The sequence below is a fragment of the Saccostrea cucullata genome, unplaced genomic scaffold, assembly GCF_032062105.1.
Source record: "Saccostrea cucullata isolate Sc308-1 unplaced genomic scaffold, CSIRO_AGI_Scuc_v1 ctg4122, whole genome shotgun sequence".
Lineage (NCBI taxonomy): Eukaryota > Metazoa > Mollusca > Bivalvia > Ostreida > Ostreidae > Saccostrea > Saccostrea cuccullata.
In genome coordinates this window covers 7,325-79,413 of record NW_026938708.1, presented here as the reverse complement: position 1 = coordinate 79,413, position 72,089 = coordinate 7,325, and the positions used below count along the sequence as shown (strand labels likewise).

The 72,089-nt window shown below is 32.6% G+C and overlaps 2 protein-coding genes and 2 long non-coding RNA genes across 5 annotated transcripts in view; 1 reads left to right on the top strand and 3 right to left on the bottom strand.

Annotated features, from left to right (window-relative positions):
• The window catches only part of LOC134251009 (uncharacterized), a 20,301-nt gene extending 5,650 nt beyond the window's left edge, over positions 1-14,651 (bottom strand). Inside the window, exons 1-2 of the long non-coding RNA XR_009988649.1 lie at positions 14,594-14,651; positions 1,049-1,090 (exon numbers count right to left, since the gene is read on the bottom strand). This is a non-coding gene — a long non-coding RNA (uncharacterized LOC134251009). The remainder of the gene's footprint in view (positions 1-1,048; positions 1,091-14,593) is intronic.
• Positions 14,652-48,315: 33,664 nt separating this feature from the next.
• On the bottom strand, positions 48,316-63,986 carry LOC134251008 (uncharacterized). 2 transcript variants are annotated; one of them, XR_009988648.1, is made up of 3 exons: positions 62,405-63,986; positions 52,322-52,515; positions 48,316-49,903 (listed from the first exon to the last, which is right to left on the bottom strand). It is a non-coding gene; the product is annotated as an uncharacterized LOC134251008 (long non-coding RNA). The 2 variants fall into 2 exon arrangements; XR_009988647.1 differs by having other exon boundaries at positions 52,327-52,515.
• Positions 54,426-58,235, bottom strand: LOC134251011 (serine/threonine-protein kinase PRP4 homolog). The gene is made up of 6 exons (XM_062733373.1): positions 58,028-58,235; positions 55,851-56,905; positions 55,494-55,626; positions 55,201-55,394; positions 54,703-54,928; positions 54,426-54,580 (listed from the first exon to the last, which is right to left on the bottom strand). The coding sequence occupies exons 1-6, from the start codon at positions 58,233-58,235 to the stop codon at positions 54,426-54,428; spliced, it is 1,971 nt and encodes a 656-aa protein (XP_062589357.1).
• LOC134251010 (uncharacterized) lies at positions 58,259-61,972 on the top strand. The gene is made up of 2 exons (XM_062733372.1): positions 58,259-58,641; positions 59,097-61,972. Exons 1-2 carry the CDS (start codon positions 58,594-58,596, stop codon positions 61,899-61,901), a joined length of 2,853 nt encoding a protein of 950 aa, XP_062589356.1. The 5' UTR covers positions 58,259-58,593; the 3' UTR covers positions 61,902-61,972.
• Positions 63,987-72,089: the final 8,103 nt, after the last annotated feature.

Genomic DNA, 72,089 nt, shown 5'->3' with positions numbered 1-72,089 from the left:
TGTCTGGAGAATATACGGATACTATACAAATAAAATAGAAAAATAGGCACTGCATCCAAGTGTACGGCATTTTATATAACTGCAAATAATATTTTATTTGAGAACAAAAGCCATTTTTTATTGTACAAAATGTGACTTGATCCCCTCTCACTGTGTACAAACTGCATCATTTTTGCGAGATGACGTCACATTGACAAGTGCATTGCGATCAATGAATCGTTTAAATATTGTGGTGTGGGATTTAATAATAAAAACCCTGCTTAATAGTAAGTGTTTAAGTAGTCTACAGCTATCCAGCAGTTTGAAATTATAGCAAATAATTTCATTTTGTGGCATTTTGAAGACTTTATATTTTGTGTGACGTTATGTAAACTTTCCTAAAATTAGTCTCCGCCTCTTTACTGTAACTGCGAATCTAGAAAATTTTGAATGTTGACTTCACACCTAGAGTTTCAAATTTCAATTTCTAAAAAGTTTCATCAAGTTCCTTTTAACATTGTTTTCGTACCGTTTCCTTGGCAACTGTGAGCGACCATTTACATTTTAAAAAAAAAAAAGAAAAAAAAAGGAAAAAAAAGAAATAACTTTACACATTGCAAAGAATTATCCTTAAAAGTTTCAAAACGATTGCCTGAGCAGTTACTGGGAAAATCAAAGTTAAAGAATCTTCACTTGTTCCCTGTTTCAATCGCAAAACATGATAATATAAATTTTTTTAAATGCAAATCCCACAATTTAAAATTACAAATCACGATTCGATTTCTATAAAGTTTTATTACGAATGTTCAAGGGACAAAGGGAACAAAATTTGTCGACAACGGTAGTCATTCTGAAGCTGAACGTCCACACTGCAAAACTAGTTTGATCGTCTTTTGTAGAATGTTTCAGGAAAATTGTCCCAGTCATCTCCGAGAACTAGCCCGAACAATGTTTTTAGGCGAACAATAACAATATGTCGCCCAACATAGTTCGAAACGACATAAGAAAATGGATAAAAATGATATGTCTTTTTTTGGGAAAAGAAAATATAATTATTATTAAGATTTACCTGTGAACTACATGTTTGTTACTACTGCTACCCATTCTGGATCTGCAATAAAAACAAATAAACGAGTAATACACCGTTCTGCTGTGAATATATACCATCATGTTAATATACACAAGTTATTTAGGCAGATGCACGGATAAATAGGAAGTTGACATCAATTTTTCAAAAAAAGTGTCATCATATTGTATGCCTCATCAAAAAGTGTGCTAAAGTTATAAACATCTGGGATGGTAGTTGCTGAGAAAACTGCGACAAAAATCTATTAGATATGGTACAGACGGGATATACAGGAAGTTGACATCAGATTTGATCATTAATGTACCACCATAGGCTGAAGCAAACAGTGATCTTAAATTTCAAGTAAATGCGATGATAAGTTGTTTGAGAAAACTCCTACGAAAATGTGTCATGTATTAGACGGACGAAAGCACTGACAAAAAGGAAGTTGACATCAGTTTTGAGCAAAAATTAATCCGATTATATGGAATGCCTCAGAAAGAATGTGATAAATTTTCAAGCATTCGCTATGAGTAGTTGCTGTGAAAACTGCGACGAAAATTTCTACTATGTTAAGGACCATATGGAAAATGTGACCTTTGCACCGTTTTAATAGTATTATTCTTTTTTAAAAATTGTAACAAAGCAACTGAATACTTGTAGAAAATGTAATATAGCTATCAATAATGGATAGGACTGGGCCGTAGTTATTACCAGTTATACCGCACGTATCAGCTGTTTGTCACGTGACTTGTATCAAAATAGAATTGTTAAGCTGAAGGTAGGAAATGGGGATAGTGCAAGGGCATACGCTTGGTTTTCAAGAAAATAGTTGATACATAATAAGAGATGTTTATTTCCTCTACCCAAAAAGTGCTGGGAGCTAGTCAGTGCTGCTTGCGAAGTACTGATAATTTTGCCTAAAATGCTTATAATAGCTAAAAATTTCCACTTCGCTTAAATTCTGTTATAAATAGAAATAATGTTATGCAGACTAGGATCAGCTCCCAGCACTTTTCAAAATATACACTATATAAACAATAAATATTCCAAATTTCAGCTCAAACAAAATAGTCTATGACCTTGCACTTTTGATGTAAATACAATACGCCGCTCACCGTTTTAGCATATTCTTACATTCCTTGTCCCTGTGATCCATTGCTATATACTAGATAAATTCATATTTTATACACATTGTATTTAATTTTTTTTCTTTTAGTTTTAAATATTAGGTTTAAAAATTAGCAATGGTCCCATATTTATTTAAATTCTTGTAATTATTAAACCAGTGAATCGAGTCCTCTGGATCACATGTGCTGCGTCATGTCAAGGCTGATGACGTCATATTTGACGAGGGACTTAAATTCTTCTATTACTCACTGTATTGTATCAAGTATTGCAATTTTACAAGATTTTATAATCGATAAAATAAATAAATTATTTATGCATGATCATGTCGTTTATTAATTTTTGTGGCTTGTTAAATTTCAATTACGTCACAAATAAACTTCCAATATTGTTTATTGACCTTCCTTAACATAGCTGAGTTGTTATGTGTAGGGCAGATGACAGACGCACGCATAAACAGGAAGTTGAGATCGGATTTTAGCAAAATGAATCATCATATTGCGTATCTAGCAAAGAAGTGTGCTAAAATTTCAAGCATCTGCAATGAGTAGTTGCTGAGAAATCTGTGAAATCTGAGAAATTTGTTTTGGAAAGACAGACAGCTAGACGAACGGACAAACACACAAGGGTAAAACAGCAGTCATCCCTCTCCTTAAGAGGGGGATATAAAAATAAATTATGAAACATTTACACTAATTTTTATTTCATAGAGACTTGATTAAATTTCATGTTTGTAAATTCACCCTCCAATCAAAGTGGCTTTTTGACATTTCTGGCGAATCCCAAACTGCAATCATGTTACACTTTAAACATGAGTTTTCTGGTCTTAATTTGTTGTACTGCATGTACATGTGTACCTCTTTTTCGTAGGATTTTTTTTCTTTTAAAGAAAAAAAAAATCACATGTTGACTCTAGATTCAGAAACAAACACTGAAATACACATACAAACACAATAACATACAGACATACTCTCCCATACAAATACACATCGAAGGGGGTGAAACAAATATCGGCATTAATAACCACATGTACATGTACAATACCGTAAATCTAAAATTTCTTACGTCAAATTGTATTTTGCAAATCTGGGTAAAAGCTGTTGATTAATATTTGTGATTAACATTTTTGCAAATTATCATCGGCATAACATTAAAAAGCGTCCGAATTTCCATAAAGGTTTATAAGTCACGCGTGTTTAATCTGTCATGTTATGGTTTTGTTGCTAGATAAAAAATTTGGGATCTTAATTTTGGGAAAAATGGGACATTATACATTTTGGCATGATAGTGAGGGAGCATAAAGATTTCCTCTCCCATGAAAAATCATATCATATCAATATGATTTTTCATGGACGAAAAATCTTCATGTCTCCCGAACATTCATGCAATGAGTTGTTAAATATACCGAATCAAACACAGTTTAGGAAATATAAAGAAAGGTCCAATGAATAAAGTAAACATTTGATAAGAACAATATGAAACAGTTCTAAGTTATACCGCTAGCAGATCATAAAAAAAAATTTCACCACCATCAACATTCAAAACCCATATATAAAGAAGACTATTCTAAATATTCATATTTTAAATTAAGTTTAAATCGACAAATCAATCAACAATATAAACTATCTAACTCAGTAGTAACCTTTCAGTCGGTGCAATGTGACGTCAAAATCATGAAACACGACGTTTTGTGGCAGGGAAAACACGACGGTACGTGACTGACTCGGCCAATCAAATTCTTTCTTACTAATGATTATTTATATGAGGTATAATAAATATACTCATGTCAAACCATTGGACAATATTAAATGTGGTAAGACGCTCCCCAAATACAAATATGACAAATAAACGGGTGTCTTAAAATAACACTGTTTTTTTCACATTTTTTGTTTTTGATTTATTAAAAAAAAAAAAAAAAGATTTTTGCGAATGCAACGAACTCGCAAATTTGCTAAATATTTATCCTCAGTAAAAATGTCCAACTTACGGTATATCAATAAAGAAATAAAACACCTATGCTAAATCATTTCGTTCATGAAGACATTTCCAATATAAAATTTGATCATTTTTTTTTTTCAATAATTCCCCAAATTACAATTTTTTCTCCATAATAAAATAATTATTGAGGAACAATAGGTACATTTCTTTCTTGATGTTTGAAAGATACTAAGACTGAGAAGTATACAGTAATAATATTCAAACCATCACCAATTTAATAAGTACAGAGTATCACATATATTAAATTCAAATATAATGTCAAATTTTAGTTAAAACCAATTTTTAAGAATAAAGGCCCCCCGGGCGGCACAGTGGTTAAAGGCCTGCTCAGAGTCGCGAAGTAAGGAGTTGATCCTTACGTCGCGGGTTGAATCCCACCATGGGACGTGGAGCCCGGTTTCGGATGAACCCGTAAAAACCCGAAGTCCCCTGTCGCAGGAGGTTCTGGCATGAAAATCCCCCGTTTAAGGGCCCCAAGTGTAGTAATTTGTACAGCGGGAGCTCCCCACATGCAAGTCGTAGCGTCTCCGTATGAGTGAAAAATTCTGCGATAGGGACGTTAAACTACATGTTATTAATCAATCAAAGGATGGCTAGATTTCTTTACATTCAAAAAATAAATGTTTAAGTGACTCAGGTTCTTATGTGCTTAATGCGCACTGTGTATGATCAATAATGTTTGAAAAATACAAATATTTATTTACACCACTGTATTGAAACTATAAAAACGTATCTTTTGTTATACCCGCAATGCAAAAAGTCCCGCCTTTCACAACTCCTCCTACATTTTACACAGTAGCCTATTCATCTTTTGGGAGATGGTTGGTGGTGTCATGTAGATGTGCAGTAAGGTTTCGGAATTTTAATTTTGCCCGGGGGTTCAAACGGGAAAAAAAATTACTTTTTTTTATGCAAAAAGTCCCGTCTTCCCTGAATTCCGCTTACATTTTACTCAGTAGTCTAATAATCTTTTAAGAGATGCTCATTGGTGTCATTCAGATGTGCAGTAAGGTTTCGGAATTTTGATTGTGGCCCAAGGGGGTCGGGGGAAAAATGATTTTTTTTTTTCCAAAAAGCCCCGTCTTCCCTGAACTCACCTTGCATTTTTCTTGGTAGCCTAACCATAATTTAAGAGAAAGTTGGTGGTGTCATGTAGATGTGCAATTAGGTTTGGGAATTTTCATTTTTCCCCGGGGGGGGGGGGGGGGTCAAATGGGGGTCGAAATCTTTTTTTTTTATATTTGATATGATTAATCAAACTGCTTCCAAGAACTTCCCTAATATTCATGCATTAGCCTTAAATCATGATCATTTGAAAAAAGATGGTTTGTTTTGTGTATGTATAAAATGGTTTAAAAATTTATTTTCATTTTGATGGAAAAAAAAGAAGCAAAAAAAAATGGCCCCTCCCTAACCGGGGGGATTTTTGTACAAACTTCAATCTACACCTGTTGAGAATGTCTTCATATTAATCATGCTTTCGTTGTTCTTGAAAAGAAGAATTTTTTAGATTTGTTTCCTTTTATTCCTAAATAAAAACTTTAATGCCTAATTGTGACCTGACCCTTCCCTTTTGAGGTTTTATTTGAAAAAAACAAGAAATATGTCTATTGGACATGGAATCCCGCCGGATGTACATTACCAAATAAATGCTACATGAAAATTTGTATTAGTGTATAAAGTTTTATGAAAATATCTTAAACAGTTTCTTTAGAATTGAAACTAGAATCTAAATAAATGGGATAAAGATAATAAATTCTCAACAAATTATGTAGTGCATGCTAAACATAAAGATAGTTTAAAGTATTCCTTTAGAACTAAGCAGAATACAAATTAAAGAGGAGGGAGGTCAAGGTCACAGGAATGTGCAAGGTGAAGTTTTTGATGCAGTTGAATAGCTCTCACCAGAACATATCAACATATTAGGTTTGATAAAAATATTTTAATAATTTAATGAAACTGAGCTAAACATTTTCTTAAGAAAAGAGAGGTTAAAAGAAAGGTTAGGTCATAAGTTTTTACATGTACAGTTGAAAAGCTTACATGAGTATGAACTACTATTAGCATATGAAGTTTGATAAAAATATAATTAATGGTTTATTTAAAACTTAGATAAACTGTGAGGCCAAGATCAAGGAAAAGTCAAGGTCAAAATAAGCTGATGCATTAATAGCTTTCAGCATTATGTATCAGCATATAAAGTTTGATGAATATATCTTGAATTGTTTATTCAAAACTATTAGACATTTAAATTTTTGAAAAGTGGGCCAAAGTCACAGAAAAGGTCAAGGTAAAAAAGAGTGAACTTTTGGCACATAGGATGTATTATCATGTAAAGTTTCATTTTACAACTTGAATGGTTTCTTTAAAATTAAGCTAAACACTAATATAAAAAAAATTAAATGAAGATCAAAGGAAAAGTCAAGGTCAAGAAATGTTGCTGCAGTTGGATAGTTTACATAAGTATGCATCGACATATGAAGTTTGATTAGACTATCTTGAATAAATTTTTAAACTGAGCTAAACACTAGTTAAATAAAAGCGAGGTTCAGGTCAAAGGAAGGTCAAAGTCAATAAATGTTGATGCAGTTGCTGAGTTCCCCTCAACATCTATCAGCATATGAAGTTTGATAAAAATATCTAGAATAGTTTCTTTGAGCCCCATGGAAAGACAGATGGAAGGGTGGGAAAACAGACATGTCACAAACTATACATGTATTCCTAATCATGGCGTGGCATAAAGAACTTGAATCTACATTTATGAGGATGTTTCCATGTCAAGACTATGCCAGCAAATTCAAAGATTGTGGTCCTCTGCTTTTAGTGTTTTAGTGAATGGAATGCCATAATTTATGGCAGATTTTGTGTAAAAACCCCCCTATCATACATGTATGTCAATTTTTGTAAATTAGGTCAAAGGGGGAAAAAACATAGCATTCTCGAAAACATTTTGTTGCAGGAAAACAGGTCAAACATGAAAGTCCTATCTCTCTTCAATCAAAATTTAAAGTTATACGGAAAATAATAATTTTAAAAGTAGATTTAACTTCTAGGTCAAGATTGCAGAGTCAAAAATATGACATATATATTTAAAAAAAAACTTTTCACATGTAATATACATGGATAATTTGAATGCCCTATTTTTTCTCTTTCAAAATGATCAATTTAAAATAATGTTATTTTTGGAAAATAGGTAAAACTTTAAGGTCAAGGTCTCACTAGGGTTAAAAAATCATAGTATATTTAGAAAATTTTGTGGTAATGTACATGTGAAATAGGAAAGCCCTATCTCTTATTTTTCAAAATTATGACCAAGGTTAAATTCATTGTGACAAATGCATAAACTGTCAATAAGATGGATAAACTGACAGACAAATGAGATTTAATGTCTCCTCCCTTTCCCAAAAGGGGGGGCAAAATGCCCTTGCTGTTCTTGAGAAGAAGATTTATGATGGAAAAAATCCCCCGAATTTCTAAAAAAAAAATCAATATTGTGTTTTTATGTCATTTGTTTGTTTGTTGTTAAACATCCCTCTCAGGAATTTTTCACTCATATAGAGACACCCCCATTTGAGAAATAATGTGGACAAGTCAAATTTAGGTCAACGTTCATTTTAGGAGTTTTCAGCCATTAAGACATAAAAGAGATATTAACTCATCTTTCCCTCGCCCCTTCACAGATCCCTGTTTGTTCATGTATGCAAACTACTACTTATTTTTACATTTAAAAAATGTTAATATATACAAACAGTTTAATGTGGTCCATCTCTTTGAATGATTTTCATTCCTAATTTAGGAGGATAGTTCATAAATTCATAAAAAAAATGTCAAGCAATCTTACCATTGATGCACTTTTATTTGATTTAATGCAGTCATATTGTGAACATTTCCAATTCATTGGGAGAGAAAAGTCAAATGGAAAAAAAAGTTTCCTACTATTTAGGAGTCACATGATCATTTGTCATTACAAGGACAGGGAGTGGATAGGGAGACCGCCTCCCCTTCCCCCCCGAATTTGCAGGATTATAATATATACTGAAGCAAATAAAAATGACTTTAATGCCCTCCACCCCCGAAAACAGACTCCACCATTACTTCTTTTTTTTGTTTCTCAGGAAATTCTGGTCTAAACCCCCCCCCTCCCAGAAAAAAATTCTGGATCTTGTAACTGAATGTAACTCACAACGGGGGATAAATCTTCAGACTGTGAAATTGTCTATTGTAGCATCCAATGACCTTTGATCCTTTAAACTTAACCATTTGCATTTCAGACTATTTTACCCAAATACATACCAAAACTTATACTTTCCGACTGTCATAGGTCCTGTCAACTTCATGAAATATAATCCATTTAGAACACAAAATGAAATAATTCCTACTGATATACATGCAATGATGTGTACACTACACTGCAGTGCAGTGCAATCTAAAAATGAAAATGGTGAAACTAGTACTTAAGTTTGGTACGTGAGGCAAGCCCAATGTGATGCAGGTATTCAGATACATGTATAGTACAAGAACAAATTTAAAATTATCATTATACCCGCACTTTGTAAAGAAGGTCCGGGTATATTGTTGTTACTATGTCCGTCCGTCCGTCCGTCTGTCACACTTTTCTTCCCTAAACTCCTCCTACATCTTACACAGTAGCTTTAATCATCTTTTGGGAGATGGTTGGTGGGGTCATGTAGATGTGCAGTAAGGTTTCGGAATTTTGATTTTGCCCTGGGGGGTTAAATGGGGGTCAAAAATTGACGTTTTTCATGCAGAAAGCCCCGTCTTCCCTGAACTCCTTCTACATTTTACTCAGCAGCCTAATCATCTTTTGGGGGATAGTTGGTGGTGTCATGTAGATGTGCAGTAAGGTTTCGGAATTTTGATTTTGCCCCGGGGGATCAAATGGGGGTCGAAAAATGATGTTTTTTATGCTAAAAGCCCCGTCTTCTCTGAACTCCTCTTATATTTTACTCAGCAGCCTAATCACCTTTTGAGAGATAGTTGGTGGTGTCATGTAAATATGTGCAGTAAGGTTTCGGAATTCTGATTTTGCCCCGGGGGGTCAAATGGGGGTCGAAAAATGATGTTTTTTACGCTAAAAGCCCCTGTCTTCGCTGAACTCCTCTTACATTTTAGTCAGCAGCCTAATTATCTTTTGGGAGATGGTTGGTGGTGTCATGTAGATGTGCAGTAAGGTTTCGGAATCTCAAATGGGTGTCGAAAAATGATGTTTTTTTTACGCTAAAAGCCCCGTCTTCGCTGAACTCCTCTTACATTTTAGTCAGCAGCCTAATCATCTTTTGGGAGATGGTTGGTGGTGTCATGTAGATGTGCAGTAAGATTTTCAAGAATTTTATTTTGCCGGGGGGTCAAATGGGTGTCTAAAAATGATGTTTTTTTATGCAAAAAGCCCCGTCTTCCCTGAACTCCTACTTCATTTTACACAGTGGCCTAATCCTCTTTTGGGAGACTTCACTCTTTTGAAATTTTGGTAAAACATCAAGGTCAAGGGTTAAAAAATCATAGCATGTTGGGAAACATCTTGTTATGGGTAATGTACACGTGAAATGTGAAAGTCGTATCTCTTCTTAATCAAAAGGAAATACAACATTATTGAAAAGAAAGTTAAACTTCAAGTCAAGGTCACAGAGTCAAAAAGTCATTCTCTTCTCATTCAAAATATATGACTATGATGACCAAGGTTAAATTTATTGTGACAGATGGACAGATTGACAAACAAATGAGATTTAATGTCCCCTACCTTTAGCGAAAATGGGGGACAATAAATGTCCTTGCTGTTCTTAAGAAGATTTATGTTGAAAAAAGTCCCCTGCATATTTACATGTAAATTGGTTGAAATTGGCCCAGTGGTTCTTAAGAAGTTAAGAATGTGAAGAGTTTGCAGACAAACAGATGGACGACAGAAAACAGTACATTTCAGAAAACAGTATGCTTATAAATAGTTAATCAAGGTGCTTTGGGTAGCAAAATAAAGCTAAACTGGTATATCTAATTCATCCGCAGAGCTTAGTATATCTTTATATGCACAAACCTTTTCAACTCTTATAATAATTATTTCTAAAATATTTATATCACCATGTCTGATTCAAGGGAGAACTAGAGATATGACCAGAAGTATATCTGTTGAATATAAAATATGTACATGTATACTGTGTTTTTTTTTATTAATTTGTTTGTGTGTTGTGACAGCAACTGTTATGGCAGCTTTTGGCAAAGGTTAAAGTTTCTCAAATGTAAGTCAAACTCCAAGGTCAAGGTCAAAAGGGTCAAAATTGTTGGTATCAAAGGGAAAGTCTTGTCACAAGGAATACACATGTGAAATAAGAGAGAAATCCTCAGTACTTCCTCACCTGTTAAAAAGTTATTGCCAAGGTTAAAGTTAAATTGGATTCAACTCTAGGGTCAAGGTCAAAAATATTTATACCTGTTGAAAGTTCACAATGATTACACATGTTATGCATGAAAGTCCTAGCACCAACTGTTCAAAACTTAGGCCATTAAGTTTAAGCTATTTTTTCTTGTAAAAGTGGGTCAAACTCCAAGGTCAAGAGATCAAGAGTTCAAAATCAGTGGTACCCATTAAAAGGTTTTGCCAAAAGAAATTTACCAATGAAATGTGGAAGCCATGCATGTGTATTGCCCAATCCACTTAAAACTTATGGGCAAGGTTAAAGTTTCTGTGGACAAACAAACAGACATAAACACAGGAAACAAACTATGTATATGTAGTCAAATGGAAAGATTTTCTATTATTATGGAATCATAAGATCAATTGTCATTTCAAGTACAGGGAGTCAGTGGCTAGGGAGATCAGAACCCCCCCCCCTGGAATTTGCTGTTATTTAAATAAGACTATTTACTGAAGAGAATAAAAATGACTTTGGACATCCTCCCCCTTAGAAAACATGGACCCCAACATCATTGTTTTTATTATTATTTTTTTATTTGCTTCTCAGGAAATCTTAGACTGGATTTTTTTTGACTGAGGTGTGACATCCCCCCCCTTTCCGAAAAAAGAAAAAAAATTCTGGATCTACGCCTGTATATACTGAATGTCCGCAACGGGAGATAACTTTGTCGACTGAGGCATGCGATGATCTTTGACCCTTTTTGAACTTCAACCTAACCATTTGCATTTATTTATTTTTATGCAATTATACTAAATCCTTGTACTTACCGAATGTCATAGGTCCCGCAACGAAGTCATGAAATATAATCCATATAATCCAATTAAAACACAAATAATTTTAACTAACCACACCGCACCGTCAGCATACATGTGCTAAATAATCTTATTCCGCAAACCTTTACTGATTCCGTCACCTTCATTAGATGAAGTATGAATCGGCCGAGGTGTGCCGAGTGGTGATATCTAAAAATATGATAATGGGTGACGCAAACCCAATGTGAATGTAGAAATTTTCAATAGGATGTTCACACGTAAAACTGTTCAGTACAAGAACAAATTTCAAACTGTCATAATAAACGATGTTTTAACATAACTTTGCCATCTAGGTCTATTTTAAAAAATGTGTGTGTGAGAGAGAGAGAGTGTGTGAGGGTGTGTGTGTGTGTGTGTGTGTGATGGTGGGGGGGGGGAGAGAGAGATAAGCACTGACAAATTAATTGGGTTGTATTTTCAATGGGGTTTTTTTCCTGACAAAATACTAAAAGCAGTTTGCACATTTTGATAAATTCATCAAAAACGCTTTGTACTAAAATAATATTTTATGTCGTTGAGAAAGTAAATTTAAAAAGTTCCAAATTATGGGCAAAATATTTATCAGAATCTAATTAAGTAATTTACTTCATTAATTAAATTCTGTTATTTCAGACTGGTAATGAATTTAGTATACAAAATACATATAAGGCTCATAGATCATATGGTCACCTGAAAATTTTATGCTCAGTTTGACGAATAAATGTACGGTGATAATTTTAGAATTATTTTGACTTTTTCCTTCGAAAGTCCAATATGAAGGAGTGTGTATTTAGAGGCAAACACCTTAGTGCGGGTATTACTGTCTCATGACAGCATCTAGTTTACAAAAATTGTTTTATTTTAACTTTGCCATTTAGGCATCTCATCATAAAGAGGCAAATATGGTGTGTTTGTGTGATAAATCGTTAGTCCATTACTTTTCAAATAGATGTTTCTGTCGTCTATCAGACTTAAACAAAACATATATTGTTTGTTGATGGGAGAGGGGTGGGGGTTGACTAAATTGATTAGGTATATGGCAGCTTTCAAGGAGTTTCTGCCTAATCAAATATTTAAAAAAGTTTGCACATTTTGAAAAATTCATCAGAAACGTTTAACACTAATTTGAATAATATTATTTGTTGTTGATCGATATGAGAAAATAAATTTAAAAAGTTCCAGTTATGGGCCAAAAAGTTTTGTCCCCCTTTATCAAACCTAATTTACATCATTAATTAAATTCTGTTGTTTAATTTCAGACTGGTAATGAATTAAGAATATGAAATACATATAAGAGGCTCATGGGGCACTTGGTCACCTGAGCATATTATGCTCGATTTGATGAATGCATGTATTATGTAAATTATTGAAATATATTGACTTTTTTCCTTGGTAAAGTCTTATATGAAGGAGTGTGCATTTAAAGGCAAACACCTTAGTGCGGGTATTACTGTCTCAGGACAGCATCTAGTTAGATTTTTACAATTAATATAAACTTGTTTCATCATGTATCATCTTTTAGTGATAAATCGTTAGTCCATTACTTTTCAACTATATGTTTCTGTTGTCCATCAGACTTAAACAAATCATATATTCTTTTTGATCCATTTTTATCTTGATACAAATCTGTTACAAATTCAGACTGGACTGGTCTTATTGCTGAAGAAGCATCCAGACGTTTTACACAACTAAACTGGGTGCATCTATCAGATAACCTTATCTATAGAAAAGTCGTTGTAGTGTGTAATAAATTACACTTGTTTGAGTCAGATTATAAATGAGTTTTTTTTAAATGTATACCGGCAAAAGAAAGAAATAAAAATTCTACTGTAAATCTTATAGGTTTACTCTATCTACCCAGGACGACGTCATAGCCTTATAAAATATTTTTTTCAGTGTTTCAAGTAGATATACGTAAAATTTCTTGAGATAAAATGATAGTACGTGTTTTATCATTTAGGAGAAACTATCTAAGATATCAATGCCAAACTTTTTAAAATAATATTGTTAAAACTGTTATGTACTTTTCTAATGGCTTTTCTAACAACTTAAAGAAATGCCTACTGGTCTTGTCATTGCAATCTCCCCTTGAAAACCAGTAAATAGTGTATCTGTACAATGTTGTTGTTGGCAAACCTCCAATCGAAACTGAAAATAGAGATATCTTGTCTTTCCGATTTAGAAAAACTATAATACAAGTATTGGCACGAAAGAAATAGTTGTCAAACTGCCAAACTAAAACTGGGTGGACCCTTCAGGAATTTGATATACCTGCGTTTTCGAGTTTAATTTTTGAAAGGATGATTTGAGAAATTGAGCAGTGCCTTTTTTTTCCCCTTTATAATTCATAATTTTTTCTTATAATTAGATATAGAAAAAAAAAGAAAATGCGCAATTGTACTAAAAACAAAAGAACCTCATTTCATTTTTTACCCATGGTCTCTAATACAGTGTTATATAACAAATTAAATTCTTGGAAATATCTGATCTGACATTATTTTTAGAGTAAACTTCTCTGTACTCATTTTTACCTAATGAAAAAAATCTAATATGAGACAATATTAAATTATAAAGAATTCTACATGTTCCTTTAGACCTATTATCATGTTCATTAGTTAGTATTTCAAACTAAGGTTTAAATCAGCCCGTACATTTCGATTAACAAATCAATAGTCTCAAATCTACGAACTCCACATTCATGAAAGTATAGATCCAGTGAGATTGCAAGGGATTTTTTATGATAAAGACTGCGAATGATGAGCATAAAAAGAGTGCATTTAATGTATATTAAAATACTTAGAAAAAATTCTCTTACTAACTCTTTTTCTTTGAAATTACAAATATAATTTGAATACTATTCAACTTTTTTTGATAGAAAATAAGAAAAGTAAGTGTTTGGAAATTGATGCATCAATCATATGAATCCATTATGAGACATTTTATTATTTTTAATTTAGGTATTTGATATTCGTGAAAGATATCTATTTGTTCATATTCTGATCTTTTATTTCGCGATCTTTTTCCTTTCAAAACTTTGTATGAGCTGCCGAAAACATCAAAACACTTAGGTCAAAAAATCTAATCATATATGATTACAATTTGGTATATATTTTTTGTCACGTGCATGTTTATACCTAATCACAGGTTTTGGTACATCTTCTAACGAAACTTAAGCTTGTACATCTACATGAAATAATACTTACTTATATCGGTCTTCAGTTTCTCGGTATAACTGTTGACAACTCTCTACACTTTGACCGATTATGAACAGAATCTACATATATTTTTACCTGTAGGTTATTTCTATTGGGTAGCATTCTAGTGATAAACGCCCCAATAAATGTCACACATAATTTGGAACCTCTCCAATCATAGACGTTCCTGACTTTAACCTTTTGCAGATCAGTTTTGAACATTGTACAAGTCTGTCGATAACTAGGATTTTAGTGTTTTAAAGAAAAGAATATAAAGAGACAGACTTTGAGTTTTTTAAGAGTCCACGTCATCATACGTTTTTTTTTTTCTAAAATTCTACACTCACATTTGTATTGAATATATCTAATTTTGAAATTAATCACAGATGCGAAAAAAATGTAATTTTCTACATTTTTTATTTTATTATTCAAAATTTAGAACAAATGCACAAACTAGTTATCTAAATACATGTAATGAATGATATTGATACATAGAAAGAAAAAGAAAAAAATAATCAATGATATATATTATAGTAGAATAATGACGAATCAGAAAAAAAGATACATTTCTCAGGGTCAAAACTTTTTAAACAAAGTATTTGGTTGCTGTACACGATTTCTGCCAAAACTTGTTTATCTAACTCTTTTACAAATACCGATGACAAGGCGGTTAATTTAAAAGTCATTGAAGAATAGGCATGAATACAATCAATAAAATGCATCAATTTGTGTGTAATCTTACAAGATTAAGATAAATTTACTGTTCTTGTAGTCTTTGTCACTGAACTGACATACATGTAGTATATACAATTTAAAAAAAATGATATGTATAATAATGAACAGAATTTAAACCCCTTAAACATTGAATGATCGAGGTAAGAAATTTTATCTGTTTGAATCTTTTCAATTAAAACTGAAAATAAGCATGACTCTTCTTTCCGATTTAAATATCCATAAAATTCAATTTAGGTATGAAAGGATTGTTTGTTGCATTGTCAAACTCAAATTGATGTCAAAGATTGGATATTGATAAAACCTGTTTTATGGCAATTTTAGGAAAATTTGTTTTTTAAATAAACAGTGAAGAAAATAAGGTAGCCTTGACGTTCATATTTTTAATATAAAATATTTTAATAAGTTATAGAAATCAAGACAATGTGCATCGTACTGATAATAAAAAAACTGTCTGGTGCCCTGTTTGTGGGAATAACTTTATGTATAATGAAGTAAATTCTTCCTGAGAATAATCAATTTGAGGTAAAATTACATGACTGTGTTTTGATTAAATATTTTAAACACACGTACTTAATGATCAAATGAAAGGAATAGTAATTGATTATTTATTTGTGCACATAAAAGAATGACATTTATCGATAGATGTACAGCTTGAAACCTTAAACAAATATCGTGTATTTTGCACAATGTGACATTAGTCTTAATCCTGACATCCACATCATATTCGCAAAACACTAAGCTGCATACGTCAGAATATCCAGGATCGTGTTTCTTTTTAATTCTAATTTTTTTGAAGAAAGCTATTCAGGTCAATTACTTAGTTGCATTCAAAAGTTTACATCAGAAGCATCAACATGGTTAAATACAGTGCAGGGTGTTTAAATGCTCAAAAGACAAGGAAGTAAGTCAAAAGAGATGTGCTTTTTAGCTCACCTGAGCCGAAGGCTCAAGTGAGCTTTTCTGATCAAAATTTATCCTTTGTCGTTGTCGTCGTCGTCGTTGTAAACTTTTCACTTTTTCATCTTCTTAAAAACCACTGGGCCAATTTCAACCAAACTTGATACAAAGTTTCCTTGGGTAAAGGGGATTCAAGTTTGTTCAAATGAATGGCCACACCCTTTTCTAAGAGAGATAATTATGAATTAGAGAAAAATTAATGGCATTTAAAAAAAAATCTACTTCTAAAGAACCACTGGGCCAGGAAAGATGAAACTCATGTGGAATCATCCTAAGGTAGTGTAGATTCAAGTTTGTTCAAATTATGACCCTAAGGGTAGGTGGGGCCACAAAGGCTAATCAATTTTTTACATAGGAGTATATAGAAAAAAATCTTTAATAAGTCTTCTCAAGAACCATTAGGCCAGGAAAGATAAAACTCATGTGGACTCATCCTCAAGGTAGTGTAGATTCAAGTTTGTTCAAATCATGACCCCCGTTGGTACGGTGGGGCAAAAATGGCCGATTAAAGTTTTACATAGCAATATATAGGAAAAAATCTTTTAAAAATCTTGTTCTCAAGATCCATAGGAGCAGGAAAGATAAAACTAATGTGGAATCATCCTCAGTTTATTCAAATCATGACCTCCGGGGGTACGGTGGGGCCATAATGGCCGTTAAAAGTTTTACATAGGAATATATAGGGAAACCTTTTAAAATCTTCTTTTCAAGTACTTCAAAACCATGATTAATAATATTTATATGGAATCATCCGCAGGTAGTGTAGATTCTAGTTCGTTCAATATGATCCCTGGAGGGTTAAAATTCAAGCCCCCCCCCCCCGCCCCCCAACCTCAGTAAACTTTCAGTTTTGATCTGATATGTGCTTTTTCCTCAGCCGATGTGCTCAGGTGAGCGCTGTGGTCCTTGAGATAGGGAGAAAAATAGCATAAGGTTAGATCCATAAATCTTGATGATCGGGCGTCTGAGTACACCAGAGCGTATTCTTAATATTGTATTGTTTTATAGTATTACAGTGACGACACTATATATGAATACTCTCGCCCGAGATTATTCTAAAAAAAATTAAGGCACAGTTACAATTACAGACGGTCTGCAATGACAGACAAAACAAAAGAAAATTACTGCAGGTGAATTATAAAGTATGTTTAAGTACTATTCAAGCGGTGCATAGACACAAATGGGCTCAGAAGGATAAGCATTAAGCATGCACCGTTATTAAGTTTTCTTTCGGTGATCTCTTAAATTGTAGATAATTCATTTATCTCATCAATTATCTGATGTGCGTTTTGTTTATTCTCTTTCATTTATTATTACATGTGCATGTAGGTTTAGGTGCATGCAAAAGAAAACTTATTTTCAGTGTACATTCTTATTATGTAGCTAATACATATACAAGTCAGTAAAATAATTAGATATTTAGAATGCACCAAACACATAATCTTATTTTTCTTAACTACCTAAAAACACTTATATTGTTGTCGCCTTCGTGATGCAGTGGTTAAAGCGTCTGCTCTAACATCAAGTGTAAGGAGTTAATCCTTACGTCACCGTATAAATCCGAAGTTAAAGCAAAGAACACACAAAATAGCTTTTGGAAAGAAGTACTGGATATATTTTCAGAATTTTTAAGTTTGGTAACATGCAACTTGAACCAGGGAGATATTTATTAGAACCTTTCTGGTATAATAATAAAATTATAGTACAAAATATGTATGTTTTTTTCAAAACCATTGTATGAAAAAGGATTTATTGTAGTTGGTGATTTATTTGACAGTAATGGTAATTTTTTATGCTTTGATGATCTTGCCCAAGAATACTCCTTAAAGATTCCTTTTACTTTATAAAAAGAGCAATTTCGCATTCTCCGTCTAATGTTAGAAATATAGGGATTAAATCTATCATGAGACCTTGTCTGCCAAAATTTATGGAAATTCTCAACAAAGATAAAAAAAGGTTCTAAAACAATTTATGATACATACATGACTCTGTGTATATATACTTCACCAACATGTAAACAAAATGGGGAAAAGAATTGCAGTTACATCAGGAATTTAACTTGAATTTAACTGGAAACTGATTCATAAAAAAATATTATTCAATAACAAAAGACACAAGACTTTTATGGTTTAATTTTAGAATTGTACATAGGATTCTTTGGTAAAAATAAGTACTTATTTTTGTCTAAAATTAAGGAAAATGAGCTCTCTATGTTCTTTCAGCAAGATGTTGAATCAATTACACATATTTTTTTTATTGTCCCAAAGTAAATCCAATTTGGTCTCTTTTAGAAGAATGGATATTTGAAAAACTGGAAAAATAATCAAATTTGATGTATGTACAGTTATACGCGGCTCTTCAACAGAAGACACAGCTATCAATCTTATATTGTTACTTATTAAACAATACAATACAATACATTCTCTTTGGAAAGTTGCATTGTTTTTCTTGAAATTTTCTCTGTTTTTTTTTCCAGATTAATTTATAAAAAAGTTTTTTTTTCCAATTCTTTTATCCACTTTTTATCCGGCTTTGGGAGAACAGTAAATAAATGTGTTAGTTTGCATAAGAATATACTTTTTATTACTGTAACCTTCCCTAGTGGAGTTAAATTTCTTTTTGACCAAGAAGTGGTTTCCTTTTTAATGTTTTGAAGACATTTCTCAAAATTAAGTTGTTCCATATTTTTTAGGTCAGCAGTATATGTGATGCCAAGAGCTGAAAAAGGTTCCACTGTCCACTGAAGTCCTGTTTCATTACATAGAGTTTTTCTGGAATTTATTTCAAAACCTATCCATTTTGATTTTGTTTTATTAATACTTGGTTTAAGTCCTGAGAATTTTGAAAATTGAAAAAGAAGATCTAAGGCACTTTTTAGGCTTTTTTCTGAACCATCTAAAAACATAACTGTGTCAACTGCATATTAAAGTAAACATATTTTTTCCTCACCTATTTCTATTCCATTTATATTTTAATTTTGTCTAATCATATATCCCATAATCTCTGCACACAGGTTAAATATATATGGGGAGAGACAGATATCCTTGGCGACAACCTCTACCTATTTTGAAGAATTGTGAAAATATACGTTTTGAATTACACATAGTTGAGTTTGATTATATATAGTACTTGTATCCACTTGATAAGGTCAGGACCAAAGTTAAAAGTCTTTAGTGTTTTGTACATAAATTTCCATGAAACCGAATCAAAAGCCTTCTCAAAGTCAATGAGTAAAATAATTCCTGGTATATTTCTTGTCTTTGTACTTTGAAGTACATCGTAGAATAATCGTGTATTTTCACCAATAAATCTATTCTTAAGAAAACTTTTTTAATTGTCGTGTATAAGATAATCTAATACGCATTTTATTCTATTTGCAATACATGCAGAAGCTATTTTATATGAAACATTGAGCAAAGATATTGGTCGCCAATTTTTTAAAAAGTCTCTTGGTTTATCACCTTTTGGTAAGATTGTTATAATTCCTTGTTTCTGAGTGGTGGATAATTCTCCTTTTTGAAATCCATAGTTAATTGATCTAATAAGGAACTGCCCAATATCTTTCCAAAAAATATTCGGCTGTAAATCCATCACTTCCTGGACTTTTATCAGGTTTCATGTTTTTTAATGCTGTTAAGGCTTCAGCTTTAGTTATTGTACCTTCTAACTGACACCATATTTCTTCATTTAGAATTTTAACGTTTTCCATGTTTAAAATACTTTTCAAGTCGATATCCTGTAATTTATAATCCGAACATGCATATACCTTTGTATAAAAGTTTTCAATTTCTGATAAAATTTCAGATTGTTCTGTTATTATAATACCACTATCTTGAATTAATTTGGTGACTGTTTTATTTATAAAATTCTTTTTTTCCAAGCTTAAAAAATATTTTGTCGGCTTTTCCCCTTCTTCTATCCACTTAACTTTTGTTCTCACGAACAGACCTTTAACATAATCTTTTCGTATATCTTCCAACCTTCTTTTACATGTTCTAATTTTTCTATAATTTCAGGTGAATTATCAGTATTTCTATTATATTCGAGCTGGGATATTTCCTCTTCCAGTATTTTAACTCTATTTTCTTTTTTTCTTTTTTAAAAATTAACAAATTGTGGCCCCTCTTATGCTTATTAACAATTGTTCAAAAAATTGTTGGTCATCAATTAAAAAAGATAAAAATTCATTTTCTATTTCATTAATAGTTCTGGGATTGTAAGGAGAGGCCATATATTGTTTTTTTTTAGTGTAACAATTAACTCCTTAACAAGTTCAATATATTTCTTATCAGTAAGCAAGGAATTATTAAATTTCCAAAATCCTTTCCTTTTACAAAGTTTGAAAAAGATATAAACAGCTCGACAATGGAGTGATCTGATCTGTATCCGGGACTTATATTGACTTTTTCTACAAAAGCCATTAACTCATTAGATATTAAGAAAAAAATCAAGCCTAGGTTTTTTTGTAGGATTATTTTAGAACCATGTATACCTTCGGAGTGTCTCTTATGTTGCCCTCCAGGGATCTATAAGATTGTTTGCTTCTTTTATGCTTAAAACTACATCTCTTGATTTTTTACTGTTTACTTGATTATAGTTATAATAGTCGTTTACTTGATTATAGTTATAATAGTCGAGATTTGGATCCTGCACAAGATTAAAGTCACCAGCAGAGATAACAAATTCACCATCAAAATTCGAAATGATATCGGAAATAGATTGAAAAAAATGAGGACAGTCCTTGTTAGGACCATATACGTATATTAATAAGTAGAAAGTCATATTTGTTACAAACATTGATTTCAAATATTATATAGTTTCCCTCCTCGTCTTTCAATTCACTTTTAGCATTATGTTCAAAATTATTGCTTAACAGTATGGCTGTTCCTCTGGCATCAGATTTTCCAGGAGAAAAATAAACATCAAATCCCCAGAAACTCTAATTTAATCATAGTCTCTTACAGTAAAATATGCATCTTGTAAGAAGTAGATTGAAAATTGTTTTTGTTTAAGAAAGTTCAATACATCTCAGTCTCCTTTTCTCAATAGAGCCTAACCTCTGCAGTTGAGGGACATCATCTTAATACTCATTGTTTAATGCACAGTAGATAGTAAATAATTATATATTATTTTAATGATTGAGAAAGGAATATGATCTAGTGATACATGAATATAAATATATAACCCTCCAGCCGCACGAAATAGATACATACACACAAAAAAAGAAACAACACATACGAACACACATGCGCAAAAAAAAAAAAAAACAAAACAAAAAAAAAAAAACACATCCACAGACAAAAAAAAAAAAAGAAGAGAAAATAAAGAAGAGAAACAATTTTGATAAATTCCTCGTCTACTGTTAGCCCACCTCTACGTGGTTTTAACGTTATATTCGTTAATACAATTGCAGGCAATTGTTTGTGTTCATAAATCTTTCCTTAAAAAATGGAGTGGCATGCCAACAGATAACAAGAAAATTAACGAAGACTCTGTCTGTTACCTCACATTTACAGCAATTGTCGGCAAGACACAACGAAAGAAGATACCCGTCCTTTAAAAGAAAGCTCATGCATATATTATTAGATTGACATGTAAATAATCTTAACTTATTCAGATATTCAAGTGATATTTACAGAGCTACGTTATAGTATACAATTAACAATTTTTTGAAGAAGACTTTAAATATTTTTGTAAGTATTTCTATGAGTTTTTAACAACTTTTATTAGCAGCATAAGGATTCATAGAATTAATTTACATTAGGTGTATATGTAATCTATCAATTTAGCTCTATAATAAACGTGATTACTAAACTTTTCTATCGTTAAGCCGGTTCACTTACTCACGCAGCAATATACCTTCATCACCTAAATAGTATTACGTAGTTGATATATCTCAGTTGGTTCGCAAAAGCATGCTCTATATATAAACAATCTTTTACGACAAATACAGTTTATCATTGAGTCAAATGCTGACTGACGTTTTTCATACTTATTGTTAGTCCATTCCTTATACACTGAATTGACGACGGATTTTTCCGTTATTTCCAGATCATGACATGGAACACAAAGTCGGTGTGACCGGTCGGAAGGGCTGCTAACTCCTCCATAGTTCCTGATTCAACCTCCGATGTTTTGAAGGGCCGTGTTTGCTCCACTCCTATTTTGTATTGTTTTATCCACTTTTGATCTTGAATACTTTTTTTTTTCTCCATAACTTTTATCGACAAGGTATAATTAATTTAAAATGCTTATTTCCATTTTGATGTCGATACGATATATCCCAGTCAGCTTGAGACAAAAGATACCTCAAAGTATGGCACACCTCTTTCAAATTGAAATATTTTACTATAGAAAAAAGACGTTAAAGGTAATCTGACCAACCAGAGCTTTAAGACTAACGTGATGGCTCTAACTTTTCAATCATCGACTTTCCTTACTTACGCAGCAATAAACCCTAATCACCTGCATACGGAATTTATGTCTATCAGTTGTTTTGATACGCAGCAGCATGTTCTACGTAAAACAATTTCTTAAACGAGATAAATCATTGATTAAGAAGCTGATGAAACAATGATATCAACAGTCTCGTATGAATTCAGCAGTATTTTGGTCGAAACAACTATCTTTTCAGCAAAAACAATCTATGTTAAATTCAAATGCCGGCTGATGTTTTTCATACTATTTGAAAGGCCATGAATAACACCAGAGATTGTCGACTGATTGTTGTGTTAATTTCCAATCACAAGGAGCACGTGGCGGTTGTGACCGATCGGCAGGCACTACTGGACGAAAAATGCCAAGAATCCCAAATTTTACTGATAATGTTTGATCTTCTACTGATTCTGTTGGTAAAGATTATTATTCTTTTTTTCTTCTACTTCCTAGACGCCAACTTTGAAACCTCATATCTTACTCATTTCTCAATTGATTTCGCTCAAATTTTCAGAGCTACTAGAAGTTACTAAACTCTATAAGAATATTGTCAAAAATTTCAAAAAGTCACTTCCGGTCTTGAGTTATTTCCCTTTAAACGAAAATTTATAGGCTTTCGTTTCCAGACAAAGGCTCAGAGACGGCTAAAGCTGGAGCAGAAATTCTACTGATTTTAGATAATAAAAGGATTGAAGTTGTGCACATCGGTTTTTGTTTTTCGAATTCTCTATCCAAAATGGCGCTAGATAGAGTTCAAAAATTGGAACGCTTAAAAGAGCCAAAAATTACTTATATTTTGCTTTTTATCTTCTAAACTAAAAAATATTTTGTAAAAAATATCTAGAACACAATTTGTGCAAAATTAAAAGATCTTTCAAATGATATCTAGGAAAAAGGGCTGACCCCTAATTTAAGGGATCTAGAGGGGCCAAAAGTTTTTTCCAGATATCTCAAAAAGTGTTGAGAATTTGTTATACATCAAAGAAGTAAAGTTGTTGATAATCTTTGGTAAAATCTACTGATGTCATCAAAATACCTCCTGTGACGTCACTTCCGGCCAAACCGGAAGTAGTCCGAAACTGCATATTTTTGCCGTTTTTGACATGTTTTGGGGAAATATTTGTCACTGGAAGCATGAAACTTAATTTTCCGTCCGTCGACGTCACTTCCGGTCAAACAGGAAGTAGCAAAAAATGGCTTACTTTTGCAATTTTCAACATAGATTTGGAAGATTTAAATCATTAGAGACATCCTTTCTCTTTTTTTTTTAAATAAAAGTTACTTCCGGTCAAACAGGACGGAAGACTTACTCGTTGCTTTGCAATGAGCTTTGCTCTAATTACTGATACGGTGCTGTTCTTGCTGATAATTACTGATATTTACTGTTATTATTACTGTTGTTGCTGATAATTTTAGTTGTTGCTGATGAATACTGATAATTACTGTCGTCTTTACTGCTGAGTCTGATAGATACTGATAAATACTGTTGATGTGCTGTCGTTGCTGAGATTTACTGATAATTACTGTGTCCACGTTTCTTAAGCTGGGAAGGAACTAATATAGAATTAAGGGCTATAAAAACTTTTATTTATTACTTTCGTTTATTTAAATAATCATGAAATTTTCCCATTTCTTTTTAAATGTTCTGCTAATGACAAAAATTAAACACTGATCTCAATACATTAATATAATCATACTGTTGTGAAAATGCCGACAATAATTAAATGACATCTTCAGCGTATATTAGGCAAATGTTTTCTACAAATCTATGAAAATAGTAACTATGATTTATCTGTAAGCTAGATGAATGGAATAATTGGTGTATATTTTTACTGAAGATATAATTTATAAAATTTTCCGTAAAGAAAAAGAACATGAGACTATCTTTTAAAAATTAACTTCATCACCGCCCTCTTCCTACTCCAAGAAAGGGTACGGAGATCAGTGATGTTTATTTTTCAATAATAAGAAATACATTGTAGTTCTTACTGGGTGGGGAAAAAATCAGGATAAAATATCTTTCTTGCAGGTTAGAAAAGTTTGATTCGCACCGTTTTCACTCCGTCAACTGGTCTAGAGAGGACAATATTCGCTTTTTAAAGATCACCTTTCATAGAGCTTTTTTTTTGTTTTATTCCTCAAAGACTTTTTTTCCATATTTTACGTGTTTAGTTTTCTGGGACTCTTATTGTCAATTTTTTTTCTCGAATATGAGAAATTTTATACTTTTTTTAAGTTGATTAAATTAGAGATAAAAAGTAGGGGCGAATAATTATGTTCAATTTGAAGGCACAGCTTCCTCTTTATTTATTTTGAATTTAATTTATTTATCTATTTATTTATTTCTGCACGTAATGTAAGTGTTTGTAGACTGTCCCAGAATATAACTCTTCTACATGCACATGTACAAGGTACACACACCACATGTGAAACCGGCAGATAGGGGCTTATTAAGATTTAGTGTTCAGAATCCCTGGTGCCGATATAAGTGCAGAGGTACACAAGTGTTAAAAAAATATAAAATTTTGATGTCGACGATTTATCAAATTTCGTGACACAAAACATTTTCATTCATTATGTCTTAAAATCTTATTATTTTTTTAAAGTTAAATTCATGAAATGAGAATTACAATTTAAATAAGATATGAGACCTGGTGTAATCTATTATGTTAATAAAGTTAATTATCAAATTGATCGATTTCAATCTTGGATGATCAAATTGATTTTCATTGATCAGAAATCAATGATCAACCTGTGATTTGGCTGTGCTGTGTATACATGTCGTTGGCCCCGGGGTAGAAGGGGGTACAACTTGTATATTCCATGCAAATTGTAGTGGCAGCGTAACAATGGTCACTTATCACCTATTGTTCTTCGTTTGCGGCTACCGGTGTACACAATAAACAAACGACCTACATTGTACTTGCTACTTTGAGCAGAAACAATCTTTACCAGTTTATAAAAAAAAAATCCTATAATTTTAATTTTGACGAATAACATTGATATAAAAAACTTGAGCAAAATAGGACAGTGCAGTACTAAAAGGAAAAAAAAATTAATGAAGTTTCAGTTAATGAACGTTGTACAGAGTTAATAATTATTTTTATTTGCATAATCTATCTGTCTAAGCTGAGTAATCTATTTCCTTTTACGCACATTTCTTGATATAAATCTAAAAAGAATACTCCGGGGAGGGTGTCTTCTGTAAATGATGGTTTGGGGCCCGTGAAACGGACATGAGAAATTGATACGGAACATTTGACTTCATCTTATAATTAAAAAAAATTCTGCAAAATGTAAATATAGATTTAAAAGAATTAGATGGTTTAGTGAAAGCAACGTTTGAAATAATATTAGAATTATCTATTCATAATTCGGAAACAAGGAAACTCGACATCAATGAATCCGAAACAAAAATCTTTTATGAATTTTGAATGTTGGTAAAATGACGTTGTTTATATCACACTCATGAATAAAATTCCTGTTTTGAATTTTGTATCGTTCATTTATTCTCCAAATTAATTATACGTGCATGTATATAAAAATATGAAATAGATGTAAGCAATTATAACATGTATGATGCATAAAATATAAAATTAAAGAATTAGCCTTTCGCCGTTAACAGCATTTCATCCCCCTTTCTGTGCTACATTCAAGTAAAATCAAGTCAATAAGCGTCCAACCTGTACTGTTCGTTTATACAAAGGCCCCGGACAAGGGGAACATGGAATGAAAACCAAATTAATGTCTTTGTACAAAAGTATTTTCTACTTTGTAGTACGGCGTAAAGAATGTACTAATAATTGACCCGATTCTCAAAACGAAATTAGAACTCGTACACGTGGTTGACATGTGTATTCCACAACAACAAGCAAGACGACAGTTATGAAAAAAAGAAACTTCCAAATTTATTTAATTTTTCTTTATACTGACTGGCCATGTATAACAAGTTCATATGACATATGAAAGAAATTAAAATAAGATCACATGACTGAATTAGTAAGATGGTAGATCACCGTTGACGTCCGAGGTAATGTGCGAGGTACGAGTCATCCGAGGAACTCCGAGTGCTTTCATACAGTACCTGATTTTTACCTCCTTAAGGATGTACAACACACCTACCCTAAAAAAATTCCTGTCGTTTAATTTTCGTTATTTTTGTATATTTAGTACATGACTATATCTACTGTATGTATGCACATTTTGGACAAAATCGTTCGAGTGGTTTTTGGACAGGAACTTCCAAAAGTTACTCCCCTTTAGTTGTTTACGAGGAGAGAAATTTTTTAATCAATGAACTACTTAAACCTTGATTTGCAAAAAAGCCAGGTTAGATATCAATGTCAAATTTCATTGGCTTATTCCTTTAACCATTTAACACAAAAACATAGTCATCTTTTTGATATACATATCATCAAAACAATTTTTAAAGACCTTAAACTGAAAAACTATGAATTATCTAAGCTTTGAAAATTGCGTATTTTTCAAATTCAAATTTTTTTTTGTGAAAAAACCTGTCGTTTAATTTTGGTAAAAAACTTTCTTTAGGTAGCTGGTAGTAAAGATAATCTTCATAATTTTTTGTATAATTTTTGTACCACCAGTTTTGATTTAATAGCGGAAAATTACCCCACCCCCTTTCTCAATAAATCACGTTCCCGCGCGTCTTTTAGACGGGGGTCGATCACTTTGTTATATGAATCTACAAATACACACTAAAAAAATTAAATTGGAATATTGCTTTTGCTTCAAAAATATATTAACTTACAAATTTAAAAGTTCTCATATGTAAAGCATATTTAAATGTAGATTTTTAGGCAATTTTTGAATACCCCTATCACCCCCACCCCTTCCTTTTTTGCGTCGCAGACCATTAGCGTTTGACGAAACGTCGTTTACAGTGCAAATATACTGGTATTTCGTCATTTGAATCCCGGAGGTATGCATTAATTCTTAAATTCATGAATGCAGAATAAATATTGACTACTCTTTTTATATGTATCAGGAAAAAATACTGAAGGATTTTAGTGTTTAGTCCATATATGTATGTGTTATGCATTCAATATCACATGAAACCTGGATACAAATTCAAGTTTTGTTGAACTTCAATATGTCGATTTCTAATTTTATATCTTTAATTTTATTCTTTAAAAAATGGTGTATGTTTCAATCTCCTGTGATATAAATGGAATAATTGTAGTTTCTTTCATGTCATTATTTCAAACGAGACAGTATGTGGCCGTGGGGATACATCGACATTTGCATAGATGTACACCCCTCATGATATTGTACGCATTTCTTTCGATGTCGTCGCTTCTAAAGTTAGTATGAAAATTCCGTATTCGTCCACATTAACTTCAAAATATCAAACATTAAACTCTTCATCTATTTCAATTTATATCAAATCGCACTTTGATATTTTTTTAAAATCTTATAGGCTACGTTTTGTTTTGATTCGAGGAAATGCGAACCGACATTGTTGACAGAAAGTCAAACGATTTGCTGCAATAGGATATTCATCAATGCAGATAATTTCAGTACAAGTGAACAATTCTTTTCAATTCTATACTTACATTGTGTATATGAGGTCTATAGTATTCAATTCTCGGATTTATCAGGTCTTGCTGTAAATGTATCTGATTCTGTGGAAAACCGTGAATAAAGGGAGGAAAATAAACATCTACATTTTCAGAGTTGTTCCTCTTTGATCAGTAAGGGTCTACATCGATTTTACATTGTAAAAAGGTTTTTTTTTGTTTATTTATTATTTTATTTAATTAAAGAAAAAAAAAAACAATATTCATATATCGTAAATGCTCAAATTGTAATGAAGACCATTAATCGGAATGTTATATAGCCAATTATATACATAATGTGAATTTCTGCAATGTAAAATAAAATTTTCAGAATAAAAAAAAATGCTGCGCTTTGGAAAAAAAATACAATTTATTGTATATGAAATGAAATAAACATTAAGGGATGGTATTTTATGTCTTGCTTTTTACGGAGTTTAATCGGGTTAATTAAAAAATACTTATTGATTGAGTATGGTACGCGCAATCAAAGCCAAGCCCCATATCCCAATTTTCTTTCATGATTGATATACATCGGGATCGTTTTACTCGTCGTTTTGACGCTTTATTTTTGACGTTAAATTTGACGTCACGTCAAACGTTCAATTGAAATCGCAAGACTTATCTCCACCAGTGTGTTGTACGTCTTTAATAGGAGAGTGCGCCTGGAATATAACCTCCTTTTGTAGGAGAGTGCGCCTTGTACCTTAGACATGCAATAAAACACAATGCAAGAAATATATTTATTTAACGTCAAACAAGTTCAAATCTCAAATAAACCTGGCATCATTAGCAGTGGTTTAATGTGGCATCAATTTTCAGTAAGTGTAGCCAGGGGTAGCTCATCTACAAGATGGTTTTTAGTGCGTTTGTAATCCCCGCCTCACTAAAGCCACTGCGAATGATTCCAGGTTTATTCTTGATATTTTGAAACATTTGTACAAGCCACTTGGCAGATAGAGGCTTAAGTTTAGTAAGTGCCATTAATGATTCCTTTCGCCGCTGCTAATACTATTTGTGAGTTTATAACAGCTCCGTTTTCCCGTAAAACATGAATATATTTTTTAACCTTCGAATCTATGTCACTGCCGACAAGGAATGGCCTACCACGTTTCTTTGGATGTATTTCTGTAACCTCACTATCCAAGTCCAGTTTGCGTTTTCTAGATCTCCTCCTTTGTTCCTCGTCCGTTTCAACCTCGTGCGACTCCCTAGTCACTGTTTCCACGGGTCGTCTTTTTTACTCTTGGTAGACAGGGAGCAGTCCTCTTTCTACGAGTCCTTCCAACGTCTAGATCTGTCTCCTCGAAAATTAGCTCTCCTGGATCCTCATCACAATCCTCACCTTCAAGCCCATGGGGCTTCCTCGGAGATTGTTCAACTGGCACTTACTTTACGGTTTCCTCTGGCTCTTTCCAATAATGTATTCTGTACAAGTGTCTGGTAAGCACAGTTTTCTTACCAAAGGTATGAACACACTGTTCACACTTAAACTTTTCTTTGTAACAATCAGACAAACCACAAGCCAAATTATCAGTGGGACTGATATGAGGTTTGGTTTTTCCCTGATTTGACTTCTTCAACTTTCAGAGATGTGATACATGTACATGTAACTGACTTGAACATGCGACTTCCCTACTCTTAAGCCTAGATGTTGCTTCTTCTTTATTAATACAGAAACACCCAATATGCCCTTGCAAATGCAATTCATGTTCAACTCCATGAATATACATTTTCGTCTAAGATACGTCTAAGAAACATTTATTAGACTTGAGGAAATCTAAGCCCAGGATGCCATCACCTTTGATATCTGCTAAAACAGCACTGCATTCAAATTCACTATCCCCAAGTCGAAGTGAAAAATTCCCTCTTCCTCTAACCTTCAGGGGTATTTCATCTGCACCTAGAATACTTTGATTTACATGCTCTAGACTACAATCCCCTTCACTTTCTAATTCATTGTATAATCTATCGGCTAAAATTGTCAAGGTTACCCCGGCCCGGTATCAACCAACAGATTGCAAGGCACAGGATTCAACAAAGCTTTGATGAACAAGCCAGCTTCTTGTTTTATTATTTCCTTGCTTAACTGCATTTGTACTAGATGCTACTAGGTTGGTTTTTTTCAGGTTTGAGTCTCTGTGCCAGTCTCTGATTTACCGTATGACTCGGGTTTCTCTCTCTTCTAATTAATTTTCTTAAGTTTTACCAAGCAGTCTTAAATTCTATGACCACGCTTTCCGCCGTTGTGACATTTATATGGAAAAGCATCTGGTTTTAATAAATTAGAACCTGGTACTTTTGGAGTCTCTTTTGTAAAAGCTATGTCTGCAATTTTCCTTTCTAAACTTCTTAATGATTCCTACAGTTCATTACGTAGCTGCTTCATTTCATCTCTTACACTTGAGTCCTTATGAGACTCTGATATTTTCCTGATCTCTGTTAGCTCCTCGTGCAAATCCGACATCATGCCGACGTTGGCGTTCGACTCTTAAGGAAAGCCTCATTTAAAGATTTAGGCCTTGATTGTTGAATGCGTAAGCGCATATCAAAATCAGGACAGTCTGTTCTTGTCCACTCAATGACGCTGCAAGATATAAACTTTTCTGGCGCGCATTCCACATGTTTATATCGCTGCATGCCTCAAAATGAGCTTTATAGTCTATCCAAGACCCGGTTCCATCGTACATTGCAGGTTTCATTACTGTTTTGCCGTATGAATATTCATTGGGCCGTGTATCTGAATAAATTTGATTTAACAGATTGTTTATACAATTTAATAAATTGTTTGTACAATTTAGTAAATGGTTTGTACAATTTTATAAATCGTTTGTACAATTTATTAAATCGTACAAACAATTTATCAAATCGTACAAACAATTATTTAAATCGTACAAACGTTTTCTTAAATCGTAAAAACGGTTTCATAAATTGTTCAAACGATTTATAAAAATCGTACAAATTACTTTAATAAATCGTATGAACGATTTAATAAATTGTACAAACGATTTAACAAACAATTTGTACAAACGATTTATTAAATTGTACAAACGATTTATTAATTTGTACAAACGATTTATTAAATTGTACAAACAATTTATTAAATCGTACAAACGTTTTCTTAAATCGTTCAAACGATTTAAATAAAAATTTCTACATTGTTTAAATGGCACGAATACGCCGTCGTAAATAATCGATCCCATGGTTTTTTTTTTTATTTATCGAATTGTATGAATTTTTTTGTCAAATTATTCATTTTTTCTTGATTAATCGTCTGATATACCAATATACTTACGCCTCTGATCTGCATAAATGCACAATTATTTAAAATATTAAAATCACAAAAATAATGAAACATAAGACATTAACTTTAACACCAATTTGATTCTTGAATTTATTTTTATCACTATTTCAGCTTGCCTTGATGTGTCTAAATTTAAAAAAAAATAAAAATCAAAATTATAAAATATGAAATGGTCTACCCTATTTATTACACTGTGGCAGTTACCATAAAATAGAAGTTTTTTATTAATTTTATCTGGCATTAAATTATCTAAAAATATATACAGAAAAAACATGATGACTTTTCATAGCTTACCTTTTCAGCGTAGAAATAAACTGAAAATATCATGCATCTGAGTGTCAAATTGAAGAGTGTTCCTTGCCAGAAAACTGATTTGTATATGTACCTCTCTAATCAGCACACTGCCTTCCTGTGCGGTCAACACCCCCCTCCCCCTTCTCCCATAAATGACACCTCGGCCTGTGTGTGTTCACCGTCAACATACCTGAACTGTTCTGTTACAACGCTTTCTCATCTTGTGTCAGATAGTATTTATTTTCTGGATTCTGTTTATAACTTGTGTGAACAACACTCATTAAAGATTTCATTCTAAATAAATCAAATGATTGTACAATTTATGGATTCTAAAACGAAATTATTTCCTTGCTAGATTTTTTTTTTCTTGAATTTTAAATAAAAATTCATATAAATAAATTTAATTAAATAAAGTCCCTAAACTCCAACCGCTGACTTATTTCGTTTTTACGAAGTTTCCATAATGATTGTGTAAATAAGTTTTTTTTAATAAACTTGTTTAAAAATACTGCACTGGTACGGGAACTTTCGGATCATCGGGTTTTCTGTGTAATACCGACAGAATTAATTCTAGGAAAAAAACAATCTCATTGATCTCAGAAAAGGGTGAACAATTCTAACATTCTAAACTATGAAAATTTGTTCGCATTATTTTTTTCGGTATTTTACTATTATATTAAAAGAAAAGAAGTTGTCTGATTCAGCCGTGACCATGCAAAAGGAGTACTTGTATTACACCGAATCAATTTATAGCATTAATCCATTTCATAACTTTATTTGCGATGTCGATTTTTTTTTTTGGCTATTTCGTTACATCTTGTTTATCTAATTTTAAATAAACTGGTTATAAACTTTCAACATCCTGCCCTTCGAATATGCCTCATATGAGATTACGTCTATAATATTTCTAAGGGTTTTAATTTACTTAAACCTCTTTTAAATTATTTTAGCAACAGTACACAAAGTCTAATAGCAATGATTAATAATTATTTAATCAGAAAATCCGCATTTCACTATTTTAATTTGTTGTGTGTTTGTGTGTGTTTTGTATTGTAAAGAAAAAAAAATATCATTTAATGTTCGTTAATTAATACGAGGTTTTTAGTATCTGATATATATATATTAACCTACATGTATATGAGAGCTCAGCGTACATGTACATGTGCAGTTGTAGCAGATTCGTATTCTGCTGAGACGTAACGTTAGGAATTGCTACTTATAGGAAATAATACGCTTAATCCGTTTTCAGATTACATTAGCAGTACAGTCTTGATAATAAATTTGTAGTGTTTTATACGAAAATAAGGATTTTTTCTCATCAATAATATTGTAACAAAAAGAAGTATTATTACAAGGTATGTACAAATTGACAGACTACTATATTCCAGAATAACGTCAATTTTCGTCTTGTCCCGTTGTAACAGAAAAATACCTTTAACGGAGTTTATTCTAGAAAAAAGTTGAAAAATCTTCTCGCATCTCTTTGATTCTACAGGATCGTAAATCTCTAACATCATATTTAGACATAATATGTTTGTTGACAACCTCTGTTAAGAGAATAGATACTCACATCCTTTGAAAAAAAGTCCTTTAAGATGTCCCATTCAATAAAAATTTAGTGTCAAAAAAGAAAATTTTGTCGGTAAAATTTACAACTTTGAATTGACATACAATGAGTACTTTTAAACAACAACTTGTTCCAAAAAGAAAATGAAAAGGTATTTAATCACACATAATCCGTGTCTTGCAAATATGTCCCGCTGCGTAAATGACGCCATGTCAAATAATTAATAGTTAATAGCTTATTGATTTATTCCGAATTCAAGAGGCAATATTTATTAAAATTTATATCAGTGGAAAGTAATGAGAAATTACTTTTGATACATATATGTTTCATCAGATCTTGCCGGTTAATAAGAAAATTACTAAAGAATCGAAATGTCTTGCGAAAGTGTCCCCAGCTGCTTAAAATGACGTCTGACGTTCTCAGAATGCACGATTTGGGTCATACGTCAATGTGCATTTCCTATTAATTTATTTGTGTATTGTTGTACCCTTCATACTTTACATGTTAATCTTTGATTATCACCTCTCTGTATCCGTAAATTGCTTCTTCTGCTGATTTTTTTTAAATGATCCCCATAAAACGATTATCGCATACAAATGTTCAGTTTAGTTATAAATTTGAATCCATGCAAGTGCAGAATTTTTTTTTTCATATGCAAGAGAGAAAACAATGATACATGTAGAATATTAAAAATATGGCGTAATTTGTTTTGAAGATCTGCTTTATCGAAAAAAGTATATTTACCCAAGGTTCTGTCAACAAATTACTATTAATAATTACTTCAATGGAATTACATGTAATTCCTCTTAAAAGCATAATTAAACACTGCACGTAAACAATTCATATTGACGTCGTTTTGACGTTACAAGGTTGAGTAGCAATTCCTGACGTTGCATCTGACACAGTTTACACGTATTAATGCAGAGCGATATTATATTTTTTTATTATATAGATTTCTATTCGGGAAATTAATTTTCTTGAACTGTATATATAGTTCATGGTGAATCTATCACAAATTTATTAATTTTGTCATAGCCGCTTTCTCTGACCCTTTCTTTAGGCCGGTCTTCTACTTGTAATTGTTTCCTTAGATTCTATTATTTAAAGCGGAAATACGGCTGCAAATCGTGGGCTTTGTCATTCAAATTTGCCCAATACATCATACAGGAATAAGGTAAAAAGTTAAAGTTAGCATTTTGAGAAAAATAAATTTTCTCTCCTCATACAAAATTAACGTAATCAGAATCTGCCGGAAAATCAAGGGTCGAACGCGTACAACTTAGATCTGTTTACTTGTACCACGTGAATTCTAAAATGGCACGTGCATACAATGTAGTGTTAACAATTGTAATGGAATATTAGGTAAACATTATCTTGCGTGTATCCTATCCTATCGTGCATGTATTCTATCGTATCGTGTATTCTGTAAAGACTAACGATGCGGGTAATGTAACTGTCGAGGAATTTGATGGTTTGAGGACTTGGTGTCATTAATGTGTCTCGATAAAACTGGTTGATTTAATGTACCAGAGCGCCGCAGCTTATTTTCTTTATCCCGCTTTAATTAAGGTTCGATCTTTGGTCTGCTTATCTTTGTAAAATGTATAACCGCCCTAACAAAATATACTATAGTTAACTATAGTTAACTATAGTTTACTATAGTTAACTATAGTAAATCAAAGTTCCAAAGTTTTCAATAAAGTAAATTAAAGTTCCAAAGTTTTTCAAAGTAAATCAAAGTTCCAAGGTTTTTACTATAGTAAATCAAAGTTCCGAAGTTTTTGCTATAGTAAATCAAAGTTCCAAAGTTTAAACTATAGTAAATCAAAGTTCAAAAGCTATCACCATAGTAAATCAAAATTCCAAAGTTTTCACCATAGTAAATCAAAGTTCCAAAGATATTACCATAGTAAATCAAAGTCCCAAAGTTTTCACTAGAGTTAATCAAAGTTTCAAAGTTTTTTTCATAGTAAATCAAAAGTTCCAAAGTTTTTTTCATAGTAAAACAAAAGTTCCAAAGTTTTTTTCATAGTAAATCATAAGTTCCAAAGTTTTGTATGTTTTAAATAAGTTTTTTTAATTATTAATCTGTTTTAAGGACGATGATTTTGGTTTCTTTGGGTTGATTTCTGTCTTCATCTCAATTTAAATATTCAAAGTAATTAATTTAAATGCATCATTTACATTGATCGGTAGAAAAAACATGTTGACTGATGTAAAGAAAGTAAATATTTTGATTCTAAATGACGGAATTTTTACCTTATAATAATTTTTTCTCCATAAATTATGATAAATATTGCTTTTTTATCTGTGCTAGTGCATTTCTTTTATTAAAATTCATTTCTTGTACTTTGTTCTTTTAGGGGACGAGTCATTTTTTTTAAATTTCATTGAAGCTGTAATAAATCTTATTCTTGACATTTTCTAAAATGTACAAAATGAGAATCAAAACCATAATTCCACGGGTTTTAAAGTACTTAATCAAAGTTCCAAAGTTTTCACCATAGTAAATGAAAGTTCCAAAGTTTTCACTATAGTAAATCAAAGTTCCAAAGTTTTTTTACTAGAGTAAATCAAAGTTCCAAAGTTTTTACTATAGTAAATCAAAGTTCCAAAGTTTTCACCATAGTAAATCAAAGTTCCAAAGTTTTCACCATAGTAAATTAAAGTTCCAAAGTTTTTACCATAGTAAATCAAAGTTCCAAAGTTTTCACCATAGTAAATCAAAGTTCCAAAGTTTTCACCATAGTAAATCAAAGTTTCAAAGTTTTAACATTGGTATTATAGTTAACTACAGTAAACTATAGTTAACTATAGTTTACTATAGTATTTTTTTGTTAGGGCGGACTCTGGATATTGCATGTGTCCATGTGCATGTCCTGTGTTGCTTGCTGTTCTGAATCTAATTCATCTAAAGTGTTGTTTGGGTTTTTGTACCAAACATCTACTCCGGAATCTGGTGTTGCTGAAGACTTGGTAATCTGAGGTGTTGAATTTTTCTATTTCTTCTCTGAGCTTTTTCTTTCTGGCATCCATTACACTGAGATCAGCTATCAATTCATCTTTTCTATCACTCATTCTGGTATAATTTGTTTTATGTACTTGTATATTTTTCTGTTTTATAATTGCACAATGTCAACGTACTTGGTAAACTTTACCAAGTCACACACAATACCAAAATCATAGTAAGCCTAACATATGTACCCGGTAAAATATACACGATTTCTAAACTTGGTAAAATCAAAATACACCTGGTAAAATAAAATTTACAGAAAACAAAACAATTTTCCTACAGAATAAATTCAATCAATTTATTATCCCTTAACCAGCTTACACCAAAATGTTTATCTGAACACTAGGATTCTTTATAAAGGATATATGATTTCTTTCCCTTGTACTCTATCTGAGTAAAAATGATTTGGAGATATAATAATTCTCCTTTACTCTCCTTGAGGATAAATAATGATTCTGTATATAATTCGAAGACAATTAAAATACCAGAGGCTTTACAAGGGCTATATAATAATTTGTTATCTAAATCTGACTGGGTAACCTTTCACCGCGTTTCTTGATAAAAGGGTCCTATTAATATAAAGAGATTCAGGCTCCTCGATCTAATAAGACCTACTAACCTCCTGAGTCTCAAATTCCCCTAATTCCCTACCGCTGGTGTACATATTCTATTTCTACCTTAGCCTCATGTTTTCGTTTCTCCGTCGTCTTTTTTCTTCTCCGACTTTACATCAATTCCCCTCAGCTGTCAACTGCACTGACTTATATAACCCTGGAACAATCTATTCCAAGGGATGTTAGGTTATTCCATTTAATGAGTGTGTTCTATTACGTTTCACTGTTGTAGTCGTCTTCCTACGAAAAGAGAACGTACTTAGAACGTTAAGGATCGCCATCCCAGATAGCATGAGAACACCCAACGTTGGCCCAACAATGTTGGTTATGTTGGGCCAATGTTGGCAATTTACGTTGGCTCAATGTCTTATTGCTCACTGGCGCGCCGGTGGCCCAACATGTTGGGCCTATGTTGGTACAACACTGTTTAAATTTGTTTATTTATCAACGTTGGTACAACGTTATTCCAACATACATATGTCAACGCAATATTTTCTAACGTTGGCCAAACATTAGACCTCGGTTCAAAATATTATCATGATGTTGGTCCAACGTTGGTACAACGCTTTTGTTGAAATATCAACCTTGGTACAACGTTATTCCAACATACCAACGCAAACGTAATATTTTGTAACGTTGGCCCTACGCTGGACCTCAGATCGAAATATAGTTAACGTTATTACGCTGGTTCAGCGTTGATACAACGCTGCTTGTTGAAATATTAACGTTGGCACAATTATTTTTGAATACAAATATCTTACAAAATTAATAAAATTCTGTATTTTTTTTCCCATATTATACGACACAATTAATTTCACCAAATTTGGTCAAATATTTTTTCCTCCTAAATTTGTATCACAATATATTCTTTGTCACTTTCACTTTCATTAAAGTATTCCATGGAATGTTACTAAAAGAAGGAAGAGGTAGAAAGTTTAAGGTTTCTCAAGTATATTCCACATCACTATGTCCACCACAAAATATCGCTAAGATGGTAAGAGTCTACAAGTTCTATTTGTACACTTTTGCAATTCCTGTAAACGTTAAAATTGTCATCAATTAAAATATTATTTTCAAATGTTCATCAGCATCCCGGTACTGATGATTTTAAAGCATGCAGGCCATTATAATTTGAAACACACACATATTTCGAAGGCAATCCTTAAGTTTGAATTTCACATAAATTAATTATCAATAACAAATACAGAAACGTTACCAATTAATCTTTTAGTCTGCGTTTCACATTATTAATTATTTCAATAACAAAAACTATACTTACATTTCAAGGGTTAAAATTCTTGCGTTTACTTAAACAGACACACATACGCTTTACATTTTTCAAGTGCGCGATTTAAAAAAAAAAAAAAAACTGATTAAGATGCCGGTTTCTTTGGAGACCTATGAGTCACCTGCCGAGCCAGTGAATTTCACTGACCTATTTATTTTGGAGCCCAAAACGCAGCACTGTAAATTTGATTCATGATGCTAAATATATAATCTACCAAAGTACATAATTACTATATGTAATTCACAGACTTATAAGGATTGTCTCATAACTTTCCATTCAATTTAATATAGAACAACGTTTATAATGAGTTGTTTTTACATTACCATTGACTTAAAATAAATAAACCTAAATTGATGAACACTTTTCGCAATATTGGGCCAAGGTTGGACCAGCATTTCATCTCAAACATCACAGGCTACCTGTACATGAAATCCCAATATTCCTACTATTGAACCAACTCCAGCCCAGTCTTACAAGCCCAACACAGAGCGATGCCTTGATCATTAGCCATTATATTGTCAATATTTATTAAGCTGGACCAACGATGGGCCAACATTGAATATCCAACAATAATTGGCCACGTTTCGTGTCAACTTGTACTCAGTTAGGCCTAGGTGGGGCCAACATTTCACACCCAACACACAATTGCCTTGATCCATGCCAACATTTACTCGGTTGGACCGATGTTGGGCCAACATTATAATGTCGAACACAAAGTCGCTATGTTTCTTCTCAACGTTACTACAATGGGCCAACATCGCATGCCCAACACCGTTGGTTAAGCTTTCCTGTCAACGTAGATGAACATTGGACCAACGGCGGGCCTTCATTTGTTCCCCAACGCCAACACTCTACCAACAATACACCCAAAAACCAACGTTGGCCAAACGTAGTCATGCTATGTGGGATTCTATTTATTACTGTTTCAAAGTTTCAAGTCCAACTGCTACTTTTTCTTAAGTTTGTTATAGTTACAAACTAGTAGAGCTACATTCTCTAAAGAAACTTTTGGTTATCCGTTTTAGTATGTCACTGCCGAGATTCGAAATCACAACCTTCCGAACATGCATGGATCTAGCCTTCTAACTACTGAGCTGAGCGGTTGTGACGATTATATCATAATATTTACATTTGCAAATGATTTCCTTTATATAACACTACTAAAAGCAAGCATAGTTATAACTGTATAAATACAGGTACGGGGTCAAGAGGTCATAGATGTGCGTATGGATAAACGTTCGACGTAATTTCTCAGTGACGTCACAAAGGGTGGACGCGCTTTCACTGGCATTTTTTGAGTTTAATTGGGATGTAAAACGGGTTGGCATATGATCAAATCTTCCATAAAGCCCTGCGGGCTTTATGGGATTTGATCACGTGACCACGTTTGATATGTTAAAAATTTGGAATCCTAACTACACTGATAGTTGTGAAAAAAATATCTTTTTAACTCATCACTCATTTGTACTTTTAAATAATATCGCTTTTTTAAAACAAAAAATGTTGTTTGAAATATGATATTAGTTTGTATATACTGTGTTTTACATGTACAGGTACAAACGTACTGAAATTAGGGACAAAAACCTTACACATGTTAGTAAGATCTTGAATTAGTCAGTTATTTAGAAATTATTGGTGTTCAAAATGCATTACATAGGTCAATAAAAACAAGATGAACCTGTTTTTTTTAAATGATTTACTATAGTTCACTTTTTTTTAATTTTGAAAAAAAAAGTTTAATCAGTATTTTATTATTTAAGTAAGGTCAATATAGATAAATAGATTGGACTTAAGGCAAGTCTTCTCCAAGTATGTCAGGGTTGCAAATATTACAATTTGACAATCTGCTTTACAAAGATAAGATTATTCATACATGTAATAAGTTAAATCGTTTATATTTACTATAAATCTAATAATAACACGATATAGTGAAAATTTTGACACTTTGCTTTATTATAGGGTTAACTTTTAAACTTTTATTTACTAAAATGATATATAACTTTGTCACTTCATTTACTATATTGATATTCATGAGACTTTAAAGAAAAGTTTTTGTAAGGGAACTTTGATCAAAACAAAACAAAGAAAAAAAAAGGGGGGGGGGGGGGAGAAACAAACAAATGAAAAAAAAACAACTTACCGATCATTTTATGCTCCAACCGAAAGGTGAAACATCGTAAAAAAAAGAATAAGAAACAATACAAAAAATATGAGGTCTATCGCTCTATAGTAATAACTTTTCAAGTAAGTTCTATAGATACATGTAAATGGGGAAGTATTATTTGTAGAAGTGCAATTAATTAGGCACAGGTAAAAAAAAAAACATTACTCAAGTCTTCTTAGTAGTGTTAAAGAAGATCATCAGCATAAATATTTCAGTCTCCGAGTATTCTATTGAATAATTTGGCAGCCAGACTTTTTATCTCCTCTGGTCGCTTCGTTTGATAGTGGGATTATGTTTGTTTTTACTTCCTTTTTGTCAATATGAACGCACTTAGCTGGATGTGGTTTATTTTGCTAGCCAGGTTTATTCACTGTAACGGTATGTTTTCCCGTTTAAATGTAATATTTCCAATGTTTGATAACATTTATTTACTGCATAACTCTACAGCATGTACCTTCAGGTACATGTATCTAAAAATGTCACACCTTAGTCCTCGTGATATTATCTCCAAGAAAAGTATGCAAAATTACGATCGGAAAAAAGAATGCGAGACTTTTTTAAATTGCTAAAATATTATTAATGCTAGTTTATTCACTTCATAATTGTAATATTGGATACATTCGTCTACCCTGTAATAGAATATTCTGTGGTATATAGAACTATACGCCGCATTAGTTTTCCTTGTTATGTGTATTTCGATAGATTCTGTAAAAACTATAATAACTAAGACTCAACTCATAGTCTGGTCCGATTTATAGAAAGAAATACTTCTAACGGCAAATAATTATTATATGGTCCAGCATAGTTTTTAATATATTTCGAGTTTGCTGAATCCAAAAAAAATATGATGGTCTTCATGAAAATGGCGTTAAAGAGGTCAAAATGGCGATTCAAAGTGGCGGACATCCAATTTTTCTAATTTTCTCTTAATGTTGGTCAAAATGGAGAAATAATGTGTGAATATCTCACTAAGTGTAATACAACTTTGAAAATGATAATAGAATGCTAACATTATTAGTAAAACTCAGAAAATTTAATCGTTTCTACATTTAATTCGAATTTTCTCTGATTTATTTGTCTATTGTTTCTATATTCTGCTTTGTTCAGGATTTTACATTTGCAAATATCCATACACTGCAGATTTGTATTTTTTACTGCATCTCACTATTCTACAGATGAATGATGATGCAGCTGTAACTTGCAATTTAAATTTTCGGAAAAAAGAAGAAGGTATGGTTTCCATACAAATCTTGCCGTGTGATTTTCTAAAAAATGAAACTGGTGTAAAAGTTGAAAACTCATGCTTTTTAAATAATTGAAATTCAATGCAGCAATATCATACAAGGCATTTTTCTCACAAGTGTTTTAAAATGCTAAATATGACGTCATAAACATCTACCTTATTTTCTTAAAAAATTGTAGAAGACACCAATTTTCAATGGAGTTTTCTTTCAGATAACATTGTCCACAGGCATCACCCACAAAGATCTTGAGATATATGATTTGTTATTGAATTTTGCACAAAATATCAAAAAAATCAATGTAGGCGACGGCTGTGGACACTGTTTTCTAAAGGAAAATCACCCTTGAAATGTGCTTTCTTCAGGCTTTTTCTGTTGAAAATATTAATGACGTCATATTTGCAGAATGGTAAACCTTCATGCCATATTCTTACCTGATTTATCAGAATCATTTATTTAACTAATATTTAAGCCAGTTTCAAAACTTTTTGATGTCATTACATTTTAAGGGGTAATAAAGCTAAAACTATACCTTCTTCTTTCTTCAATGGTCCATCCATAAGTTGTCAGAAAACAACCAAGAACAACCATATCATCTCACTGGTCTTAGTAATACGAGGCTTCAACTATATCTTTATATCACGTACTACCTGGCATTGTGTTCTCTTTGCATGCATATATAAAGAATTGAAAGCGTAATTTGTAAATTTCTAAATAATTTTTGATGCACGTACAATCATTTCTTTAAAACCTTTCTTAAGTTAGCGTTTTTTGGGGATTTTGTAGCCTACATGCATACTTAAACATGTATGATATCTAGTAAAGTTAAAGTATAAGCTTTGTCAAATATTTCTAATTCCATATTTCTTTTTCGAAGTACGGTGATGCACTGGTTCCTTGAACGACTAACATGCAATATTCAAAACATCATCCCCCCTCGCCCCATTAGGCTTTTAAGAGTTCTTTAAATTATATAGGTAAGAAAAGACAAGCCTCCCCCCCCTCCACCGCCACGAAAGAAAGCGTGGTTTTTATATTAATGTTTTCCACTTCTTTTTCCTGTCGAATTTCTTGTAAATTGACTTCATATATTTTCATTAAAATTTGTACTTGAGTAATTATCGACGTTGGACAGCAAAACTTTACAACTTTATGTGAGCTTTATTCATTTTTCAATTAATATTTTTGTTAAAAATCAGATATAGAGATTGCTAATTTGTAGGTTTATTTTTGGATTTGTAGAGGTGGGTTGCGTAAATATTTGAGACAAATAATCTCTTGTGGTTTGTGAATCGATAATAATGATTTTTTAAAATTCCAAATCGTAAATTTTATCAATCTGGCATAATAACATAGCTGGAATATAATAAATTGAATGGTCACACGATTTAATGGCTAACACAAAACAGTAGTGTGTGTGTGCATGTTCCATAGACGTCGGAAGCAAATTGAAAGATGGAAGGGGGGGGGGCTACACCTGGTCCGATAAAAAAAGATTTTACTCTTAGAATTAAAGACATATTTTTCAGTTTTCAGTGCCTATGTCTGTATCTTTACAAAAAAAAATGGGAAGGCTTAGCCTACCCCTGTTCCAAAGCCAAAACTATACAGGGTACATGTACATACAAACTCCACTATTTACAACATACATTGTACATATAAATATACGATTAATTTGTCATTATATGATCGAAAGTAACATACCCGACAAGTCAATCATTAAGAAAGAATATACGGTATATATATAGTTTTCTTAAGGAACTATAATTGCATATCATATGTAAATTGAGGATGTGATTTCATGAAATTTGAAAACTTAAACCTATTTAAATAGTAACCGGTGCCGTTGTCTAATAGTAGCCGTAACACAAGATTCTCCTAATAAAAACGCTCTAGCTTGTAAGAAACCCATGAAAGCGGACAATTATATAGAATAACCAATAATATTTACAACTAGAGCCGAGCTCGTTGCAAAGCAACGAATAGGTCTTCCGTTGGAGCTACGGAAGGGAAGACGTAACCTTGAGTCTAGGTCAAACCATTCGAAAATTATTTAAGTAAGCAACCCAAAGGCTTGTTGAGGAAGCAACTTACAATGTTTCGCCAGGAAAAAGACTGTAAAAGAATGTTATGTGCATGACCTTGAACTTTCTAAATGACCTTGCAACAAGCAAAGACAAACTCTGTTATAAAAATACATACTCTGCGTGTTACCGAGTGGAAAAGTTCACGTATGTTTTTTTTTTAGATATTCTTTTAGTTCATATCCAACCAAAACATCTTATCTTAAGTGATCTAGAACTTGAGACAAGGTCATGCCCCACCCTGCATTATATGAGCAATGTTTCACTGGTACAAATACGGTTGAGAATTTAAAGTTTCTCTGTCAGTAACAATGACTCGTCCAAAAGACTGAATATGTTCAGTCAAATTTTTATTGAGCATATATCGAATCGAAAGAATTTATTAGGTTCAAAACTATGATTTACATGATGATTTATTTAGAAATACGAGTGTATGACGTTTGTTGAGAATATCTTGAATAGATTCTTAAAAATTGAAATCTAAAAAATGGAAATTCCGTTCAGATAATGCATATAGGCATAAGCTTACAATAAAATATCTCAAATGGTTTCTTTAATACTATGCAAATTGCAAATTAAAGACAAGTGAGGTCAAGGTCACAGGAAAGTGCAAGATCAAACTGTATCAGTATACTAAAGTTTGATAAAAATGTCTTGAATGGATTTTTCAAACTGAAGGTCGCCCGTTTGGCACAGTAGTTAGAGCATCTGTTATACACTAAGGTTTGGATAGCTCTCATAAGTGTGTACAGTGTATCAGCATATGAAGTTGAGTAAAAATATATATGCTTTCTTCAAAACTGAGCTTAATACTCAATGAATTAGGTAAGGTAAGATCAAGGTGAAAGGAGAGGTCAAAGTAAAAAAAAAAGAGGTCAAAGTAAAAAAGAAGTAAAAGAATACTTATAGTCTTTAATGGTATGTTTCTGAGTTAAACACTAACCTGAGAAAAGTTAGGTTAAGGTCAAAGGAAAGGTAAAACAAAATGTTGATGCAGTTACAAACGTGTAGCTAGCCTACAGTATGTATCAGCACATATCAGTACATATCGGCACATGAAGTTTGATGATACTATCTTGAATGGTCTCTTTAGACAGAATTCATAAAAGGTGATATTAAGTTCAAAGGAAAGGTCAAAGTTAAAATATGTTGATGCAGGAAAATAGCTCTCATCAATGTTTATCAGCATAGGACGTTTAATATAAAAAAAATTGAATAGTTTCTTTGAAATTGAGCTTTAAACTGAGGTAAACGCAAAGCGGGGAAGAGGGACAGACGGAAAATGGAAGACGTACATGACAAACAATATATGCCCGGCCATTTTCATGTGGAAGCATCAAAGTTTCAATGAGAATGTTTTATTTGAAATTTGGAGACTTGTGAAATGATGCGTGGAGACCGATCCTATGGATGAGACCGGATAAATCAAGGTCTTGTGTCGGGGTAGGTGCTGGCATGAAAAGGATCAAAGCACCTGATTTCATCAGGAATAAAACTTGAAATCAATAAAGTGTAAAAAGCAAATACGATTGATTAAAACAAACTATGAGATAGAGTGAAATAAAATACCATATAATGGGTAATTTTTACTGCTGTATATTTTTACAAATTTGGGTCAAAAAAGGTGATTTAAATTTTTATACGGTGATCTTTTACGAATTGAATATGTCCGTAAAAATTCAAAGCATCAGACGTAAAATTCCAGATCACATTGAATGCATTTACGTGTACAAATAACGTGTCCAAAAACCCTATGTAACTTGTAAGAGAAAGAGAGAAAGAGAGAGTGAGAGAGTTATTAAACACATGTTAATTTGATATAACAATATAAACAATGCAAACAAATTACATAATGAATTGTATACAGGCGCAGATCCAGAAATTTTTTCCAGGGGGGGGGGGGGTTCCACCTCAGTCAAAAAAAAATCATATCCGGAAATTTCTTGACAAGCAAAAAAAAAAAAAAAAAAAAACGTAAAGTAACACTCCCCCTAACGTTAAAAACTATTTCGTTAGGGGGGGCGGTAATGACTTCTTTTCTTCTTTTGCCTCAAATCTTTAACTTTTCATACCCATTTTACACATATAGTCCAGGGGGTCTGCGTTTTCCAAGGGGGTCCATGGTAATTTTTTCCTTGTTTAAGTATGTATATTTTTAACCTGGTAAATTCCAAGGGGGGGTCCTGACCCCCCAGCCCCCGACCCCCCCTCTAGATCCGCGCATGGTATAATTTTTTTAAAAATAACCTTTATATACATGAGCAATGTGCCCTTCTTTGATTCATGTTTTTTTTATAGCTAGGCACACATGCATATCTGGTATATTTACCGAAAACAAAGAGAGACAACTCAAACTAACATAATTGAAGTGAAAGTATTTAATTAAGTACAGCGTATTAAGAGGTCGAGGTTTTATTCAAAGCATATGAAGCAGAAGAAAATGTCCAAGATTGAAAACACGGGTATACATTTAATTGGAAGAGCTGTAATTATCAAGTCATTATCAGAAGTTATGCGTCTCTAAAAAAACTAAAAAAGAGTAAAAATGTAGGTCTAACTTATAAATTAATTGATAATGTTTGTTTAATTTATATACAAGTTAATTGAGATTTACCTGTATGATCCCAATTGATGATTGGCTTAAAAGTGTTCAAAATACTAACAGTATACTAATTATATAGCCTCCATGTAGTGAGCTTAGTAGCAATAAGCATTACTTTTACACATACCGTGTAAAAATTATACGAGCCGTTTTATAAATTATGTTAAATTTTACGCGTTTAAATTGTACGGATTTATAAACCTAAAAAAAAAATACCCGTCATTCAGTAATATGAAAAAGGCGACATGATTTCAAAGCCAATTTCCACTGTTGGAGTACACGATGTTTTTAACATTCGACATGCCTGCGGCTCTCTGTGACCACGCACGTTAAAAAAATAATGGAGAAACAAAAGAGTGATGGTAAAAATAAAACGTACATATAGTACATTACCTATCTCAAGACTTCCTTCACTAATTATAATTATTTGCCGAAGCCCCATTTCAATTACAATTTTGATAAAATACATTAACACGGAATAGAGAAATAATTTTGCGTGAACAGACCAAAGAAAGTTATCAAAATTCAAAATGATTTTATGCACCAGTGTTAGGAATTGCGATTTAATGTAAGATCGGTGACGTATTCTTATTGATTCGATTAATTAAAAACACAATTTTCTATTAATTGATACATGTAGGTCTTTGTACACAATGGATTTTAAACACGATCACAGACACTTGCTTTGTTTACGACAACAGGTGGCTGGTACACAAGTGACCCCGATCGGAGCGTGGGATTGGCGCGTTTGATTACGCAACTGTTACAAACATCTAGGCTGGCGAACGTGGAGATCAACTAAATGATCGTGAATTATTCGATTAATAAAGCTTAAAATTACTTATAATTATATTTAACGTAGAAAGATAGATTTAATATATTCCGATGAAGACGTGTTCACTATAAAACTAATTAATAATACATAAAAAAGAAAAACTAATTGTTATATAAATAATTTAATAATGAACCGTAAAGCATGTATAAAGACCTTTTAGTAGAAATTTAACATTAAATACCATAGGGTATATTATTGATAGGAAGTTTGTGTAAATTATACACACGAAGAGGTCTGATTTTCTTTCCGATTGAAAAACGCTATCTGTTTACCTGGCCTGCTTTCTACTTCGTGTTACGCAATATCCCCGGTATATTCGAACAAATAAACATTCTCATCAGATCAAAAAGGTGTCAAAGAACAATTTTGTTCGTATAATCCAGATCGAAATATTTACCGTTTTTGAGTTATAAAGCAAAAACTTTCAAGCTCCCTAAATCCTTAATCATAGGGGCCAGCCCCTTTTGAATAGTATTATATGAAAGCCCTTGCAATTATGCACAACTTTTGTTCAACATGTCTTAACAAAATATTTTTAGTTTTCAAGATAAAAAGGAAAATATGTGTAAATTTTCGCTCTTTTAGGCGTTCTATTTTTTGACCCCTATATAGTGCCATTTTGAATACAGAAATCGAAAAACAAAAACCGATGTGCACAACTTCAATCCTTCTGTTATCTAAAACCAGTAAAATTTCTGCTCCAGCTCTAGTGGTCTCTGAGCCTTTGTCTGGAAATGAAAGCCTATAATTTTTCGTTTAAAGGGAAATAACTCAAAACCGGAAGTGAATTTTTGAAATTTTAGACAGCATTCTGAAAGAGTTTATTACCGTCTATAATGTCTGAAAATTTGAGCAAAATCCATTGAGAAATGAGTGAGATATGAGGCCTCAAAGTTGGCGTCTAGGAAGAAAACAAAAAAAAGAATAACTAGAGCAAAGCTCGTTGCAAAGCAACGAGTGGGTCTTCCTTTCTAGCGATAAGCAAAAAATTAAATGTTTCTGTCTAGATTGTCAACAATCTAGTTGACAATCTAGACAGAAACATTTCATCTTTTGCTTATCGCTAGGAAGGAAGACCCACTCGTTGCTTTGCAACGAGCTTTGCTCTAGTCTTATTATTCTAACATTCTCTTTTTCGATTTGTCTCAAAAACCCTTACTTGAATTCTTTAATTTGGTGTGAGCATGAGGTCTAAAGGGTACTCTCTCTAACAGCATTCTTGAAATCGTATCGACAACAGTTTAACTTCCAATATTATGACTTTTGATATCGGATATATCATGTTTGTTGCAATTATGTTTGTGAAACGTGTCATACTACAGAAACATAAGTGTTTTGCTACATTACCATCTTAAAAATGGCTTTAAAATCATTTAATATACAGTATAACTAGGTAAATAAAATAAACAAATTATATGATAATTCAAAAAATCCAAATGTATTTAGTGACATATTTACAATAATGATGAACAATCTTCATTAGTTGCAATCAGTAAGTAGAACAATACTTTTATAATAAACGCACAGAAATGTGTTGTGTATGTTTCTAATTTGAAGCTTTCCACTAGCAACTGGTGGTACCTCAATAGGAGTGTAAAATTCTCTGAAAGGTATATTGTGAACATATTACATATGGCTGTGTATTCTTTTTTAGCGGCTTTGGCGGAATGCAGCAATCACTAAATCAAGTACAAAGCTAAAAGTCTTGTACATAAACATAAATAAGAATATCTACGCTAACTTATTCAAAAGTCAGTTTCCACCAAATATTGTACAAGCTAAATATAATACATTTACAGCATTAAAGAAACAAATCTCTTTGAAGGTATTGCCCTGCATAAGAACAATTTGAATCCCCTACACTAAGGATGCTCTGTGCCAAGTTTCACTTTGGTTCTGGAAAATGATATTGTGAAATTTTAGACAATGATGATAATGGATAAAATTATGGTTTTAAAAAATTTACTGGTTCCTTTAGCTCAGATGGGCTAATAAGTATGCAACAGGCACAGTTTTGGAGTTGACATTGAAATGCGACTGGACATCTCTTCAATCTTGTTTTAGAAAACTACATGTACATGCCCTATGTACTGAATTCCTTGGAATCATACACATGTTTATGCCTTTAATTAGTTGTATGTGCCAAAATAACAATTTTTTTTTACATTATACTGTAAAAATTACACATACATGTATTACAAGATCTTATATTCCTGCTGAAGACAGAGGATCTTTCTTAATCATTAGAATAAGTAAGTCTTAACTTTGAAAGGGAAGACCTTAATAAAGAGGTCAACATGCTACACAAACAAAATATTATTATATTTAAAAATAACATTTATTCCAATGTAATTACTGGTACATGTATTTCTGTTACAAAAACTATTTCACTTGAAAAACTGAGAGCAATTGATATGTTCATATTTGTGGATTTATGTTGTCAAATCAAAATTTAAAAATGATACACAGTGTGTTTAAAAATTGTCTTCACAAACCAAAACTAATGACTTATTTTCACTATGCTGTTTATTCCATGTCACATCCAAACAGATGATCTTCTGGCAAATTATGGTCATGCTTGGTATCAAAATTCAGTATTCAGATGAGTCACACCTATCCAAAAGAAATTGAAATTTTTTAATTTATAATTCTTTTACTAATAAAAAGTGCAATTCATGAGATTATAAATTAGATTATCAAATTGAGAGATAAGATATTGTCACATTTTCTGTGTGTAATTTGTAAATTTTAATGTACTCTTTCATCAATTAAAAGAAGTTTACACCAATTAAGGCAGTCATTTATGCTATCCCCTAATAAGACAACATACCAGTGCAAAGTAATCATGCACTTGTGGGTTTAGGATAATGTGCTAGAGTATTTATGACAACATACTAGCACGAGGTGACAATGTGCTAGCATGTACGTCAGTGATAATATGCCAGCACACTTAATCCAACATGCAGTAAAGCTAACACTCAACCGATTGTTTAGAGTTGTGTTTGCATGATATTTTGTTTTGTGTAAACACAGCAGCGTGTTGTTTAAAGCTGCATTGGAGTGGCAGTCTGTTGAAATTAACATGCTAACACACTGCAACTTCACATCATTGGAACACCATAATTTTAAAACTCGCAAACCAATATCTTATGATTACTAACTAGGTAATTGCAACTGTAAATGCTGATTTCATGGTGACAATTATACCGGTAATTCACTGTATATCTGAGAACTGATCAATTATAATAAGGCGTGTCCAGATAGGGCCACTTGCTAAAGCTCAATAGCACTTTCATAAAAGCGTGCCATCTTACCGACACAAAAGACGCCATTAAGCTATCACACAGCTCGCCATCACAACACTGAAAAACACTTTCGCACTAACACAAGTTCGCACCACACGCTGTCACACTAACACACAACACACTGTCACGCTAATACAATTTCACACAACAAAATATCAGGCTAACACGAGTTCACACAACACACTATCATGCCAACACAAATTCACAAACACCCTGTCTCGCTAACACAAGTTCACACAACACGCTGTCACGCTAACACAAGTTTTACACAACACGCAGTCTCGCTAATATGAGTTCATACAACACACTGTCTAGCTAACACAAGTACACGCAACACACTGTCACGCTTAGATGAATTCACACAACACACTGTCACGCTAACATGAGTTTACACAACACGCAGTCTCACTAACACAAGTTTACACAATACACTGTCACGCTAACACGAGTTTACACAATACACTGTCACGCTAAACAAAGTCACAAAACAGGCTGTCTCACTATTCACTAACACAAGTTCACACCAAATGCTGTTGCGATAACACACTGTCATCCTAATACCATTTCACACAACACACTGTCATTCTAATACCATTTCACACAACACACTGTCAGGCTAACACGAGTTCACACAACACACTGTCACGCTAACACGAATTCACAAAACAGGCTGTCTCACTATTCACTAACACAAGTTCGCACCAGAGGCTGTTGCCATAACACACTGTCATCCTAATACCATTTCACACAACACACTGTCATCCTAATACCATTTCACACAACACACTGTCATCCTAATACCATTTCACACAACACACTGTCACGCTAACACAAATTCAAAAAACATGCAATATCGCTAACACGAGTTCACATAACACGCAGTCTGGCTAACACGAGTTCACACAATATGCAATCTCACTAACATGAGTTCAAAAAACACACTATCTCTCTAACACCAGTTCACACGACAAATTTTCAGGATAACAAGTTCACACAACACACTGTCACGCTAACACGAATTCACACAACATGCTGTCTCGTTAAAAAGAGTTCACACAACACGCTGTCTCGCTAACATGAGTTTACACAACACGCAGTCTCGCTAACACGAATTTACACAACAGGCAGTCTCACTAACACGAGTTTACACAACACGAAGTTTCGCTAATACGAGTTAAATCAACACTCTGTCTAGCTTACACAAGTTTACACAACACACTGTCACACTTACACTTTACACACGATTTCACACAACACGCTGTCCCGCTAACACGAGTTTACGCAACACATCGTCAAGCTAACAAGAATTCACACAACCCACTGTCAGGCTAACACACTTAAGTTCACAAAACACACTGCCTTGCTAACACAAATTCATACAACACACTGTCTCGCTAACACAAGTTCACACAACACACTCACATTGCTGAGTTTAAAGTAAAGGTCTACCCTAATTTGAAGAGGTTTAACACTAACATATCTCTATATTAGTAAAGAGCTTTTAAGACAAAAAAATTTAAGACAAAAACATTTATGCAGTAATGTTCCTTAACATGCATATGGCATATAAAATGAATGAGACCTTAAAAACCTCACAGTACATGTTTACTTAGCTAAGTAAAGGTCTAAATTGATGCTATTCAACATATTCAACATCTCTAAGTATGTGAATGAGTGAAATTCTCAAATAAATATTATAAATCAAAGTATCAATAAGAAGCTGAACCTTACGTCGCAGGTTCCAATCCCATTGCTAAATGCTTTAGACAGGTTACTCCTGTGAGACTGCATAAACCAAGATTCTGTGTCACGGTAGGTGTTAGCACAAAATGGATCTCATACTTCTTAAAGGCAATAAGTGCTGAGTACAAGTCTATATTTGCAGCTAATACCATCCCAAGTGGTGGCACCATGAAATGACTGAAAAATGTATGATTAAGGCGAATAAACAAACATTAAACCATTACAGCAGTCTTATCAAACAAAAAAGCAAACTTTCTATTATTACAATTTTTTGAAACAAATTTCTTTTGCAATTTAACTGAGCAATATTTGTCCTTTTTTGTCAGTAAAGTATGATATTAAATAATTAAGACTTTTTGAGAACATCTATTTATAGCGAGTCCAGACAGCAGCACAAATCCCTGCCCATAATGCGAGCTCTTATGATAAGACCTTGGCAAAAGAAGATTGTGACTTGCACATTGCTCCACACAATTTTTCCGCAGTATACTTTGGACCCATAGTGCTTAGCTTCTTTAACATGTTTAAGCTACATTCAAAATTCATTTCTATTTAATTTGAATTAGCTATCCTTACTCACGTTCACATGGAGCTAATGGGAAGTAATTTAACGAGCAGTGAATTCATTCGAATTAAACATTTGAATAAACTCTCAGTGTGAACACTGAGCATGGATGCACCAAATGTCAAATGCGGCTTGACAAGCACAATCTAAATTAAAACTAAATAAGTATCTGCCCTCACCCTTATAGTCACACTGTCAATATATAATTAGTTGAATATATTCTGTAACATTAAGTGCAGTTTGAATTATAGAGTATGATCACTATGATAGATAGTAGGACTGTTGAAATTACATCCTCAAATTTAAAAAAAAATAAAATATAAAGCTGTGGGGATTTACAAGGTAAACAGAGAGCGTCTGAACTGTAAAACAGAAAATATATCGGTGTGTCTGTGTATTTCTAATAACATCAATGTTAGATAGAATGTTCTATCGTTAAATTGATATTGTCCTACGGACCCGGTTTAACGATAGAATTCGTTCCATGTATTCGTAATGTAGCAGAAAGAAACACGGGCGATAACTCGCATAGTGCATTTACTAGGAACAATCTAGAGAGTTCCGAATGTAAACATGGAGGTAATTTGAATCGAGAGAAAAACGTTGAGAAAATGAATTGGATTTTCGTATTTATATGGATTATTTTTTGGGGATAAAAGGCATAAGCAATCTCAAAAAGGTTTGTTATGATTAATTTGCAACTTATTTTCAGTGCAAATCCGTTTGTATCCTTCAAAATCGTTTCGGTGCGATTCTGCAATTTTTTGCTACATTACGAGTATACCCTTAGCAAAAACAAATTGATTGAATTTTGATTTATTTTGTAGTTGTTTTCTGAGCATTGGATTTCCATTGTTTTTTGATTTGCAAAGAAATCAACTGTGCCTCCTTGCTAAATTGTATGGAAGAAAAAGCATTGAAATAGCATTGAACATTGGATTTTGATTTTTTTTGCATTGACTTTTGATTGAAAATTGCTGGATTTTCGCGAAATATGTAAATGAGATGAAGGATTACTTTGACATCACAGAAAAATGCAAAATCAATACAAAACAAATGAAATACTATAAAGCATTTATTTGATGTCATTTAACATTATTGTGACATCACAGAAAAATGGTAAAGTAATACATCGAACACATTTATGTGATGTCATAAAACTCAAGAAGAAATAGAAAATTAATACATGAAAAAAAACAATAACAAGCATTAAATATTGAGTTCTTAACATATTGCAAACATTACTAATAATCTAATTCTATTACATGTATCTTCACCAAAAATCAGAATTTCCAATACTTATCTATTCTCAAAGATATAATTCCAAGTAAATGTAACTAAAGACATAAATCCAAGTGAATGTAACTAACATCCTCTGAACACTTGAATACATATGTGTGAGGCATGATTTGAACCGAAAGAAACACTGACGTTCACAAATCACAATAATGATATTTTTATACATTAATCACATATCACAATTTCAAGTACACTTCCTTGAATTCCATTCACTTTCGGGATTCTAACTGGATTTAGTCGCATCTTTCTTCCCAACGAGTCTGGTTTTTCCTTTACTCTCATGTCTTATGTTCCCAATTTTGTTCTGGATCGTTTTATTGAAAAGTTTTGGTGGCACGGGCTCTAACTGCAAAGTTCTGCACTTAGTGTGCATGTACTCTGTAAGAAAAAAATAAATATAAGATATTTATCATTTGATATATAAATGAATCTTTTAAATAAAAAAGAAATGAGAGTCAAGACTCCTTAAAATTAATTTTAATAAATGTTTCCATTAGTACCTTGGATTGCTTCCAATTTGTGTTGGTCCAGACCTTTTACACCTTTACTTGTCCTCAACTCCTCCTTCTTGAAAACAATCTCTACAACTTTATTAAGAAGGTAAATTCCACCATTTTTGCTAGTGGAAGTTGTTAAAGCCTTCATTTCGGCTGTCCTCAGTTGTGACGGGTTTACCAGAACATCTCCAAATGTGTTGTTTTCGTCATGAATAAGTGGCAACAAACGCTACAAAACAAAACAAATTGTATATATTCAGGTGTTTACAATTGTCCTGATTAAAAGAAAATAATCTAACTTAATCTACTCAAAATCTTTTAAGAAAACTATGTGTCAAAAGAGATTCCATTTTTTTTCTTCAAATTTCACAGGTTTTTTTTATTTTGCATATTATTTTTTTATTCCAAACTGTGACAAATTGAAAAAAAAACTAGTCATGTTTACTATTATCAAGATAATAACAGAAAAAGAAAGACAACTTCTAAGTACATCCTACTTACAGGTTCTTTAATAGTTGGAGTTTCCACTGAGGGGGTAGCATCCTGTGAACTTGATGGATCTGATGATGGACCTGGTGTTTCAAGGACTGGTGCATAGTTAGTTCCATAGGTGTAATTCTGTAGTGTATTTGTCAACACGTTGAGGAATGAGAGGATCTGGCATTGCTGGTCATAATTCAAACCTCTGTAGTACCCTTTTAGAAATATATAGATACATACATTAAACATGGATATACAACATGAAGCATCTCATTTAATCAATTTAATTTACTTTTAATAATTAATGCAAATACCTGTGAGATTGTCCATTGGAGATGGGTCAGAGGGAATGCTAAAATTTGAACTTCCTTGAGTTGTACTGGTTTGAAAACAAGGTGTTGAATTAGAAGCATTGTACCCATACTCGGGGAAGGATGGGTCAAGCATCTGAAATACAGATCAATTAAGGAAATAAGAGGCTAACCAATATCAAGTCTGTGAGAATACACTTTATATTTTTAAGATTTAACTTTCTGCAAAAACCAAAAATTAAACATTTTTACAATTTTCACATATAACATAAAGCAAAATTCATAGATACTAGTAGGTCAAAGAAATTGACTTTGATTTGATTATTTGATGTTATCAATAAAATAAAAAATTTTACTCACATTTCCAGTCTCCATGCCATTGTCCACATCGAAATTTATACTTGTATCTTCATTGAGGATTCCCAATCCCTGCCCTATTATGAAAGATGTTTCCACTGCAGGGGGCATATCTAAATTTTTGGATGGTGATTTGAACTGAGTTTTCTTTTGTGACTTGACAGGAGTTCTTCTTGGTGCTTTGACAGGAGTTTTGTTGACGGGTTTCCTTTGCGGGGACTTGACAGGAGTTTTGTTGAAGGGTTTCCTTTGCGGGGACTTTACAGGAGTTTTGTTGACCGGTTTCCTTTGAGGGGATTTGACAGGAGTTTTGTTGACGGGTTTCCTTTGCGGGGACTTGACAGGAGTTTTGTTGACCTGTTCCCTTTGCGGGGACTTGACAGGAGTTTTGTTGACCGGTTTCCTTTGCAGGGACTTGACAGGAGTTTTGTTGACCTGTTCCCTTTGCGGGGACTTGACAGGAGTTTTGTTGACCTGTTCCCTTTGCGGGGACTTGACAGGAGTTTTGTTGACCGGTTTCCTTTGCGGGGACTTGACAGGACTTTTGTTGACCGGTTTCCTTTGCGGGGACTTGACAGGAGTTTTGTTGACCGGTTTCCTTTGCAGGGACTTGACAGGAGTTCTTCTTGGTGCTTTGACAGGAGTTTTGTTGACCGGTTTCCTTTGAGGGGACTTGGCAGGAGTTTCGCTTACAGGGCTCTTTTGGGGGGAATTGACAGGAGTTTTGTTGACTGCTATTCCAGCAAAAGCCTCCAATTCTTTCAGTTTTAAATCATTCAATTTTGTTGCTCTGCTGGGACCTGTTTTTGCTGTAGAGCCTGTAGAGGTGGTTTCAGGTTTACTTCTTTGTGATTTTTTTGTCTTCTTTCTGCTCCCATCATCATTTTCTTCCTCAAGCACTCTTTTTAGCTTGAGACTTGATCCTCTCTTCCCACTTTTTCTCATTTCTTCCGATAATTTTCGCATACTTTCGACTAAAGTTGAGGTTTCTTTTTCCTGACATTCTGGCAATACTTCCTCTTTAATTTGTTTAATGAATCCACGGCACTTTTGCAGACCTAAAATTAAAGATAATATTAAGAAATAATTCAAGATTTATAATTTGTAGAAGTACAATATTGATTCTTACCAATACACCCCCCCCCTAACAAATTCATTAAACTTATTTTAGTGATATTTATTCAACAGTTTTAGGACCTATACTTTTGTTACTAAACATGCTAAAACACCTTTTTGTGAGAACCGAAATGTTTTCATTTTTAAATACTTCAATCAATAATAATTACCGGTAAACCAATATCACATATGTATTTTCAAATGAAAAAAAAAATTGCACATTTACATACAGCAGCATAAATCTGAGATAATTTAAACAATAACCACAGGGAGTGTGACAGGACTACACAAACTTTCTTGGATCCGCCTAACAGATACTCAGATATGCCATTCGGTTCTAATTTCAGCTTTAAGATAATTTATTCACATTAACATCTGTGTCTGTCTGACTAATTAGTTTATAGTACCCTCTGCCATGTCTGCCAAGCAGCTAGTGGACACCAGCAGTGTTGAGTACACAAGGAGCATAGATTAACTTAATCTGATCAGATAGCATGTGGTGGTAAAAGGTTTCCAACTCTTTGTATACATTAACACTAGGTTGCAGAGTGAAATTTAATACTTAACTTGGCATATTCCCCCTCAGAAATTCCACAGAATGCACAATGGTGCATGGTAAAATAATGCGTTAAACACAACATTGGTCAATCTCAGTGTTGCATTCGAGTTATCCTTGTTTACTAATATAAGCTTGCAGGTGTCCCAATTTGTATTATATAACGTTATATCTTTAATGGGTTTTTGCACTTTCATCTATATGATACATCTTTTTTCTTTAATAATACATGTAATAAGATTATGTAAATAAACATGCTAATACCCTTGAATATATTTATGTCATTTTAATTTCGGCCGCTTATTGTGTTTATGCCCGCCATTTTCAAATTTCTGTTAGGCCTAGGCCTATAGTATATGATCTGCCGCTGTACCTTGCACATTTTAATCTTAAAACAGTTATTTTATCTCAATAAAATATATATTGATGTAAAACCCTTTGTGTAAAATCATTACGCAGTGATTTAGAATAAATTCTGAGGAAAAAAAAGAAATAACACGAAACTTACTTCCTGAGAAAACAATGTATCCATTGTATGGCATTTCCTTGAGCACCATCTTTCCATCGTCTTCAATGTCGCTTGTCTGCCACAGAACAACAACACTGCCTTCTTCGTCATTTTTAAAATCTACACGATTTTTCGCCATAACATGAACAGTTTTGTCCACAGGAAAGAACACAACTAATTGTAGATCATTTCTATCAAAGTACGCCATGTCTGGATGCAGCGCCAACCGAATTTGAAATGGTTGGATAAGTGACGTAAAGTAATCACGTGATTTTTATCAGCCTCCCGCTGCACATGTTTACAAACGGGCAGCACTAATAACCAGCAATATAGATAGCTGATAAAGCTGCCATTAAAAATATATGCGTATAGGGTTTTTTTTTTAGTTAGTGTCAGCTTTTTGATTTTTTTTTGCAGTGAAAACTGCTTACTTTTTAATTATGAAGACATTACAACCCTTAGAAAACATCGTAAAAAAATGGACACTATAGCTATAAAACCATTTTAACGGACATTAGTTTACACAGCATCTGGGATGAATTATCCTAAAAGCACATGCGGTAAAAATGGAAGAATCACACAAGAAGAAAAGAGGCCCATATCATAAAAGAAAGGTATTAATTTTGTTTACTTATTTCCTTCACATGTAGAAATTATATAATTGCTCATTTCAATGGCGTATTCACATTTATCTGTTTACCTGAAGGAAGGGGGGGGGGGTCTGGTTATACACTCCAAGTGAATATATTTATTTATAAAAGTACGCATTGCACGTGGAGCTGAAAAGTAAAGGGGGAAATATAGAAGACTTTTAGAGCTCAACCAATATTTGATTTCCACTCAGCTGGGCATCAAAACTAAAATTTTAAAGAAATATAATGATAACTAAATTAATTGAATGAAAGGGGGGATGAATACATTAAAGTAAGAACTTAAAGCATTATCTTTTAATTGCTCTCTCTCAAATATATCTATATGTAAAAAAAAAATAATGTCTAAATGTGTGGTTTGTCTATATATTATGCAAGGTGTATATTTTTTCAAATGACTGTTATTATTATCCATATAGATTCATGACAATGAAGACCCAAGTACCAGTGCATTCAGTAAGACCTACGTTGAGAAAACTGAAAATGTTTTATGTGATCAAGATGTTCCAAAGGCTATCAAAAAAGAGAGACTTGAAAGTGTAGATTCTAATGTGGGTTATAATTTAGATGAACTTCGCTGGAATGCTAGTAGTCATGAACTTACTACAGCAGTGGATGATTTTGTGGAAAATGTTAACAATGATGAAATAAAACATACTGCAGCAGAATTAGATGAATCTGAAGAGAATGCTGAATTTTTGCATCAAAATGAACCATATGGAGAGGAAACAGAAGAAGAAACGGACACTGTGGTTTCCAAGAATGTTCCTGATCTACCTAATGAAGTGTTTGACCCTAAAAGTGACAAAGTACTTGATGAACTTCTTGAGGAGGCAAAGTTAAGGGACAGTGACTTATTGTCTGATGAAAATGAGATTAATATTGAAGATGATGTAGGATTTGTCGATGAATTTACCAATTTTGTATTCAATGATGTAGAAAATACTGTACCCAAACCTGATGATCCCAAGTCCAAGGAAAACCGCTTTACCGATCCCTTGTTTGAAGGATCACCATATACTCTTGGTGTTGTAATTTTGCTGATATGCTGCTTTGTGATTAGATTTCGATTGCCTGATGAAGCAATATCGTATTTACTTCGATTTTTGGCGTGTATTTTACCCTTAGGACACACGTTATCTGGGAGTCTATACCATTTCAGGAAGACAATCAGATTGTTCACAGATTGTTTGATACCAACATTGACATATCACTGCAATTCGTGTTATGAAATAGTTAGCAAGAATGAGAAAAACTGTCCATCTTGTAATAAATCATTGACAGACTCTGGGGGTAGGGCATACTTTATGCAACTCAAACTTGTATCCCAATTGCAAGCATTATGGAAGAATAAGGAATTTTGTGACATGGTGCGGAAACATAGATTTGAGCATTTTGAAAGCAATAAATCAGATAAACTTTCTGATATTTACGATGGGTTACTGTACAAACACTTGTTTCAAAATGATGGTGTTTTATCGTCTCCAAACAATTTATCATTTTCACTGAATACGGATGGTGCTCCTTTGTTCAAATCATCCAACATTAGCATCTGGCCAGTGTATATGCTTATTAATGAGCTTCCCATTGCCCAGAGAAAGAAAAGAAATTATGCTCTGTTTTATGGTGTTTGGATCTCCTGTCGAAAGCCACAGATGTGGTCTTTTCTTAAACCATTATATGAGGAACTGAATGACCTTGGAAGTAAAGGTCAAACATTTTGTGATTATTATGAAAACACATTTGACTGTAAATGTTTCTTGTTAACATGCACATGTGATCTTCCAGCACGAGCAATAGTTTACAACTGTAACCAGTTTAATGGAGATTATAGCTGCTGGTTTTGCCTACAGAAAGGTGAAACTTTTAAACATGAATCAGGAGGTATTTCACATGTGTACCCATTTAAGGAACCACCCAAAGATCCTCCACGTACACCAGAAACTGTGAATCGAGATGTTCAGTTGGCATCAATAAAAATTAGAAACCGTGAATCTAAAACTACAGTTAATGGCCACAAAGGAAAATTTTGGTTTATGTATTTGACTTATTTTTATCCTATTTACAGTTGTGTTATAGACTATATGCATGGCATTTGTTTAGGGGTTTGTAAACAATTATTAACATTATGGTTTGATAAGAAAAACAAAACTGAAAGTTTTTCTTTCTTTTTGAAATGCAGTGATGTTAATTCTTTCTTGAACAAAATAAAACCAACACTGTATGTAACAAGAATTCCAAAGACATTGGATGAACTCACTCACTGGAAGTCATCAGAATTCAGAAATTTTATATTATACTGGGGAATACCAATTTTGAGAAATGTTTTAACACAAGAATATTTTGTGCATTTTTGCTTATTAGCTAGGTCTTTTTTTATTTTGTCAAAAGAAGGAATAAGCAAAGAAGAATTGCTAGTAGTTGAATCTGCTCTCTTATTATTTGTGGAGAACTATCAAGTTCTCTATGGTGAAAGGTTTATGACCTTGAATATTCATCAATTAGTACATTTAACAGACTGTGTAAGACACACCGGACCATTATATGTAAATAATTGTTTTATTTTTGAAGATTTGAATGGTTTTATTGTGAAACACATACATGGAACACAAGGGGTTGACACTCAAATTACAAATATTGTTTGTATGTTAAAGGTACCACCTGTCCTTTGTGATCTGTTCCTGAAAAAGTATGATGATGAAGAGGAAATTGTTTCATTGTATAATGAACTGACTGACTCTGTAACAGGGCGCTATAAATATTTTACAGAAATTGAAAGTGGCATTAGACCTATTGGAAATGCATGTAATAAACAGTTAACAAATTCTGAGAGACAATGTGCTCTTAAATTTGGAGTGCATAATGAGTTAGTGAAATGTTTTTTTAGAATAAATATGTTTAAGAAGGGATTTTATGTTTATGGACAGGCATATGACCGCTTAAAGAAGCGTCAACAAAATGTCATTACATACATTACTGGAGATAGTATAAAATTTGGAAGTGTATTGTTTTTCATTCAGTCTGAGGAACAGAATAGAGTTGTAAACTTAGCAAAAGTAAGACTACTCCCCAAAATACAATCCATTGGATGTGTCTGGCAAGTTGATACAAGTGATGATGTAGATTTTATACCTATTCAGTCTATATTAAATGTTAACAATTTTGTAGTTATTGATGACAAAAAGTATGTATGTCCATCACCAAATCGCTATGATCGTGATTAAATGTCCTTTACCTTTAGATATAGTGTGTGCTGTATAGTTTGCAATTTTGAAGTAAATTCTGTTAACCTTCACCATTTATTTCTAAATCAATGCTTCAGAAAATAAATACAAATTCAATCATGGATTTACCTAAGAGAACAGTTGATGTGTAGAGTATTATTGGTATGACATCATTTAAATTCAAAATAAATGCACAATAAATGCATTGAAACAACATTTACTGTATAAATCAAATTTCAATCATTCCAAACTCAATGGTTTGAAGATTGTTGAAATGAATTCAATCAAAAATAAATGCATATTCAATGTTCAATGTATTTTCAAGACAAATAAAATCAAAAATCAATGCAAATTTAGCATTTGTTTTTGCTAAGGGTATGGGTGGTATTCTAACTGTGGTGAGGGCTTGTCCCGAGACACAGTTAGATTATTCTAACTACATCAATGTATGACACTGTCATGTAATCAGTAGTGTAAATTTTAAGTAATAAAAATATTCTAACCTTCATTCCAATGGTCCAAGCCAATCATACATTAAAATGTCGCCGTCAGCTCTTTCATCACTCGATACAATTATCACTGGGGAATGATATGATGATCCGAATCCGAAGCACAGTCAAGAGTACGTGTTCATCCTTGTTAATGTGACAGTCAGAATTTCCTCGTAAACAATTCACACAAGATTCTTAGAATATATGAATCGGGATAATTCTGCTTAGAATAATGTTCCAGAGAAGTGAAAAAGTACTTCGTAGCTGCAGATTAAATGAGTGTACATGTCTACAAACGGATTCTTTGTGAGAAAATGTTCAACTTCACAAATCATTCTATTTTCAGTTTGTAAACCATGGCAAACATGTGTCCGACGTCGACTCGAAGGGGCACACTAAAAACGGGATATACTAGAGACCTGATATTTACCTGACGTTTTAATTTTTAATTAAATGGTAATATTGAGTATTTTAAATTACTTATGTACAGACTTTATGACTTTGAGGCATATGCTATACAAAAATTCAATTGTTTGGAACAGTTACAGACAAATTTGAATCAGGTCAAATCAGTGTTTAGTACATCGCGTCTTTAGTACCTTCCTATTTCCCACAATGCCGCGCGTTGTTTACAAACAAGAGCGAAAAAATCCTCTAAACTAGGTACTAATTATTGTTGTGTACATCATCACATTTTAAAATTATTTGAATAAAAAGAAAACAAAGAAACACCGAATCAAAACTATATCTTTTAGATGCATCAACTAAAAATGTGCACATGTATGCAGTAAAGGCTTGGCTGGCTATAGTAGACAACTTGTTCCTGAAAGGTTTCTCACATACATGTACTTGTTTTATAAAAAAAACAATTAAATATAGCTGGAAGTTTATTTCTTTTTATATCAAATGACAAGATTTTATAAGTTCGAAATTATTTCAGTCAAACTTTTTCATAATATACCAATATTTTTAGCTATCAGAAAAAAAACGTGTATGAGCCATTAGCCCCTAATTATAGGGGCCAGCCCCTTTTCCATAATCAAATATGAAAGCTCTCGTAATTACCCACAACTTTTGTATTATATGTCTTACCAAATTATTCTCGGTTTAAAAGTTATTACACAAAAAGTAGCAAAAATTCAAAGAAAAAAAATTACTAAAATTTGCCGTTTTATAGCTTCCAAACTTTAAGAAATCAGCTATATAATTTTATCGTTGTGCACATCTACAATGTATTGGCTACAAGTTCTCCAACTTTCGTGTAAATATCTTATGTCATTTTTGAGATTTTCAGTGGAAACGAGACATCAAAAATTTTCAATTAAAGGGCAATAACTCACAAATAAAGGCATGCATAAAAAAACTGAAAACAGGTTTAAATAGGTTTAACTACAAACTATCTATCCTGAAAGTTTCATAACGATCAGTCCAAAGGTCTTTGAGAAATCGCCTGTCAAAAGTCGAGCGGGAAAAAAAAAAGAATAATAAGAAACAATAGAATAACAGTAGGGTCTTCCGAAGGAAGCGGAAGACCCTAATAAGAATAATCTTAATCTTCAGAATCAGTAGAAGGTCTTCCGTTGGAAACGGAAGACCTTAAATACACAACAAACTGTCGATTCATTTTTATCAAATATCTAAAACTTTTGACGCAATTTTAATATATTTCTTACGTGCATGTAAATGTGTCCAACGCTTTCGACAGTTTTCGTCTTATATATCAGCAATCCTTCAATTCATTAAAATTTTAAATATACATGTTAGTTTCAAAATGTATGTAACGTTCCGTAAGGGTGAAATACCAAGCGGCTAAACTTTAATAATTGAATTATTGACCATTTTGTTGAGCCAGAGAAGAAAAATACTTACAGTTTCGTCCATATTTTCCACTAGCAACCGCTCAATTTTCAGATAGCAGTAACGAACGCGCAATTTTTTCTGATAGCAACCGTTTTGGTACTACACCGTGCCTTCCCCCTTCCACACACAGCGAGCAGTAACAATGTTTTTCATAATGGTTGATGGGTGGAGACATGGTACATGAATTTATCTGGAAATAGTTAAAACAAACTCGACTTAAGCGTTTCCAAATTTTTACCTCGTATTTGACCGTGTTCCAAAGCCTTTGAGCCCCCGTTCACCTAAAATAAATCCTGAATCGCTGTTATTATCAACTCACACTTCCACTTCAACATCCCTTAGCACACCATCAAATATAACTGAAGAAATCCTTTTCCGATTTCATTGAACCCTTTGTACTAGCTTTTGAAATTAGTACTTTTAAGAACTTTTTATTATTCCCTAACATCTTCTATTTCAGCTTTATTTGCTATATGTTTCAGTCTGTCTTCGGAATTTTGGTTTTTGCAACACTCAAGGAACATTACATTTATGTTCAAATGTTAAAAGTATATTTTGTTTTCCAAAGCCTTATCCAAATTGAAAAAAAAAAACCTCCAATATTAAAGACATGTTGCCTTCTATTTTGTGACTAGATAGATATGTTGTCTTTTTAGGTAGAAAGGTCATTCTATTAGCAAGAAAATTCTTAAACTTTATCATCTGGAATTGCATTGTGTCCATGTTTTGATGAGAAAAGTTGTATAATTGTGCAATTTAAGAGCACCTGCAGATTCGAATTCCTCGTGATTTCTATCACGTACAAGCTTTCGTACCAATAGGCCTAAGCCATTCTTGATCTAGTCAAAACTTTTCTTGATAACAAAATTTTCTTGAACACTCCAAGAACTTTATTTTACAAGGCAACTTGATCAACACTTCTTCATGTTCTTTGTTAGGATAGTGCAAGGTTGTATCAAGAATCGAGTGGGAACTGAACAAGAATATTTTCCTCTTTCATATTTTGTAAATTTCTTTATATCGTATAAAATGGGTTGCCTACGTCACAATGACTTTCGTCAAAAACGTTTCAATCCGCCTGACGTTACATTCAAATTTTGTAAGTAATATTAGAGCATGTTGGATATATTTCTCTAAACCAACCAAAGTAGATATGCGGTTTGTGCCTCATAATTGGATTAATTTAAACGAACTTGGCGATTTATAATAATATTCATTTATATATTTCTTTCTTAGATTTAAATATCTAGGGCATTGGAGAATGAAATAAAATTAATCTTCTATTTGTTGACTATCACAAACATCGCATAGTCTATTATTTCTGCTCTTGTCTTGGTACCTTCTGCATTCTATGTTTAGATAGTGCGACGAAAGTCTGATGCGGGAAATATGCTTTTTTAAATTACCTTGTAAAGGTTTTGTTAAATAAGGTTGCATTTTACAGAAATCAGATTGGACAATGTGCTTATATAAAAACCATTTTGACGAATTATCCATTAATGCATTGCACTCTAGGAGGTGTATATCTAGTAATTTGTTTTTATATACGAGGGTTGTCCCAAAATTCCGTAGACAAGCGTTGTATTGTAGGAACCATACGTCATACATGAATGAAACTTCGTATATAAGTTAAACGAAAACTATCTAATAAATTTATGGACAAATATGGAGTAACTACACAAATTATTCCAATTTAAAAGACACATTTCATTGTCTGGTTTAGGAAGGCGGCGCAAACCCAAAAGTTGCAATTAAAATTTGGTATATTATATTTAAAATCCTACGGAAAAGTAATTACTACCCCATATTTTATATAATGGAAAAGAAAATTCTTAATATTGTTTCATAAACTATATTTCCTCACATTTTGGTGTGTATGCTTTGATAAATATGAATTTTATAACGTTTTATATACATGTGGTTAAAATCCGAATTTTTTAAAAATGGCGGCTGCTTTGGCCCAGGCGGCGCACTGGACTATGATCAAGTGTTTTGATCCTGAATTCACTCTTACAGAAATGTACCAGTCATAAATGTTTGGTAGACTAAGAAACTTTTTCTCCTCCTTAGTATTTAAAATGATTAAAACGGTTTCTCTATGTATATGTCAATAACAGTAATTAAAATAAAAGACAAGGCTAAGAAATGGGCAAGAGTTCCATTGCGCAAATCCATTAGAGAAAATAGACAAAAAACTCGTAGAAATATAGCGTTTTCAAATTATTATTATTTCATACCTGTACATGCATATACTTTGTTTAAATATTTCAATGTTCGATCATATCATAGTAATTAAGATATTTTACATTTATAACTATAACCGTTTCGTTTAATTTAAGAATTTGATTCTGGTACTTGAACTATTTTCTCCAAAAAGTTGAACCGTTGACATATGTATTTTTTGACGTTGCAGATTGCTCCGGGTGTTAGAGAACTATATCACTTTAAATGTTATTACTTGAAAAGTTTTCAAGTAAACATGATAAAACTTCGTAATTTATCTGCGAAGAACATGCTTTATCCACCCTGTAAATTTTATAAAGATACATTAATATCTTTAAAAGATATGAGCTTAGTCTACGAAATTTTGGGACAACCCTCGTATATGCATGAAATTAGCAAAGTTTATTACTTGATGATGTTGTAAAAATGAATTTCCACCATTTTGAATCGCCATTCTTACTTTTAACTTACAGCTGCTCAATTATTAATGTGTAGATTAGTGAGATGCAGAGAAAACAACTAAATATGCAATGAATTGATATTTGCAAATACATAATCTTAAACAAAGCAGAATATAAACAATAGACAAATAAATCAGAGAAAATTCGAATAAAGTGTAGAAAAGACTAAATTGTCAGAGTTTAATTAATAAAGTAAGCATTCTATTATTATTTTGAAAGTTGTATTACATTCAGTGAGATTTTCACACATTACTTCTCCATTTTAACAGACATTAAGAGAAAATTAGAAAAATTGGATGTCCGCCAATTTGAATGCTTTTTTGAGCTCTTTATCGCCATTTTCATGAAGGCCAGCATATTTTTAAGGTAAGGAGATTCAAAATTAAATATTTTCTGGTGAAAAAAGTACGATCTAGAATTTCAGTATTTTCCTTTTACCAATTTTGCTAAACTTTGAAAAGTAAAATTTTGTCAATTCAAATATGTGCTTCAGAATAGGTTTTTGTAAGGTGATGCATGTACCATTTATAAATAAAAAGGTAATATTTGCATTAAAAAAAGAGTTGAGACAAATTAAAATTTAGTTGAGACCCTATTAAATGCAGTATTGGATTAAATTAAACATTTTGTCATTGTCTGTATTATTCAATAAGAAAAACAAATTAAGCAATTTGATTTTTAAAAAAATCATTTGTAACGAAATTTAAGGAAAGTAGTTTCTCCCACTCAGGTATCCTGTCGTTGATGCAATAAAATATGTCTTTAATTCTAAGAGTAAAGCTGCACTATTATTTCAATTACTGTATAAGTAATTTTTTTCGCATGGTATTAATTTACGCTATGTACGCGCTCACAAATTTTCCGCTGAAAATTGTCCAAACGTACTTAATATAAATGTTAGGCATATAGTGACCGTCTAGGAAATCCGCGTAATTTTCTCCACGCGGATTCATCAGAAAATGAGACTCCGCGGAATTATGACCCCGTGGAAAAAAGTACGTCTACAGTATCTTAAAGGAAATGTAAGAAAGACAACTTAACATTTTGACATCGAAGATATTTCAGAAAGTTTTGTTTAACATCGGGACACATCTTAGGATTATCATAAGTCTCATCTTTAGAGAATGTGAAACTCGGCCTGGTCGTTAAAACGAAAGTTTGACCTTGAATATATATATATATATTTTTAGGATGTATTGGACCGTATTGTGTTGTACCCTGTAGTAAGGGGTGTTGGGAAGGTACATGTGCGAGTTCTGGGTACTGTGACAAAGGTTGCTTGATTGGTTATTTTGGAGATTACTGTGAAAAAAACTGCAGTTCTTCCTGCCCTTTTGCTTGTGATAGAACAACTGGTGTTTGTGTGGGAGAATGTGAAAATGGTTATTATGGCAGGGATTGTCAGATCAGGTGCAGTACTAATTGTAAAGAAAACTGCAATAAACTCACCGGTACCTGTGATTATGGTTGTATAAATGGAAAATTTGGCGAGACGTGTCTGGATGAATGCAGTCCTGGATGTGATACCAGGTGTGAAAGAATCTCAGGAAACTGCAATTGCAGACAGGGATGGCAAGGATATAAATGCAATGGTACATTTAAGGGAAACAAATCAAGAAAAATATGCTTACATTTGTAAATAAGGTTACATGTAATCATATTTTTTTTTCTGTTCATTACGGAACTTTTTTACATGTAATTTTTTATTCATTTAACTTTTTTTGCAAAAAAATAATTTCCCCAATAATATTACACTTTTATGTTTATTTAATGTGTTTTAAAATTAATATTATAAACTAATTTTTTTTTCAATATACTTTTATATAAGAAAAGTACTATATAGTATCTAAAGCAAAGTTGAATAGAAAAACAATTTTAATTTGGATATAGAATGCAGAGCTGACTTCTACGGTTCAGACTGTTCTAAGAGGTGTAGCAGTAATTGTCTTGGTGGACATTGTCATGCAGAAAACGGTACTTGCTTTGATGGATGTCAAATAGGCTACCAGGGCCATCAATGTACTATAGGTAGGGGACAAAATGCATAATTTAGATAAAATTTAGGGATTAGCCTGTGTATTGCTTATTTACTTGTAAAATAGAATTTTACGACAAGGTAATTTTTAACAAAGTAGTATTTATATTCAAAATTTCATATGATAGACTTCATATTATCATAACACACAGAAAATTCAAACGACATAGAACATTTCTCGCCTCTGTCGGAGATTTATATATTAAGCTTAATTACAAATCGTATATACTGCAAATTTATGAACTTATATCATTAATGCTTATCAAATTTTTGATATTAAAAAACTGAGATTTCTCAAAGCATATATATATGATCTAATTTGTCACCTCAGGTGTTCTGTCATGCTCAAAAGAAGAAAATGGCAGACACAGAAGTTTAACAAAAAGTTATAATGCCATTAATTGTAAAAGTACATACTCAATAATTACATATACCTTATAATGTCTTCTGTAAATAATATTGAGAAAACAACTTGGTAATTGGTTAAACTGTCCTGGACATTTATGATCCATTTTTAGCCTTTTTGTGTAATTGATCACATCCTTCAAATATTTTCACTAAACTGACGATATACTCTGTGTATTTTTCTTGGCGATGTTTGTGGACTATGTTTTTCAGTCTGATTATAAGATTGAAAAATGTGTTCCTCATTCAGGAGGAACGAATAGACAGACCGGTACTGTTTTTTGCTAAAAGTAGATAAAATGTGCTCACTTTTGTATAAATCTGTAAGAAAAGATATGTGCTGGTTTATTCCTCTGAAAAGTTCAAGCCTTTTGCACGTTGACAACTTGTTGTTCAGATTAAGACAGGGTTCTCCAAAACTCTTTATCAATATGCAATATGAAATTCTCATAATAGAAACTAAAAATAAAACTTTAAAATGCATTTTATGTGAATATTAAAGGGGAGGTAAGCTTTAAAGCATAAAATTGTATTAAGCCCAGAAAATGACGACCCCTTAAATATCTCTTTTTCACTCTTTTCCCAGCTTCATTATCCACCGAAGATTTACAAGCAGGTAAGCAAAAATTTAAAGCAATCTTATTCTCTCAAAATATCTTTGAAAAAATGACTTACATCGTTAAGACAAGTTTCAAAAAGGTGCTTCTTTTCACTTTATATTCGATTGAAAATTCACAATGTCGTCGATTGATATTATTGGTCATTAGCTGCGACATATAAAAAGTAGCTGATTGAGTAGAGGCTTCAAAACTAAGACACACACAAATAACAACAAAAGGTTACATGTGTGTGACAGTTTGACCTGTAGTGGTTTTTAAAGCGAGATAAAAACGCAAATTGTTACTATACCTGTAAAATAGAATTCAACAACATTTAACGAGGATCTTTTTGTGCCAGTATCTACTGCAACACGGGGTCCAGTTTTTACATGTACTGTCTCACCCAAAGGACCAGTCTCCACGTCCCACAGTAGGATTCAAACCCACGACGTAAGGATCAATTTACGCCAATACTCTGGAGCAGACGCTAACCACTGCGCCATGCAGTACTACTTATTGATGGAGAATTCACAATTAAAGCAAATCTGACTTTTCTATATTTAACTGAGTCTGGAAATACCGTAAATCTGGAAATTTTTACTGTAGATAATTTTTTTAGCAAATTTGCGCGTGCATTGCATTCGCAAAAATATTTTTCTTAAAAATAAATCAACATGTGGAGATTTTTTTCTGAGAGCTCGCGATTTTTTTTAACTCAGAGAATAGGCGTCGGTAAGCACTGGCCATTTATATAAGAAACCTGTTTATACTACTATAACTACAAGTTGATTACCCGTGACTGTAAATTGCCCTCATTATATGCAATATCGTCCGATGGTTTGACAAGCACTGAGATGGTATGCCCCTTTTAAGTTATTTTGCCAATTAATAGAGAACTGTTATTTTATCTAACCATGTATCAACATGGGCGATAACTCAAACTCAGTGCATTTACTAGAGAGTTCCAAATGTAAACACGGCGTGTAAATTTTTGGGTGAGAAAAAACCAATATTTGAGAAAATTAGTTATATTTTTTACTTCATTTGGATTATATTTTAGGCTAAAAGGCATACACAACCTCTAAAATGTTTGTTATAATTAATTAAGAAGTTATTTTCATTGCAGATCCTTTTACATGTATTTTATCTAAATTGTTTCGGAGCGAATCTGCAATTTCTTGCCACGTTACGAGTAAATTGGTGGTATTCTAACTGTACATACTAATTTGAAACAATACCTGGTTTGAAAATCTTCAGTGATTTTTATTTTTAGCGCTAGTGACAATTCGCAAAAATTTGAAGCGTAAAAATTAATCAACAGCTTTTTGACCCAAATTCGCAAAAATAAATCGACGTAAAAATTTCCAGATTTACGGTAATTTATTAGACACAGATTCTCAAGAGTTTATAAGATAAAACCATTTTTGAAATAAAAGATGGTAAAAAATATCAGCATTATGATATTTAAGTCTGTATAAAGAATCGTACTGATATTTATCTTCATACAGGACGAACACTTCACAAATTAAAAACTCAGTGATATCCATTTTCTTAACATTTTCTTCTTCTTACATACACGTTACACATGTTGATAAACAACACTTCGTAATATTGCAATGAGGCAATCATCAGCTACATGTTGTGCAAAAGAACAACATCACAAATTAGACAGAAATTGCTCTACTAATACATTGTAACTTTCTATTATTCAATAAAATGAAAATGGTTTTAATCCCTCCATCCATGCTTTCGACTTTTAGTTATAAAGTTTTTACATGTACAACATGTTGACGTTGAAAAAAAAGTTAAATAAACACAACCTTATACAATGTAACATAATAAACAACAATTACCAATACATTTTATATTGTAGATGACGGGATTTCAAAGACTTCTTCCATAATTATTTCCATTTTTTCAACGCTTTTTGCTGTAACCCTGATATTTATAGGGGTGAAAGTTGTACTCAACAAAAGAAAAAGACGTAACACACAAAGAGGAAAGGAGCAAACAGATAGTATGCCTGCATGTTCTGAGAATTGTGTCGAAGAATCGCATTGTTATGAGCAAATAGTAGATTCCAATAATGAACATGCTTATACCGAAATCAATAG

What these genes read in the sequence shown, in the direction of transcription:
- LOC134251010 (XM_062733372.1), top strand. Translation starts at nt 58,594, where the DNA reads ATGGAAGAATCACACAAGAAGAAAAGAGGCCCATATCATAAAAGAAAG. An exon ending in GCCCATATCATAAAAGAAAG is followed by an intron (nt 58,642 to 59,096) that starts GTATTAATTTTG and finishes TTATCCATATAG; the next exon opens with ATTCATGACAATGAAGACCC.
- LOC134251011 (XM_062733373.1), bottom strand. Translation starts at nt 58,235, where the DNA reads ATGGCGTACTTTGATAGAAATGATCTACAATTAGTTGTGTTCTTTCCT. An exon ending in ATGGCATGGAGACTGGAAAT is followed by an intron (nt 55,627 to 55,850) that starts GTGAGTAAAATT and finishes TCTGTATTTCAG; the next exon opens with ATGCTTGACCCATCCTTCCC. An exon ending in CAAATTGGAAGCAATCCAAG is followed by an intron (nt 54,581 to 54,702) that starts GTACTAATGGAA and finishes TTTTTCTTACAG; the next exon opens with AGTACATGCACACTAAGTGC.